General features: G+C 37.5%; 8 protein-coding genes and 1 pseudogene across 8 annotated transcripts; all 9 read right to left on the bottom strand.

Annotated features, from left to right (window-relative positions):
- Window positions 1-8,946: 8,946 nt before the first annotated feature.
- On the bottom strand, window positions 8,947-9,894 carry LOC132712397 (olfactory receptor 5V1-like). The gene has a single exon (XM_060693623.2). It carries the CDS (start codon window positions 9,658-9,660, stop codon window positions 8,947-8,949), a length of 714 nt encoding a protein of 237 aa, XP_060549606.2. The 5' UTR covers window positions 9,661-9,894.
- Window positions 9,895-15,835: 5,941 nt separating this feature from the next.
- LOC132712398 (olfactory receptor 5BS1-like) lies at window positions 15,836-16,774 on the bottom strand. The gene has a single exon (XM_060693624.1). It carries the CDS (start codon window positions 16,772-16,774, stop codon window positions 15,836-15,838), a length of 939 nt encoding a protein of 312 aa, XP_060549607.1.
- A 3,494-nt stretch (window positions 16,775-20,268) lies between these two features.
- Window positions 20,269-21,191, bottom strand: LOC117668785 (olfactory receptor 5A1-like). Its single transcript, XM_087893627.1, has one exon. It carries the CDS (start codon window positions 20,962-20,964, stop codon window positions 20,269-20,271), a length of 696 nt encoding a protein of 231 aa, XP_087749753.1. The 5' UTR covers window positions 20,965-21,191.
- A 14,447-nt stretch (window positions 21,192-35,638) lies between these two features.
- LOC117668784 (olfactory receptor 5AN6-like) lies at window positions 35,639-36,226 on the bottom strand. The gene has a single exon (XM_034422848.2). It carries the CDS (start codon window positions 36,224-36,226, stop codon window positions 35,639-35,641), a length of 588 nt encoding a protein of 195 aa, XP_034278739.2.
- A 3,432-nt stretch (window positions 36,227-39,658) lies between these two features.
- LOC117668782 (olfactory receptor 8G17-like) lies at window positions 39,659-40,252 on the bottom strand. Its single transcript, XM_034422847.2, has one exon. It carries the CDS (start codon window positions 40,250-40,252, stop codon window positions 39,659-39,661), a length of 594 nt encoding a protein of 197 aa, XP_034278738.2.
- Window positions 40,253-46,064: 5,812 nt separating this feature from the next.
- Window positions 46,065-46,907, bottom strand: LOC117668781 (olfactory receptor 8S1-like). The gene has a single exon (XM_034422846.2). It carries the CDS (start codon window positions 46,881-46,883, stop codon window positions 46,065-46,067), a length of 819 nt encoding a protein of 272 aa, XP_034278737.2. The 5' UTR covers window positions 46,884-46,907.
- Window positions 46,908-58,974: 12,067 nt separating this feature from the next.
- On the bottom strand, window positions 58,975-61,440 carry LOC132712399 (olfactory receptor 5BS1-like). Its single transcript, XM_087893626.1, has 2 exons — window positions 61,351-61,440; window positions 58,975-59,933 (listed from the first exon to the last, which is right to left on the bottom strand). The coding sequence occupies exons 1-2, from the start codon at window positions 61,391-61,393 to the stop codon at window positions 58,975-58,977; spliced, it is 1,002 nt and encodes a 333-aa protein (XP_087749752.1). The 5' UTR covers window positions 61,394-61,440.
- A 3,927-nt stretch (window positions 61,441-65,367) lies between these two features.
- LOC132712400 (olfactory receptor 5BS1-like) lies at window positions 65,368-66,530 on the bottom strand. Its single transcript, XM_087893625.1, has one exon. It carries the CDS (start codon window positions 66,319-66,321, stop codon window positions 65,368-65,370), a length of 954 nt encoding a protein of 317 aa, XP_087749751.1. The 5' UTR covers window positions 66,322-66,530.
- Window positions 66,531-71,888: 5,358 nt separating this feature from the next.
- The window catches only part of LOC117668780 (olfactory receptor 5V1-like), a 652-nt pseudogene continuing 592 nt past the window's right edge, over window positions 71,889-71,948 (bottom strand).

Below are 71,948 nucleotides of genomic sequence, written 5' to 3'. Positions count from 1 at the left end.
TAAAGAAATTGCAGCCATTTGGTAAAATAGAGTCCATATTAAATATAGGTTGAGATTTCAATGCGAGCATTACACAGATTGTGTTGACAATTTTGCACATTGTTTCAAACTGTACCAATATAATATACCAAATATTATACATACATACATACATACATACATACCCAATCCAATCCAATCCAACATGTGGGAGAGAGCATACTGCATCCCTTTTGCCTCCAATCCAGGAACCCTCAAGCACACACCTATGTGTGTGTATGTGTGTGTGTGTGTAATTTATAGTTAGCTGATAAAGAAATAAAAGGAGACTAGTATAGATCTATTTCAAGATATTTATGTCTCATCAGCTAGCCATACTCGGATTCGAACTTGGGCTTCCTGCATGTTAGGCAGTTGACATCTGAGCCACAAATTCTCCTCCCTTCATCAGCTTAAGCCAGAGAAAAATTAAGGGTTTTTCTATCGAGACACCTGGTCTACCCCAACATATGGGAGGGGAATTCTGCTCCCTTTTGCCTTTCAGCTCCAATCCAGGAGCCCTCAAGCAGTCACATTCACGACAAAGCATTTTATACCAAATTTATATTTTTCTGATAAAGAAATAAAGGGAGACTAGTATAGATCTATTTCAAGCTATTTAGCTCTCATCAGCTAGCCATACCCTCACTCGGATTCGACCTTCGGCTTCCTGCATGTTATATGTTTTATATGAAATATAAAATGAATGTTAGAATATAATATGTGAAAATATGTTTTTTTGGAATGATAATGCCATTGTTAAATAAATGACAAATGAGAATAATGATATAAAGATATTTATCAGGTTGATAGTATGAGAAATTAGATAATTAGTAAAATATGATTATGGGGAAGAAGCACAAGGGATTTGTAACCGATCAACACACTGCTTGAAATTGTAATGGATGAAGGATGTTTTATGTTTTGTTTGTTTAAAAATAAAAAAAATGCAAAAAAACAAAAACAAAATTGAACACAAAGTATGATTTTTGTAATTTTAGCTACAGATGTCTAGTGTTACTTATTAGTTCATAAACAAAGTAATATGAATGACTCAAAATAATCATACCCTGCTAGAACATGAAAAGTTTTTTAGATGAAAGAAAAGTAATTTCCATAATCAAAATAATCATTTAAATGACCTAGTGAATTTACGCTACACTTAAAAGTAACTTTAAAAACATAATCCTTAGACTCACCTGTAATCTTAATGAGATAATTAACCAATTAATTTTAAAATTATTTAGTTGTTTCCCAATCTCACTACTTTAGTAAACTGTTTCCTTCATATATAAATTTATTCAGCCACCACTAAAACCTTTATAAACTGATCTCGTGATAGCCTTTTTTAAAGAATCAGATTGCCTTGTGTAAATTTTCCCTTGAAATTTCTTTAGCTTTATGAATTCTCAAAGGAGATTCATTTGTACACCAAGTAAACTTTGATCTGGAGGTTTTAGATTTAGAGAAAAAATGATTCAATTTGAGGTTGGATCTGAATTTTGATGTCCATTTGAGATCAGAGGAAAAAAATATCTACAAGGTATAATGGAAAATAATTGCCAGATTATCACACCTAATCATTGGAGTGCCATCATGTGCAGGTAACACATTATCCGTTCTGAGCAAAATGGAGTATCTTTATTTTGGCTGACTTTACATTAGAGAATAGCAGAAAAGCTGGTCCAAAGTAAAACTGAATAATTACATGACAAGATACAGCATGCATTTAGTATAGGATATGAAAGGAGCACATCTTGGGAAGCAAGAGAGTGACTTCCAACCAAAGGAAGAGATTAGGAACATGCTCTTTACATAACCAAAATTCCTGGCTATTCATAATTACAGAATTTAATACCTTGCCTCTGAAACAGCCATGGTTAGCTCCATTGCTTTCCCATGCTTAGCACTATTGCTTAGTTTGCAGCATGACTTAGGTGTAAACTCAATTGGATTGCAGACTACATTGGCATTGTGGCTGTCCTCAGGGGACATGGCTGGGACGGTCATGGCTGATTGGATGCGGCCTGAGGGGCATGTCCATCTTGACATCACTCGCATGGGCCAGGCGATGTTGGGGAGGGAATCCAGGGGTCTCCGGCAGGTGGGGAGGTGGGCAGAAGGCTTATCCCACAGGAGATGAGATGAGGGGATGAAGGGGGTGGGGGTGCTGCTGCCTCAAGGCGATGCAAGGAGTGGAGTGGCTGCTGCTGGAAACTGTCAGCCATTGCTCGTTTGCCATCCTTTGTGTGTGCAGGGCTGATGTTTTCCAGCCCCTCATCTGGCACCCTCTGTGGCTCTGGAGCCTGCTTCACTAGGCTCACTGTCCCAATAGCATGCAAGACAACAGCATCAGGAGCAGGTGGAGGCGGAGGACAGATGATACGGACTGCTGGATGTGCTTACTTTGTCCCACTGTCTGTTTTGGCTTCATCTTCCCACAACATCCTACCCACTTCACTTGTGTCTACAGAGCATGAGCGCAAAGGAAAACACCCAGGGATGGGAGCGACTTCCCTTGCTCCAGCGCACACAGGAATTCAGATCGTAGAGATCTTTCAAGAGAAAGAAGGTGGAGGAAAAAAGGAGGTCATCTCCTCATAGCTCTAGCATTGTGATGCTAGAGCTATGGGATAAGTACAGAATGGAGAAAGTGCCAGTTTAGGAGATGCAGTTGTCTTTCAATCTGAATTCACCACAGTGGTTTCATCCCCAATTTCACAAGCAAGCAATCAGATCTGTGAGACCAAGCAGGGAGTTTATGTACAGAAGTGAGCTGAATGTATTCCTACCATTAAGAAAGGCACATTCATGCTTCGTTTTGTTCCAGGCCAGCACTTGCTTTTTGCTCCTTCGAATCAGTTTTGACTCGTGGACTAGTTCCTGCAGTTTTCCCATCCCACTGTCTGTTTTGGCTTTCAGATGAAGAGCAGGTCACCACTGATCATCTTCTTGGCCCCCTCGCAGATCTTGCCCTTGGCTTGCATGTGGAGCATGTTCTCCTCATGCACTCGATGCATCTCGGCCCCGCTGTGGACTGAGCTGTTGCAGTTTGGCAAACCCACCCAACCCGAAGGAGGTGAAGTGGCAGGTAGAAAGTCCATGAGTGGGGAAAGCCAGATCCCCATTGGCACCATGGCCACCCAGGTCCAGCAGAGATGGGGGTAGGTTTTCCCCACTCACAATGGCTATATTTTGCCTGCTTAATCTAGGTATGCTGTATCACCTCTACTCAGCCTTTCTAGCTGGCTGCTTTGCTTCCTTCATGCTTGGGTGGCCTGGTGCTCCAGGCAGTGATGGCAGCAGCCTAATGAACCTGTGTGAGCTGCTGGCAGCCTCGTTGGTGGCAGCAGCCCATAGTGGTGCTGAGGAGCATCAGATGCATGACTGGAATGTGCTCTATGCACAGCCCAAGGGCAAGACTTGTGAGGGAGCCAAAGTGATGATCAGCAGCGACCTGTTCTCCAACCACAATCCAAAATATATGGGATGGAGTAGGTGGGCCAATGGTGTCTGGCAACAGCCACCCCACACCCTCCTCACCTTCTCTTGGCCCACAGAGGCCGCAGTAGCTGTAGGGAGAGGCACAGGGGAGAGGCATGAGGTCCATCCAGCTGGATGCACTGGGAAGCCACTTGCCCTATCCCAGTCACATGGGATGGAGCAGGCACATCCAGTGACCTGCATCACTTGCCTCACCCCTGACTTTGCCTGCCATCAGTGCTGCCACCATGCCTGCATCTTGAAGAGCCAGCTGCGGAACCCCTGCTGCCATACATCTCCCCCCGCACGCACACACTTAAAAGGCTGGTAAGCACAACCATCCTGGAAATGGTAAGGGCCTGGCCCATGTCACTTCGGCCTGGCCCACCCCATCCCAGTATGCACACCTGTGTCCGTCTTCTCCTGTGCACATATGCGCCTGCTGGGATGGGATTCACCGGACCAAAGAGATTCTAGGCTGGCCCATTATTGTTTCCAGGAGAGCTGAGTGGGCCAAATCTGACCACATCGCAGGCTGGATCTGGCCCACAGACCTTGAGTTTGACACCCCTGACTTAGGGCTTGGTGCTGTCCAGATAACAGGCTTTGACTCTTCAGTATTGGAATCAGTGACCAGCTACAGAAAGAACATTTGTAAACTGCAAGCTGAGAGTCTGATGGGTTCTCCTCAAAAACAGAAAAATCTAGAATAGAAAGGAAAATTTAAAGCTAGTGGGAAGGTGGTGTCCTGTACTTATACACATGACTATTTGCCTGTGGAAAGCCCTGGTATGGATGTTCATCAAGGCAACATCATGTTTATTGTGCTCAGTGCAGTAAATTGCTCTAATTAGTCATGGACTTTCAATTAAAGTTAACAGAAAAGAAATCATATTTTGCACAATGGATCTCAAAGGAGCTCTCAAAAATTAACAGACAATAATATTTGTAATATATATATATATATATATATATATATATATATATATATTCATTTTTGCAATGTCCTTATACCAGTTCCTTTAATTTCCTTTATAGCACAAGATTAATGGTACTCTGACAAGTACAGGATGAGTTTCATCATTCTGACACTGGAATTTATGTTCAAGCTAAGGCAGTGAGATTTTGCATACTGTTAGGAAGCCTTGCCTAGTGTTAAAAGTCAATTCTCTTGATTTGTTATAATTTGTGCCAAGTATTTTAAAAATCATTATGGTGCTGATAGAAATTTTACAGTAAAGATACTTCAGATCTTAAATGTGTCAGTGTGAGCAGATGAGTAGGCTTAAACTACTTCCTGATAATCTGACATGTTCATAAAAATAGAAAAGATGCTAGTGAAGAGCCAACTCAGAATCCAATTTACTATTAAGTGTAGCAAAGGAGTAAGAAATAATGGCTTATAAACCTAGTAAACCATCAAAGCCAAATTAACCTTCACTTCAATTGACAATATGCCACCAACTTCTACCTCAAGTCTTGGTATGCTGCTTCATTTTTTTTTTATAAACACTTCCTTAAACTTTTATTACATTAAAAACATAAAAAAATTATTTCACTCAATAACAGCTAATTGTGGTGTTTTTCTGGTGACAATAATTCCTGCGTTATTTACAGAAAATTAAATTGTGCATATTTATATTCTTATTTTATCTATTACTTGTACTTAATAACTATCTATCTTCAATCTATCTCTGTTCTATCCAGTTATACCACTGTTCCCACACATTGTAAAATATCAATGTCTCTTTATCTTTTAAACTCAGCATTAATTTGTCCATTTCTGCACAATTCATGACCTTTTGTATGACCAGTTTCTCTGCGGGTGTACACGGCTGTTTCCAACATTGAGCATAGGCAATCATGGCAGCGGTTAATATTTTATGCCCTACACACACACACACACACACACACACACACACACACACACATATATATAGGTCTTTGGTTATTCGGGTTTTCTCCCACGTAAAATTGGAAGTGTCTTGGAGACGTTTCGACGAAGTCTCATTCGTCATCTTCAGGCTGGTGTTCTCGGCTTCGTGCTTCCAGGAGCAATGTGAGATCGCAGCTGTCTCTTCCTTTTAACTGCTAGTGGGGGTGTGAGCTGATTGGGTGGGAACTTGGCTGTGTTCTGATTGGGTGGAGGTGTGTTCTGATTGGTTAGGGGCTTGGCTGTGCTCTGATTGGCTGGGGGGTTGGTTGTGCTCTGATTGGCTGGGGGTGTGTTCTGTTTGGGTGGGGGCTTGGTTGTGCTCAGCTTAGTCTGAATTGCAGGGGGATTTGAGCTGGTGAGCTGCGTTGTTGTTGTTTGGCTTCGTGTTTGTGGCCGTGCGAGCTCTTCATGGTGGGTGTCAGTCTGCTTCATGTATGGATTGGAGGGGTTTAAAGTGGCTAATGATGCAGCTGCGGTCTGGCTTCTGGTCCTTGGTCGTGGCTCATTATCAGTGTGGGTTTGAGTCTGCTTTCTGCGTGGATGTGTGGTGGTGACATCCTGTGTAGCTCTCGTGAGTGTGGGTCTGGTGTCATTCGTCGTGTTAGGGACTCGTTTGTCAATAAGGGCGGGTTTCCAAATGGCTGGTAGGCGGGAGGTATCGTCTCGTTTGTTCATGCTGTGTGGGTGTTTTTCTATCTCGATGGCTTCTCTGATTATTCTGTTGTTAAAGTGTTCAGTTTTGGCGATAGTTCTGGTCTTTTTAAAGTCAATATCATGTCCTGTGGCTTTAAGGTGTTGGACCAGGGAAGAAGTTGGTTCCTCTTTTCTGACTGAGTTCTTGTGTTCTTCTATGCATGTACTTATTTGTCTGTTGGTTTGTCCGATGTATGTGGTGGGGCAGGCGGTGCATGGGATTTCATATACTCCTTGATTTTCTAACTCAATTTTGTCTTTGGGGTTCCTTAGAATGGTGGATATTTTTTGGTTTGTGCAGAATGCTGTCTTGATGTTATGTTTGTGGAGGATTTTGCTTATTCTGTCTGTGGTGCCTTTTATGTATGGGAGGAGGGCTTTGCCGTTTTCTTGTTCTCTGTCTTGGATTTTAGTGGGGGTTTCTTTTTGGATTAGGTTGGTGATCTTATTTCTTTGGAATCCATTGGATGTTAGGTCATTGGTGAGAGTGTGTAGTTCGGTTTTTAAGTGTTGTTCGTCAGCTAAGCGTTTTGTTCTGGAAATGGGTGTCTTGGCTACAGAGTTGATCTGGGCAGGGTGGTGGTGTGAGAGTGCGTGCAGATAGCGGTTTGTGTATGTTTTCTTCTGGTAGATAGTGTGTCCTAGGGAGCCATTGGATTTTCTGTAGACTAAGACATCCAGGAAGGGAAGTTGGTTGTTCGCTTCTGTTTCCATGGTGAACTATATTTTGGGGTGTAGGCTGTTGAGGTGTGTGAGGAAGTTGTCCAGTTTTTCTTTCCCATGTGGCCAGATTATGAAGGTGTCGTCTACATATCTGAGCCAGAGTTTGGGTTTGTGATCAGATTTTTCTAGAGCTTGGGTTTCAAAGTATTCCATATAGAGGTTGGCAATGACAGGTGAGAGGGGTGATCCCATGGGTGCTCCTTCTATTTGTTTGTATTTCTGTCCATTATAGATGAAGTATGTGTTGGATAGGCAGTGGTTGGTCAGATCTAAAATGTGCTTGGGGGGGTTATATTTGTTTTGGATAACTGTCAAGGCTTCTAGTTGCTCAGTGAGTAGATACTTACATTGGGCATCAGAAATATAGGAAAGTGCTGGCAAATGATCATTTTAGTGACAACGTAAATGGCATCAATTCATACTCCATTAGACAAGGCAGTGGTAAACAATTTATACATTTTTTCAACAAAAACTGCATAGCCAATGCAATCTCTTCCAGTGAAAAGGAATCTAAGTGTGGACTATTTGATTGAGAGAGAGAGAAGATCAATGGTTGTTGCTGTCACATTTACATAAAGTTATCTCATATAACAAAGCTTGGTGTGCATGGTGGTCAAGTGCAGAAATTTGGTTTTAAGTGCACACATTAGTCAGAAAATTATTTAAGTCTGCAGAGAAGAGCAGCAAAAATTATTAGGGGATTGGAGGCTAAAACATACAAACGCTTGAAGGAAATGGGTATGTCTAGAATAATGAAAAGAAGGTCCAGGGCTAATATGTTAGCAGGTTCCAATATCTAAGGGGCTGCCACAGAGAAGAGGGGGTCAACCTATTCCCCAAAGTTTGAAAAGGCAGGACAAGAAGCAATGAATGGAAACTAATCAAGAAGACAACCAAACTAGAATTAAGAGACAAATTTCCTGATAATTAGAACAATTAATCAGTGGAGTGACTTGCCTACATAAGTTGTGGGTGCTCCAACACTGGAGATTTTAAAGAAGAGATTGGACAGCTATTTGTCTGAAATGGTATAAGCTTTCCTGCTTGAGCAGGGGTTGGATTAGAAGACCACCAAAGTTCCTTTCAATTCTGTTATTCTGTTATTACCATCATATTTGTGAATGGTTGTTAGCTGGGTAGATACTAAACTACCTGTATTGTCAAAAGCTTTTCTAACACCTTTGGGGAAATGATAGTTAAATAGAAAATACCAACAAAGGCTAAATTACTGATTTTTTTAAACTACTTTCTGCTTGGATAACAAGCATAATTGCATTTTTTTCCTGATAATATGACAGTTTGCATAAATGTGAAAAATAGAGCAATCTGTAGGTGTGGATCAGTGTCAATTCACAGGAATACAAATTCTGGCAGTAATGTTTGATTGTCTATATTGAATTAATGTCAGTATTATTAAAACAGAAATAACTATAATTATAAATACACACATATACACACTCACATAAATGCTCATTACTATACATAAAATTGATTTCATTCCCTTTCTCCTTATCCCTCAAAGTTAAGACATATAATATATTGCCGTATCAGCTGTGAGAAAAAAAATAAAAGAATGTATAGAGACAATACAGCAAACAAAATAGCAAACGAAAGAAATATTACATTTGTTATATTTTGCCATATTTGATTAATAATCTTCTTGCATGAACCACAAGCGGAATATGATTACAAAATTATTTTGTAGTATTGACCCCAAAAACAATGAGTTGGATTCAGTATCCATTTTCTGCCAGTCTTAAAAGTTAGTTAGAAAGCTGGGTCAAGAAGTATATTATGCAGAGTGTTTTATCCTTTTACAGCCTCCAGATAGACTAACCTTGCTATTCTCATGGGCTCAAATATCAAGACTTTTAGGGATTCTTTGAATCCAAAACAGTGGGAAGTCAGCAAATATATATATATATATATATCCACTCTCTTCAATAGAGAAGAAATGTCCAAAAGAGAACTTTTTCATTGGCAGAAAGCAAACATTTGGATAGAGGTTTCTGTTTGTTCTAAACAATATTAGAAAACATTTAATAAGGGTATTATATAAAAATAATGGTGAGGAATAGAAGTAGTTTGATATTTCAGAGCAGTAAGCTATCTGGAAATTTTGCTATGTTTCTTAAACTGTTTCCAATTACTACTTTAATTTCTTTGTTTTTGTGGCTGTATATGATTGGGTTCAACATAGGTGTTAATATAGTGTATTGAATAGAGATCACTTTTTCCAGATCTGTGGGAGATTTAAAATTTGGTTTCAGGTATTGGAAAATAACTGAAAATAAAAACATGCAAACCACAATAAGATGGGAGCTGCATGTGGAGAAGGCTTTGCTTCTGCCTTTTACTGAGTGAATGTGCAAAATAGAAGAAATAATATAAATGTAAGACAAAACAATAAGAAACAAGGGTGTAAAAACAAAAATAATGCTTGTGGCAATCAACAACATATAATTATTAAAAGTCTGGCTACATGACATGCTCAAGATCACAGGAAGTTCACAGGTGTAATGATTGATTGAAGGCATACAACAAAACCTCAAATGTTTCAAAGGTAAAGTATTGATCAAAGCATCTAAGAATCCCATTATCCAGGATCCTCCCACCAACTGTCTGCATGTTTGTTTTCTCATAATTGTTGAATAATGTAACGGGTTGCATATTGCAACATAGCAATCATATGACATTACTGAAAGCAGAGAGAAATCTACACAAGCAAAATTAATAATGGAAAAGATTTGCACAATGCATCCTACCAAAGAGATCGTTTTTTGGCTTGCTATATAATTTGCCATCATCTTTGGGACAGTGACTGTTGACTAGCAAATGTCAACAAAGGCTAGATGACTAAGAAAGAAGAACATGGGTGTATGGAGGCGATGATCAATCCTGATTATCAATATTATCAAAACGTTTCCTAACACTGTTATTGTGTATATAATTAAAAATATAAAGAAAAGAATCATCTGTATTTCAGGATTACTTGAAAGTCCCAAGAGTATAAATTCTATAGTCATGGTTTGATTTTCCATTGGCAATTGGCCAATATCAGTAAGGCCTACAAATGTGAAAAAAAATGAAATGAACAGTTTATAGATTTTAAAACATGAATATTTGATATAATTTGTTCTACTATTATAAAATATGTTGAGATTATTATATATTATTTATTTAAAGTATATTTTCTGCAGTGTATTCTGCAGTGACTTTTTAAAAAGTAGAAATATTTCATTTGAAGTCTGCTGCTTAATTGTGCACATTTTTACTAAGAACTCAAAGCATTATATTAGCAGTTTTGGGATTACAGATTGCTTAAAAATTATGACTTGTCTTTAAGGTTTAGTGCATTTTCAGAATATGTTGAATTTCCTATACTAGCATGACACAAATTACAAGTAGTAGACACTGTGATTTCCATTGCACACAGTCCTAAATTGTCCCAATGCTGTGTTTGAAAATTGTTTCATACTTTAAAAAAATAAATAGTTGTCAATGAGAATTTGGACTCAGCTCTCAAAAATAGAAAGCTTCAAAAAATTAACATACACATGCACATATACATATACAAACACACACAGAGAGACACAGACATAATACAGTTTCAATTTTCTTAATTTTCTTAGCATATATATATATCTTCTGAAAATCCAAATCAATGAAAAAGAATTAAGAAAATTGAAACTGTATTATTAATTTTAAAAGATTTTGTATTTCATATTATACATGGACACACATTTCTTAAAAAATTTTTGACTCGCCTGTACTCTTTGTGTGATCATCAACCAATATATTTTAAAACAATTCTGTTGTTTCCCAATCTAGCTCTTTTCCCGGCCCACTTTCAGAAGATTTGTAAACTGATCTCATAATAAACTTCTTAGAAAATCAGTTCAGTTTAAATTCCTTTTAAACCAAGTAACAAGGATATATCTTGTGTAAATTTTCCCTTGAAATTTCCCTAGCTTGTCATTTCTCAAAGGACTCTCTCTCTTTTTTTTAAGAAATTCATTCAGAAACTAAGGAAAGTCTTCCATCCAGAGTGAAGCAACAGGAATCTACTGGAATGGGAGAAATTCAGTTTGCTAAAAGCATTTTACTAATCTGCTCAGAAATGATTACCTGCTGAACTGTTTTAAGGTTCTAACATAGGTGATGATAGTGCAGTATTGATTAACGTGATTGATGAGGATAGTAGCTGGTTGTGGGAGCCAATAGTATGGGTTGACATTAGTGTATTTATGTGTATACACATAATCAGATTAAATCCACAGAAGTGGATTGTATGTGGAAATTTAACTTGGAAAATTGTGTCAGGATTATATTTTGTAACAACAAAATGAGGAAGGGTATCATTAGAGAACTCTGTGATTAGTGTAATGGAGGCTCATGTGGATTTCAAAAGTTCACATGACCTTATACAAGTCAGAGCACACAAAATACCTTCTTGTTTTTTCCTCTCTTTTTCCTTCCATTTTTATTACCTAAATAATAATTTTAAAAAGCTTTCATTCAAGAAAAGCATTCAGGCATTGAAAGCTATTTGGGCAGTATTTAATGCAGTATTGAAACAAACCCATTCCTTCCCCCCTCTACTCTCTTCCTGTCTCCTTTCAGCCTTTTAGATAAGCACTTTATTGCTATTGGATATGTTGCACACTCACACCCATACTTATATTGCTGCCTATCACATATATGATGATATTAAATGTCTCACAGCAACATTCCACAACAAACAAACAAACAAACAATAAATAAATAAATATCCACAAAACCCCGCGGTAATGTACATGTATGTGGAACTATTCACATTTATGCATATATTCCTTATCTCTTTAGACATAAGTAAGGGGTGAATGAGTTGGGTACATAGTCTCTCTCATGCTTTTTCTCTACATGAGCCACTTTAAAACCAGCAACTTTTTAAAACTTTTAATTATTTTTTTAAATTAAAAAAATAAGGGATTTGACACTTAACATATGAAGAATGGTTACAGGAACTGGGCCTGGCAAGTCTAGTGAAGAGAAGGACCAAGGGAGACATGATAGCAGTGTTCCAATATTTGAGGGGCTGCCACAGAGAGGAAAGGGTCAAGCTATTTTCCAAGGCACCCAAAGGCCAGACAAGGATAATGGATGGAAACTGATCAAGGAGAGATTCAACCTAGAAATTTTCTGACAGTGAGAACCATCAACCAATGGAACAGCTTGTCTTTGGGAGCCTCATCACTGGAGGCTTTCAAGAAGAGATTGGACTGCCATCTGTCAGAAATGGTGTAAAGTCTCCTGCTTGCGTGGGGGATTGGACAAGATGACCTACAAAGTCCCTTCCAACTCTATTAATCTGTTAAACTTTTCTGCTATGTTTGCAGTTGATCCACTTCCATAGATTTTTAGAGAGCTGAGATTGCCTTGAAGGCATCAATAACACCTCAACAATAGGGTATCAGCAAAGCTGATCTCTTTACATGAAAGTAATGAAAGCCATTCTATAGGGAATATTTGGATGAATGCAGGAGTTAGTTACTGTGTTTTATACACTCTTATATACTGTAGAACTATCTGTTATAATTGCTTGATGTTGGGATATCAGATGATCCTCTAATTCTTGTCTTAAAGAAAATGACATTTTTATTTCAGGGAATGCTTCAAAATAAAATTAATATACATCTAAATATATTCCCCAAAATAGAATTCCATAAATGTTTATTTTATTTTATTTATGTGATTTATGTGATTTATTTTATGTGATTTGTATGTCGCCCTATCTCCGTAGACTCAGGGCGAGCAATAAAAGAGTATTGAGTTTAAAGAGTATTTTTAAAGATCTTCTTTAAAAGGATATGGTTTTAACTAAGAACTTGTAAATGATTGCATGCACATTTTGAAAGATATACAATATTTCCAATATCCACATGTTGCCAGGTAAACAAAACAATATCAAATTGTTAAAATAGTTTGACATAGTTATTGTTCTAATTCCTTTTGTAATATTATTAACTTAAATATGTTTTATATTATTGTTTGTTAGCTTTAATAGTGCCCAGAGTCATTATTATGAGATGGGCAGTCATATAAATTGTTTAAATAAATTATTACTATTATTATTAATGTCATCATCAAATTATTATTAATAATGTCATTATTAATGAAGATGTGCTATAGTTTATGACTTGAAGTCAGTACAATAGCAATGTGGAGCGGCAGAGGTAGAAGACCTGACTCACATCCTATTTGACTGTTGCATGTATAAGGGGGTGAGAGGCAGGTACCTTGGTCCATATGCCAAACAAATGACCCATTGGGGTCCCCATATCAAAACAACTTACTTTATGTATGGTCAAAACCTGAAAATAGCATTTAACACAGCACAGTACTTAAATGGTTCAGTTGAGATCTGCATATGTGGGACTGATTGGGGTAGATTGTAAAGGTGACACTGAAATATAATTTTATGTCATTTTACTCTATTTTATATATTTATATATCAAATTATATTGTATCTTATCCTATAACTACTTTATTTTATCCTACTTTTATTTTAAATTGTTTGTATAAGATTTTATTGGTGATATGTGTTTGCACCTTATTGCTTTGATATGGCCTATAGGCTAATCAATAAAGCTAACTGAACTGAAATGTTTTGTTTATATGGAAAAAAGTATAAGGGGACAATATCTTTATAAAATATATAATATCAATTTTCTTTGTAAGAATGATAAGAATTTAAATTTTAAAAAGGGGAATAAAGTAAATGTCTGAGGAGAAACCAAACATTTACTGTTGGAGTGAAATGACTACTTAGAATGATCTTACTCCAAATACAAATTAATTTTAAAAGATGTAAGAAAAAGCTAAAATGGATACTTCAATGAATGCAATGCTTCAAAAGGCAGAATGAAATATACAAGTGTATTCAGGTGTTTATTTTATATCTTTCATGACAAAGTCATCACAGAGAAGTTAATATAAGAAAATAAATGAGTACTTCTCTTATTTAATAAAATATAATAATTTAGGAGAATATTATTATGATTTTGTCATAATACAGAGTTTGTGAAATCCTATAACAATCTAAGAGTAAAAATAATGGGAAAAATTGTTTTTCTCTAACAGTGGCTCATTTATGGTAAAATAAATTATTTCCTTAATTGCTTCCTTCATAGCTTTATTTTTCAGATTGTAGATTACTGCTTTGAACATAGGTGTAGGAATGCTATAATGGATCAAAAGAAGTCGATCCAAAATGAATGAATTTTGTATAAAAGATGTATATAGAATAAAACTACAATAAGATGAAAATTGAAGTTTGAAAATGCTTTATTTCTGTCTTCTGCTGAATAAATATTCAAGATGTTGGCAATAATATAAATGTTATTTATCATTAGGTGAGGAGGAAGGAGATAAAGTCAAAGAGAAAAGCAAAAAGATATTATATAATTGGAACATCCCTCATCATAAGACAACAGCAAAGGGGAAGATATTTCATAGCTATAATGTTTTATTTGATTATTCCTGCAAACATGTAATTTCACCAAAGAGGGTTATTTTGCTGTCATACTAGAAATCCATAGCCCAAGCTCCATCTAATAGCTCTCTGCAGAGTTAATGCTTGGAAAAATAGCTAGCAATTTTTATCATAAATTATTTACCATAATCTATTACTGTTTTAAATAAAACAATTTCTCTCTTATTACACTACTGAACAAATGTTAATTCCAAAGTGAATATGTTATGTTCATCTTTCTACCCCATTATATTGGTTGGAAGTGGGGTTATTGCAATGACTTGAAACAGGCAAGTTATGGATTATTAAAGGAAGAAATTAAAATATCAGGGAAAGTTATGTACCAAGTCAAATATTGATGAGGAGTAACCCCCAAGAGAGATAGGACATTTGTGGGGTACATCTGTACAAAAAAGTGGTTGGACATAACTAGGAGAGGATTGAAAGGCTCTATTGTTTTTACAAAGAACTTGATTAGACATAGATTTTCATAATATTGTTACAAATATATATGGGATTATTTACATAGAGATTATCCTGCAATGAATGTGGGATTATAATTTGGAGATATCAACCCATTGATAACAACTGATCCTCACTCTTGACTCTTGGTATAGTTAGAGTAGCATAAAGTAAACCAATATCCTAAGAAATCAGCTCACTGAGTGACATGGAAATGTATTTATTTACTTTTTAAACTTAAATATACAGAATCAGCAACTAACAAAGCAACTGTATATAATGGTCACATAATGAAGGATCTGATTAAGAAATTTACCAGTGGAGATGGATTTGAAAAACAGCCTATACAACTTCAACAAATTCCTTCCCAACTAGGAGAGGAATCATCAGTCAGATATATACACTGCTCAAAAAAATAAAGGGTACACAAGCAGAAGACATCCGAGATCTGAATGAATGAAATAGTCTTATTAAATACTTTGTTCGTTACATACAGTAGTTTTGTGTTCCCTTTAGTTGTTTAAGCAGGGTATAAACTACTGCATGTAAAGAACAAAGTATTTAATAAGGCTATTTCATTCATTCAAATCTCAGATGTCTTCTGTTTGTGTTCCCTTTATTTTTTTGAGAAGCATATATAGCAGAAAATGTTGCAGATTTAATAAATTATGAGGTTTTGTTTTTGTGTCTGTTTTTGTAATTTTATAATCTCCCTCCCCTCCCTCTAAATTACACACACACATGCACACACACACACTTCAGTTAATACTTTATTGATAGGCCTGTTTTATGGGCCTATCAATACCAAATTTCTAGATATAATCTCCAAAAATATATATAGGAAGGAAAGGAAAGGAAAGGAAAGGAAAGGAAAAGAAAAGAAAAGAAAAGAAAAGGTATTTTTTTAAATGAAAACACAGTTTTTGTAACCTAAACTGAAATAAATTTATTCAGAAATATGTGAAGAGTTTCAGATAAAGAAACTAAAGCTTGAAATAGATTGATATTCATTGGTTTATTTGCTTAATAATCAGGAATTGCTTAATAGCTTCCCTTACTTCTTTAGTCTTAAGACTGTATATGATTGGGTTTAACATGGGTGTAGAAATGCTATATTGTACAGAGGAGAGTTCATCCATAACAACTGAAGAGATTGAATTGGGTCTCAGATACCGAAAGTAGCCAGTCACATAGAATAAAGCCACCACAATGAGATGAGAACTGCAGGTGGAAAAGGTTTTCTTCCTAGCTTCTGCTGAATTCATCTTCAGGATTGTGATGAAAATATTGATATAGGACACTAGAGTAAGTGAAAATGTGAACATCCCAACTATGCCACCAGTAACATAGAACATTATTTTACTTGCTGTGGTTTCAGTGCAAGACAAGGCAAGAAGAGATGGAAATTCACAAGAGAAATGTCTGATAATATTTGGACCACAGAATACTAGCTTCAGTACAGGCACGGTATTTGCAATAGCATATAATAATCCAGTTGTCCAAGCACTTCCCACTAACTGTTTACAAAATAATACATTCATTGTTTCTATATAATGAAGTGGATCATGTATGGCAATGTATCGGTCATAAGCCATTGCTGTAAGAATAAATACTTCTGCACCACCTGTTAGAAGGATGAAAAACATCTGAGTAATGCACTTATTATAGGAAATGGTTTGACCATTGAAGAAATTGAGGAGAACTTTAGGGACTGTGACTGAGGAATAGCAAATATCCAGAAAAGAAAGGTGACTCAGGAAAAAGTACATGGGATTTTGAAGATGACTACAGTTCCTTATTACCATTATGATGGCAATATTCCCCATTAATGTTATTACATAAATGAGTGAAAACACACAAAAAAGAAAGATCTGGACTGGAATGTTATATGAAAAACCAGATAAAATGAAATAAGTCACCGTGGCATTGAGATTTTCCTCTTCCATTTCAGCAAACCACCATCTATAGTGTGGACAAAACATTACAATATTATACAATATAAATATTATACAATAAAACATATTACAAATAATAGATAAACAAGGATGATTTATCTGAACAAAAATCAGATATAATATATCATATCAAATAATTAAAGGAATAATAAGCATGTAACCTTCAGCCAAAATTTAATATTCTTATTCCATAAAAATAATTTCAGTTATTCCATTAATGATACTTCAATAATCATTAACTTTTATTAATCCAATCATTTATTTATTTAAAATGTGTAAACACAGTTTTCTTAAAGGTGATTACTTTGGATTCATAGTTTTTTTTTTGGTAAGTCTTTCAAAAAAGACAACATGAAGAGAATATATTTTGAAATTGTGATTGGTAGTATGGAAGAAAATACTATCTATTGCAAACTAAAGGCATATATGTTGATGATAACTGGAAACATATTGAAGCTGAACCTTAATCATCTAAGAGCTTGTGAGCCAATCTTTACAAAGATACTCTAACATTTTGTGTTGTTCATCTAGAAAGTGTTTTGATACAGGACCTATACATACATAATATCACATAGCTCCTATCTTTTCTTTATCACAGAGAATGAACTTGAAAACATAATTTTGATGATATTGAGAAGTTCTGGGAGATAACAATTATGCCCCTTACAAGCTGAAGTGTTATTTGTTCCCCAGATTTTCCTTTAGAATAATGTAGCTGAAAGTAGTACTTGAAACAATTTTTGAAAACTATATTAGGATTATTTTGCTTTTGTTTTGAGGGAAATTCTTTTTTATTCTTTTTAAAAGAATAAAAATAAAAATATGTAGAACAAAAAAACCAATTATATACTAAAACTTCTAGGCCAGTCTTTTTTTCTTGAAAGTTTTTTTTTTATTTGATTTATATGTCGCCCTTCTTTGGAGACTCAGGGCGGCTTACAATGCGCTAAGCAATAGTCTTCATCCTTTTGTATATTTATACAAAGTCAGCTTATTGCCCCCACAACTGGGTCCTCAATTTACCTACCTTAGAAAGGATGGAAGGCTGAGTATAGTACATATAAGGAAAATATGTAATAATATGTTCCTATACTATAACCAAACTGAATATTTTTGTTAGCTGTACTTCTTCTGCAACATTGTAAAATCATATGTACCATTTAAAAAAAAAAAGGTTTGTGTCTATTTTGTTATAATAAATGCATGGATTTGATTATCCATAAAATAGATGCATAAAATATGAAAAAGAATTGGGAAAAAAATACCTGATATGCTTCAGAAAGGCTTGCCTGTTCAATTAAATCATGGACAAATGTTATTTATAATATTGGAACAAATGGTAAGGAGATACCAAACCACAAAAACATGGAGAAGAAGTGGAAAGACTTATCCCCAATGGCCAATTAATAGTGTGTGAGTGGGTCTCTTTGTTTTTCAGGCTGTATATAATTGGGTTTAACATTGGAGTTAAAATCTTATACTGAATAGAGATCATTTTATCCAGATTCATGAGGGATTCTAAACATTCCTTTTGCCAGTACAGCATTATTCAAATCTTTGGGCAGGGGGGAACTTGACTGTTGTGTCAAGTTATTATATATGTACTTTTTAGACATGTTTGAAGGAATCACAACTTGGTTTCAGGAACAATAGATAAATGATATATTACCCTGAAAGACTAAAGTGTATGCAACAAAAGTTTGGTAATCATAATTTCCTGTAGATTTTTAATAAAAGCATTATGGACAGGAGTAAGGACAACCAGTTTGTGATTGATGAAAGCAGAATCAGGGTGCAGTCACACAAGCTGCAACTTTTGTACTTGCACTGTCAAGTTGCAACGAAATATAAAAGAGTATAGAAATTATGTAAATTATATGTATGTGTGTGGTTGCAGTACAGAGATAGAAAGGGGACCTTGTATTGAATGTATTGGGGTATAATTAAATTACATTAACAGACCAACATAATCGAGTTTAAAAGGGAAATAACAATGTTACATTTAATAGAGAAGGACACCAAACTAGCTCTCCTTAAAATGACTTACTCCTTAGTTAAGAATCCAAGTCTAATTATTCTTAAATTAGATGGGCAAAGAGCTGAAATCACCAAGTAACTCTGCTACTTTATTGCAGCTATTAAAGCATATGTAGACTTCTTTTTTTCTTCTTTTCTCTCTTTCCTGTTATAACTTCTGCCAATGACAGAACTAGAAGTAAAGATAACTCTAAACTGGAGAAATTCTCTAATTCGAACTGTCTAATTCAGCATGCCTGAAGTAGGAATGAAAACAATTTAGTCATTGGTTCTTAGAAGAGGAGTTGGCCAGAGTATTTGACTTTTTCCTTCTCTTCGCCTGAAAACCAGGAAGTTATTTTTGTAATTTTGGTTGATAGTACAAAAAACAGATATTACTGCAGACATAATACAGAGTATTTTTACATATATTCAAATACATTCAAGTGTTCTGAGTAATTCATCTGATATCTAATTGTGTCCTCTGAATGAGACAAGGAGTATAACAGAAAGGATGACAATTAATGATATATGTAGGTGACTTGTTTAAAAGTAAGCATTAATTTATTCATTTATTATTGTTGTACATATCATCCATTCCAATATCAATATAAGGCATACAAAACACATATAAATTATCTATAAAATTTTATATGTTTCAAAAAATAATGAATCTAACTAAACAGATACTGAATACTGAATAATTAAAAACAATTCAAAACAACTTTCTCACCAGAATTGAGCTAACTGAAATGAACAAGTCTCCCATAGTATAACTAACAACCAAGAAAGTAAGCAACTATCATTCAACCCAAAGTTTTGAGTTGATTTAGATTTTGACTTTTAATATATCTAGATCTTAAATAAAATTTCCCAAATATTCTATTCTAAATTGGAATGTATATTAAGACTTAATCTATAAGTATGATTCAGTTTCCAACAAATTATTTTAGGATATAGTTCAGCAGTAGAATAGTATACTACTATGCTACTAGTTTTCAGATAAATTTGCTGTCATGGTATAAAATAAATTGGATCATCATTTGTTTTAATCTTGCAGCTCAGTTCTTATATAACTACATTAAAATATTTTTAAAATATTATCTTGGTGGGGAATAAATTTACATTATAAGATATAATGTAAAAGAAAGACAGAAACAGAGAAACTATGAGAGAAAATTAAATAAAGACTTAAATCTCAGTGGATACTTTTATTCTGGTTCTTTTAAAAAATTGCTCAGATGACATTAGGAAAACTATAGGGGAAAATAAACCACAGTTTATTTGAATTGCAGTTAATTTTATTATTTTTTTTTAAAAAAATGCTCAGATGAACATCAAAGCAAGATATGTGTATTAGAAATGTGGGAAAAGTAGCACTCCATATCCTTTCTGTGTCATTTTATTCTCTCTCTGATTGCTGATGAAGTTAAATCACAGGAATATTGTTTCATGAGTAAAGAATGGGCCTAACTTTTCCAAATAGCTTCTCTAGACCAGATCTGATATCTTTGTTTTTCAAAGATTTTCAGGCTGTAGATGATGGGATTTAACATAGGAGTTAAAATGCTATACTGAATAAATATTACTTTATCCAGATCTACGAATGATTCTGAACATGGCTTCATGTAACAAAACCCCCCTGTAAAGTAATATAAGCATACCACAATGAGGTGGGAACTGCATGTAGAGAAAGCTTTCTGCCTGCCTTGTGCAGAATTAATTTTCAGAACAGCAGAAATAATGTAAATGTAAGAAACAAGTGTGATTAGAAATGAGCTAAGACTAACTGCTGATAGTGATATAAGGAGAATGATGTAATTAGGGAGAGTATCTGTGCAAGACAAAGCCAAGAGTGAAGGAAGCTCACAAGCATAATGCCTGATTATATTGTTGCTACAAAAGTGAAGATTTAGCAAAGGAAGTGAATTCATCATAGAATGAAAGAATCCCAGGATCCAAGCTCCACCAATCATTTTATGGCATATCTCTCTTGTCAAGTATCTGCTATAATGTAAGGGGTCACATATAGCCACATATCGGTCATAATCCATTGCTGAAAGGATAAAAATTTCTGTAGAAGCTATTTGGAAACTGAAGTATATTTGTACAATGCATCCTTCCCAAGAAATAGTTTTCTGCTTTGTTAGGAAGTTTGCCAGCATCTCGGGAATGGTGACGGAGGAACAACAGATGTCAACAAAGCTAAATGACTGAGAAAAAAGAACATGGGGGTCTGAAGGTGAAGCTCAGACTTGATAACCAATATAATTAAAACATTTCCCATGATGGTCACTAGAAAAATGATCATGAACAAGAAAAGAAAGAAATCCTGTATGTGTGGGTTATTGGAGAGCCCCAAGAGAATAAACATTGTTATTACAGTATGATTTTCCAATTTAGAGGGTTCAGGAAACATCTGTCAAAAAAGTAAAACACAGTAAATGATATATACATATATGAAATTGTATATGTATATACAATATATAGAATATGTCCATTCAATAGATGTATTAATTTTAAGATGACATTTTAGATCAATATTGAGAATTATGCTGTAAAGTATGGTAACGTCTTTCCTTTTTTTCAATATATTTCACCCAATGCAAAATGTAATTGTTGCATTTTCATTTTAGCAATATGTTTTGTTGATTGCTATGATGTTTCACTCATTGTTGAACTGATATGGATATTAAATCAAGGGTTATGAGTATGGATTTATGAGAAAAGAATGGCCCTACACTGTTCAAATAATTTTTCTATGTCAGATAGGATCTGTTTGTTTTTCAGGCTTTATATGATTAGATTTAACATTGGACTTAAAATTCTGTATTGAATAGTAATCACTTGTCCAGATCCATGAGTGATACTGAACATGGCTTCCCACAACAATAAGATTGAAGCCAAATGTTTGCTTTATGTTTGCCTGCTGCTGATTTTATTTTGAGAATGGATGAAATAATATTAATAATTTTCAGGATTGTTAAATTGATGTAAATATAAGAGACAAAACTGTAATATGAAATAAGCCCACCACAATCAGACAGAAGCTACATGTGGAAAAAGCTTGCTTTCTATCTTTTGCTGAATCAGTTTTTAGAATGGCAGAAGCAGTATGGATGTAAGAAAGAAGGGTGAAAAAATGAGCTAAAATCAAATACAAATATTAGAACAAGGTATAATAAGAGTTTCTGCACAAACAAGGGCAAGAGTGAAGAAAGCTCACAATTATACTGTCTGGTGTTATTAATACAAAAGTGGAAATTTTAAAAGGCAGGACATTTCCTGTAACCCCAGCACCATCCACTATTTTATTGCATTTCTATTTTGTCAAATGCAGGGAATCACAAATTAACTATCATGTAACTATCATAGACCAGTGCTGAAAGGATGAACACTTCTGCACAAGAAGTTTGTAGAAAAAAGAAAATATGCAGAAGGTTCTAGAATGTGCCGAAATGAACAAATTAATGTTAGAATTAAATGAGAAAGAAGACTCAGAATATTATACGGTGTGGGATGATTGGTACAGGTGGATTGATAATAGAATAAAGAATAGATAAAAGTTAATATAAATTTTAAGATTCATATGTAAATTATGTTATATTACAATGAAAAGTAAAAGAAGAATCAATCTAACCTGTGTAGAAAAATGACACTGTCTGACTGATTGTACTGTATTATATTATAATAAATTTCAATAAAAATTTTAAAAAATATGCGCAATGAATCTTTCCCTGGAAATGATTTTCTGATTTGTAATAACTTTTGCTAGCATGTTGGAAACACAAAAACTGATTTATTTTTACAAAAATTGTTATTAAAATTATAATAGAGAAATGCAGATGAAAAAAAAGATAATAAGAAAATGAGAAAGTGAAAGAAAGAGGGGAGAAAGGTGTAGGTACAGGAGGAAAGAAAAATAAATACTGACTTCTAAATTTTTTAGCGTAGTACAGAACAGAATAGAATTAGTCTCAACATTCTAGTTTATCAGCTTAGGAAATACTAGCCATTTCTATAACAACAAGCTGTATTAATCAGCAAAATACAATGCCATGACTTGATTTTTTTTTTTTTCCTGTCTTGAGCAAAAAATCCAAAAGCAGTTTCTAAATAGAAACAAAGCTGGATGTGTTCTTTTCTCCCATTATAAACAATCAATTTTGCCATTTCTGCCAGCTCCATAATTTTTTCCTTGTGTTGTGGGGATTCGTGTATTTTTCCATTTCGATGGATATAGAATTTTTGCTGCAGTCAACATATACAGAAATAAAGTTCCATTTTTTCCCAACTCTTTATTTAGTATATCTTGTAAGAAAAAACCCAGATAGTTTTAAGAATCTTCTGCATTATAACATGGATATGGGCCTAATATTTTGCTTTAACACAAGTTCACAAAAAATGATAAAAAGTACCTTGTTTATTTTTTTTTCATTTTTTTCCTCCAATTTTTATTTATAAGTACAAACTAAACAATGAAACGTACAAAACATAAAAACATATAAACATCCATTTCAATACATGTCCAGTTTGTCGCAACTATAATATACATTTCTCTTTGTATTTTGACTCTTCCTTATTTGGTCATTCCCTTTTGTCTATCTAATATTGATCTTTGTTGACTTATGTCTGTTCTTTGTTTCCATCATATTATATTTGGTCATTTTATTTACTTCCTATTGCTTCATCTCTTTCCTATCTTTCAACCAACTATACCACTTTTCCCATACTAAGTAAAAGTCATGTTCTTCCCTATTTTGTAATTCCTTCGTGAGTCTATCTAATTCCGCACATTCCATAATTTTATTGATTACTTTATCTGGTGTTGGTATATCACTACTCTTCCAGTGTTGCGCGTATAGTATTTGTGCTGCTGTTATCATATGTATAATTAAACAGGTTGTTTCTTTTTCATAGTATCTATTCACTATGCCTTTCTGGTCTTAGTTCTATCTTTTGGTGTGTTATTTCCTCTATTTGTATTTTGATTCTTTGCCAATATTGTTTCGCCATTGCGCAGGTCCACCACATATGATAATAGGTGCCTTTGTGGTGGTTGCATTTCCAACATGTTGATGGCGTGCCGGGGAACATTCTTGCCAATCTGTCTGGTGGCAAGTGCCACCTATAAAATATTTTATAGAGATTTTCTTTATAGGGTACAGACATTGTCAATTTATAATTTATTTTCCATAGTTTTTCCCATTTGTCTAATTGAATACTATAGCCGAAATTTTTTGCCCAGGTTATCATATTTTCTTTCACTACCTCTTCTTCTAATTTATATCCTCGTAAGTAATTGTAATTTTTTTTTATCAGTTTGTCCTGTGTCCGTTGCAAAATTTTATCTAATTCTGTTTGACCTTTTTGAAATTCAAATTGAGCCAAATCTTTATTGTATCTTGATTTTATTTGTATATATGGCCACCAGTCAATGTCTGTACCCATCTCTTTTAGTTCTTGCCTCGTTCTTAGTTCCCCCTGATTGTTTAACAGATCTTTATAAGTTTTCGTTTTGTTATAGTCCATGGCATTTAGATAGATCTAGGCTTCCATCATTGACAACCACTCCGGGATTTTGTAATAATGTGCCTTTTTAATACTCTGCCATTTTTAAAGTACCTTGTTTAAAATTACATTTCCAACATACATTTGAAACATCTTTATTCAAGTTTGACAATTTATCAGATGCTAAGCACCAATGATATATCATTTTAGATTAAAAAAATACCCTCAACCTGTATTTCAATGTAAATGTTGAGAGTCAAGCCATCTTGACATAGGGTGGGGAGGGGAGTCACAGCAGATCAGTCGCTGATGTGGGGGAGCTCTACCAAATGAAGAACTCCAAGAAGCTTGGTCCTGCGGCATTTTCTGGTGGTGGAGGGTGCTACTGCTGACATTAGCAGTGTACTGTGGTGGAGGGCAGGTGTTAGTCCTGTGTCTGGAGGCAGCCGGTCACCCCGCGGCCAGAGCAGAGTAGGAAAGCGTCATCAACCACTGTAGCAGGAGAGGATGGCACCCGAAAGCAACACCAATTGGCTATTAACGCTCCCGGCTTATTTTGAGTTTGTATAAAGAGTGCTGGGAGGCAGCCGCTCCCAACGCCTACTTTATGTTTACCATTAACGTTCGTGTGTGACTACTCCAAGAAATGAAAAGAAAACCCATTTACAACCTCGTTCTTTGCCTGCGAGTCATGTTTTCAATGGTGCGATTCAACTTGGAGAGCAGAATATGACAGAAAGTCGGTGTTTCCATTTCCATTCTTATTTCTCTGATACAGGATGGGGGAGGGTGTGGAGGCTGGAACCCCAGTGCTGGGAGATCGGGCCGCGGCCATGGAGGTGGTTCCAGATGCACCCAGCGGCCCCGACCCGCCTGTTGTGTGGCCGAGGGACAGGCTGACTCAACAGGGGGTGGGGGTGCTCGAGGCGCTGGCGGAGCTGGTTGGTGCTAATGGAAAAAAGACATCATCGGGAGAGTGGTGGCATAGCCCCGCTCTGACAGGCACCAGCATAATCACGTTCTCAAAACCTTGTTGGGAGACGCTACTTTCCAGACTTGGCGGGAGCGACGCTGGATAGAGGATGATGACGGGGAATGGAGTTACTCTATGGGGCTAGAATCCTCAACACTTGATATACTGAGGGAGAGATTCGGAGAAGTGAACTTTCGGGATGCTCCCTCGTGGCAACCGTGGATGGCCGGAATGGAAGCTCCAGTGACTTGGCAGGGAGGGGGCCGGCCTAGAGGCATGGACAACCATTTCCATTTGGCTAGCCCGAAGCTACGATTAGCCAAAGGTTGGCCCCAGCAGTCAGAGCAATTTGCAGTGATGCCAACCACTACATCGCTGAGCGGTGCCCTGAGGGGGGTAGTGTCACTGCGTTTTTTATTTCCCAGCTGAGCTTCATTATTTTTGGACTAATAGACTTACTGTAGTTTGCCAAGTTCCTTATCAGTATTCTACTACGCATGTCCGCATTCTTTCACATTCCTTCACACTCTTTCCTTTGTTCTCTTGCCAGCAAGGTCCAGCTGAGAAATAGCCGGCAAGAATTATTTCAAAAATGTAGCAATTACTTTTCTTAGTTAGTGAGGTGTTTTATTTTCTTTATAACAAATAAATGAGTTTTATTAGAAACTTTTCTTCGCATTTCTTTTTCAGAATATTGCAACAAGGAATAAGCCTTGATCCATCCTCTAAACCAGGGTGATTTTTCCCAGAGCCAAACATGGGATTAATCAATGCCCTGACATCTGGTAGCTCGGATGGTTGATTTATGGCTTTTTTCCTTGTTTGTTATTTCTGATAAGAGTGCATAGGCAATTAGTTTTTAGCTACTGAGGCACGCTAATTATTTTGCTAAGATGCCGAAACAGAAGAAGAAAAAAGGCAAAATGAAACCAAGACCACTCTTCATAAATGATTTGATTGATCTTTCCAATGAAGAGGTGGCAGACAGGAGATTTTCAGATTTCCAGTCCCTTACTACAGCCACACGCCTGGAACAAGAAGAAGCCATGGGAGAAGGAACCAAGGGAGATAACACAGAAATTGTTTTTGAAGATAACGTACTGGAACTGAGGTCAGTGACGTCTTCTTCTGAATATGCATGCTATCAAACTGTCTCCCCAGAATCTTCTGAATTTGTAACGCTCGGTGCAAGGCCAAAGCAAACTGCCGAGCAAAATTCCTCCCACGCAGAGAGAGAAACAATTCATTATTCTCCTCGAAGCTCACCCTGGATGAGCTGGCTATGAAAGCCTATTGTGACCGTATGAAACTCTATGAACAGGAGCTATCCCAGGCAAAAATGGCTATATCTATGCTTGAGCAAGATAAGGGAGATAACTTAAGATTTTCAAAAAGCGCCATATTGCCTTCTTCTCCTGAGCCAAACACACTCCCCCTGGTGGATTTTGTGTCAGGCCAATTAAGACAGAGGGCACTGCATACGTCACATGAAAGTCTCCCTGATCAAGTTACATATAAACCTGCCACGCAATCATTCCTTGTAACTGGGCTGCCCGAAGCTAAAGGTGCAGCACCATCTGCTGGCGAAAGTAATTTACTACAGGAAGCTGAAATGCCACAAGTGATTCCACAGGCCCAAACTCAAACACCCCCTGGTAGTGTTGGTGTCCTTTTAGATGGAACACAATTAAACTTAATGAAGCAAAGGCAAATGATTGCATCTCAGCAGGTCATGCCAATATTGCAGATCAAGCACAAATGGCAACTGGAATACAGCAGATTCCAGTGCATCAGCCACAGCAGCTACAAATGCCTGCATATGTGCCCCAGCCACAAGTGCAAATAGGGCCACCTACTGGCCCACCTCCAATGGCACAACCAAGACCATTTTTAGGTCCACAACAGGCACAGCAAATACCACAGGCATTTCTGCCAGCACAGCCGGCATATCAAATGCAGGCTCCTTACCAGGCATTTTCTGTCTCTCCACTAACTGGTGAGTCAAAACTAAAAATGTCAGGACACAATTACAAAGCCTGGGTCAGTGAGATTACACTATTGCTTCTTAGAGAAGGCACCCACTGCATGGTTTTTAACCCTCCTGGACCACCTTGGAATTTTTCAATACGAGATCTAGAGATAAGAGCTCGTACAACATTACTGATGTCCATGGATACTGAACTGCAGGTCACTTTTCCACCAAATACAACAGCCCGACAAATTTGGGCTGAATTGGAAAATTGCTACAGGCCTATCTCAATTGAATCTTCATGTTTACTCATGTCTGAACTCCACGGTTCGAGATTGAAACCCGGTGAACAAATTGGAGGACATTTGACCAAACTGAAAGGACTGAGAACAGAATTGAGAGAAAGAGGCCATAACATTGAAGATATTCAAATGATCAGCATCATTATTAACTCTTTGAATTATGAATGGAAAGATGCTGTTACAAAAATTAACCAAGTCCCTATCACTCAACGCACAGTGGACAATGTCTGTAGACTTTTAGTTGAAGAAAAGGCATTCATGTTGGCCACGCCACATTTGAGAGGACCACCCGCATCAAGAGCTCCAGCTAGGCGCACCTTCCGAGGAAGGACCTACGCTCCAAGGATGCCAAGATGCTACACCTGAAATCGTGTGGGACATGCCATCCGGGATTGTCCCCAACGAGTTCCAGCTCCCGTCACATACCAGCCCAGAGGAACAGATTCCAGAGACAGAGGCAGAGGCGGAAGACAAGGTCATCGTGGTCCCCGGCATGATCCACAAACTCCACTCTCCACACTGGCTTTAACCAATGATCCACAACCTCAACCAGAGTACAACAGACGACTCCTGTGGACTTTGGACAGTGGTGCAGCATTGCATGTTACCTACAGAAAGGAACTTTTTACAGAGATGCACGAGCCTGAACCTGAACTACGTGAACTTTATTCTTTTTCAAATCATACTTGTCAGGTCAAAGGAAAAGGAACTGTTTATGTTGAAGAGCTCGATGCATTCATTCCTGATGTTTATTACATACCAACAGCAACCAGTAATTTGCTTAGTCAGAGTCACTTGTCTAGAATGTTAAAATTTCAGGTTCACCACCTTGAAAATGCAAGTTACATAGTTAAAGATGGAGATATTGTTGCTGGAACCATATTAATTGGTGGTGTTTATTACTTAAAGCCAAAGCATAAAACACAAACACAGGCAAGTATACAAACTCCAAAAAGGGAACGGACAGGCCCAGAGAGAGATGCTCCAGAGAGAGATCCTGTTGCTATTTCAAAGGGTCCTAAAGCCAACAAAAAGAGAGTTGGTAAACAGATTGCTCAGAGCAAGCCTGAGGTTCCGCATAAAAATGTTAATGTTGAGAATTCACTAACAGGTAAACCTTTGCATTCCAGGTGTATCCACAAATGGCATAGAAGATTGGGGCATGCCAGTTTCCGTGTTCTTAGGAAGATGCTGGAGTTCGCAAAAGGTTTGGATCTAAAGGGGTGTAAGGTGTTTTTGGATTGTGCTGTATGCAAAAAGGCCAAATCCAAAGCAGCAGCCATTCCCAAACGCGCTAGACGCCTGTCAACATGCATTTTTGATTTGGTTCACATTGACATAGTTGGTCCTTTCCCATCATCATTTGGTGGTAGAAAATATTTTCTAACAATTGTTGATAATTACTCTAGATATGGATATGTATATCCTATGAAAGAAAAATCAGAGACTTTTCAGATCTTTAAAGACTTTGCAACCCTTGTTTCTACCCAACACCAAGTTCGCATCGCCAGAATCCAGAGTGATCGTGGTGCCGAATTCATGTCTCAGCGTTTCCAGGACTGGATGTGTAAGAATTAAATTATTCATCAGACTTCACCCCCTGACATACGGGCTCACAACGGAGAAGTACTGCAAACCATGATGCGTTGTCTCCTAGAAGATGCCAACCTTGATATGATATACTGAGGTGAAGCTATCAAGTACGCAAATTACATTGTCAACCGTACTTGGAGCATTGTAACAAATCAGACTCCTTTCTTCATGTTGTATGGCTACAAGCCTGATCTTAAAAACATCCATATTTTTGGTTCATATACTATGGTGAGCATTCCCTTAGCTCAAAGAAGAAAAGGAAGTCCAGCAGTAAAGAGACTGAGATTTATGGGTATTGATGATAACTCAAAATGGAGCAGATTTATTGACTCTAAACATGCAATTGTGATTTCTCAATCTGCTAATTTTGAAGAAGATATTGACTGGTCCAGGATTCATTCCAATGATCCTGGAGATTATTTTCCTAGAGATGATACTGCTGATGCCACGCAGATTGATGATCAAGATTCCACTGATTCTTCTCAACCCGATGTTCCGTCTTCGCAAGCCGCGGATGCTGACGCTAGTGACGAAAGTGAGGATGAAGAAGAAGAAGACTGGACAGTTGTTCCGAGACATTCCAAGAGGGCCACAAAAGGAATCCCTCCACAACAATATTCTTGGCAACTGACAAAAGCACCCTTGCCTTTGATTTGCAATGTCACACTTCCACCTGATAATTTCACACAAATCAAGCAGCTCCCTGATTCAGAGCAAGACAAATGGTATGAAGCAATGCAGGTTGAAATGGACAGTCTAAAGAAACTTAAAGTATTTACACCTGCAAAACCTCCAGCAAACAAAAAGATCATTGGCCCTCGATGGGTCTATAGAATCAAAAAGAAGCCAAATGGTGAGTCATTGTACAAGGCCAGACTTGTAGCTCAGGGTTTCGCTCAACGTTATCCTGAGGACTACACAAATACTTACTCACCGACAGTCAGAACTGAGAGTGTAAAAATTGCTTTAGCAACTGCAACTATCCTTGGTTTAGAAGTTTTCCAGTTTGATGTTGACACAGCTTATCTGCATGCAGACCTAGATGAAGAGATCTACGTGAGAAGTCCTCCAGGATTCCGACAGCAAGAAGGGGATACCTGGTTCCTAAACAAAAATCTTTATGGTCTGAAACAATCTGGTTTAATGTGGTACTTATGTCTTACTGACAAACTAAATTCAATGGGCTTTATTAAGTCCGAAACTGATGAGTGCGTGTTCACAAAAAAATCTAGCAATGCATATGAAATAGTTCTTGTTTATGTTGATGATATTGTTTATATTGGTCCAAATAAGCAAATGAGTGAAATTTTTGCCAAAGCTTTGCAGAGATACTTCACATTGAAATCATTAGGTCACATTAGCACTTATTTAGGTGTTCAGATTGAAAAAACACAGAAGGGGTTTAGTCTTTCACAAGAAGATAAAATTGAACAAATTTTGCATCATTGCAACATGAAAGATGCTAACACAACAAAGACACCCATGCAAACAGATTTTCACAACTTGACACAAGAACCAAGTCCTGAGTTCGAGGATCAAACACTTTATCGTTCAGTTATTGGGTCACTATTATACATTAGTAGGTGGACCAGACCCGACATTGCACTTAGTGGTAATCTCTTATCTCGACACCTAGGTAAGGCAAAACAGTTTCATTGGACATGCATTAAGAAATTATTGAGATACCTAAAACACACTAAACACATGAAGGTATTGTTAGAACCAACACATACTGATTATGCAGAATTATGTTGTTATGCAGATTCTGACTGGGCAAGCGATAAGAAATCACGTAAAAGTACTTCAGGTTATATGATGTTCTTAAATGGATGTCCTGTTTATTGGCAAGTACGTAAACAGAATTTTGTTTCTTGTTCATCTACTGAAGCTGAATATGCTTGTGTTTCAGATGCATGTAATTCCCTAACCTGGTTTGATGCTTTAGTCACAGATATCTGGACACACCCGATCCGACCGATCACCGTGATGGAAGACAATGAATTTATATTTCTGAATCTCATTTTACAGGTTCTAGGTCCAGACACATTGACATTCGTTACCAAAACATAAAGCATTTAGTGAAAAAAGGTTTTGTCAAAATGCAATATGTATCTACACATGATCAAATTGCTGATATGCTCAACAAACCACTTCCAGCAGCTCAACACGAGTATCTGCGTAAGAAGATGTGCCTTATTTGATGATGTACTGATATTCGCTCAACTGGCAAAGAAGGGGAATGTCACTGCGTTTTTTATTTCCCAGCTGAGCTTCATTATTTTTGGACTAATAGACTTACTGTAGTTTGCCAAGTTCGTTATCAGTATTCTACTACACATGTCGGTATTCTTTCTCATTCCTTCACACTCTTTCCTTTGTTCTCTTGCCAGCAAAGTCCGGCTGAGAAATAGCCAGCAAGAATTATTTCAAAAATGTAGCAATTACTTTTCTTAGTTAGTGAGGTGTTTTATTTTCTTTATAACAAATAAATGAGTTTTATTAGAAACTTTTCTTCACGTTTCTTTTTCAGAATATTGCAACAAGGAATAAGCCTCGATCCATCCTCTAAACCAGGGTGATTTTTCCCAGAGCCAAACATGTAATTGTTACAGGATATGATGGGGGCCAGCAGCATGAGGGCTCACGAAGAGAGGACAGGAGAGATACAAGGGAGGCCCATCCCCTACCCGGAGCCCCCCCTATCTGGCTGCCCAGCCAGTAGCAAATCTGGGGACCCCCTCCATTACAGACCACATTTGATGGTAGTGCTGACCGAGTATCCCTCTTCTTAAGTCAGGTACTCAGTTATTTAGTTATCTATGGACACCTATACCCCTCACAATGGTCTATGGTGGTCGCCATTACTAATGTGTTAACAGGGGAGGCTGCAGACTGGGTCAGGGACCTCCATAGTGACCACATGAGGAAATTAATTGATGTTGGCTTATTTTTAGAATCATTAAGGATTCTAAAGTTTGAGGATGATACTCGTACCCAGGTAGTGGAAAGGGAGTTAAAACAAAGGGGACGTCCTGTTAGGGAACATATAAAAGAGTTTAGGGCTCTTGCGGGATGGCTTCAAACCTGGCTGGACCATCTGTTAGTACATCATTTTCAGCTGGGGCTGGATAAAGACAAGCGTGCGTTTATAGAGGCTTGCCATCCTGTTTAACAGAGTGGTTCAAGGCAGCCATAGACCTGGACATTGGTTTGGGAGAATTTGAGCCCCAGGGGGGAGGGGACACTACCCAGCAACAATGTCAGGCAGAGATACCACCCATTTCGAGAGCTCCAGGTTGGAACAGTTCTTTCCCCACATGCAGCTGGCTGAGTCCGCAGGCCTGGCACGTTTCGCTGTTTTCGATGTGACCAACCAGGTCATCGAGCTCTGGACTGCCCTCTACCTCCCGTCCAGGCCAAAATGACCCCAACTGTGACAGGTCACACACCAAGGGGCTGAGCTCATTTAAGTCCAGATCAATCCCGTTTAGCCACTCAAAGTCCATGCGGTGGTCCACATCCTAACTCCCAGTAAGTAAAGAGCCTCATGGTAACGGAGGGAGGGCCCACAAATACAAATGACGAAGAAGACAGTGACTCAAACGACCCCATGGTAAGTGCACCTGTTCGCCCCTTTGTGATACCAGTTGTCATACGGAACCCACGCACATCCCAAGCGAGTCACCAGGGCGCATTGATAGATTCAGGATGCACCCGATCTTTAATGAGCAAAGCAATAGTTGAGGACCTGGGGTTATGCAAAGTTTAGTTGAAAACTCCTACATGATTTGAGCAGATGGACCTGTCGGTGTTGGGCGGATCCCCGTCCAAACACATTACCAAACCTGTTGAGTTAAAAATAGGAGAACACAAAGAATCCATACGGTTTGTGATCATAGAACGGATGATTGAACCCCTTATTTTGGGGTTGGCTTGGCTAGAGAAGTGGAAACCCCATATATGGTGGGAAGGGGGTATCGAAAACTATGTATTGTTCTTGGACCAGAGCCAGAATCAGAGGAACAGTCCGAGCCAGCCGGGGCCCAAGAGAAAGTATCAGGGGGTTCCTGGAGGTGTATAAAGACTTGAGTGAGGTATTTAATGAGGAGGGGAGTGAAGTGTTACCCCCCCATAGAACAACAGACTGAACTATTGAATTACTCCCGGGGGTCAAACTACCAAAGCCCCGAATGTACGCTATGACACCACCCGAGTTGGAAGAGCTTCAGAAGTACATTGATAGGAATTTAGCAAGAGGGTTTATCGAGCCCAGCAGGTCATGGATGGCTGCCCCTGTGCTATTCTGGAAAGAGAAAGATGGGGGTCTCCGTCTTTGTGTGGACTTCCGGGGTTTGAACACAGTGTGCGTAGAACACCTATACCCTCTACCGTTGATCAAAGATCTCCTGGCAGTGCTGTCTATGGGAAAAATTTTCACGAAACTGGACCTGCATGAAGCATACTACCATGTGCACATAAAGCAGGGTGATGAGTGGAAAATCAACTTTAATTGTCCATTAGGCAATTATAAGTTCAAAGTAATGCCATTTGGATTACAGGGCACACCGGCCGTGTTCATGCAGATCATTAACGAGGTGTTGCATGAGCATCTTTATTGCGGAATACTGGTATATCTAGATGATATTCTGATATACACTAAAACAATGGAGGAACATGTGCAATTGGTGCGCCAGGTGCTGAACAAATTTTTAATGGAAATTTTAAATTTGGTTTTAAATTATTGGGGTTTTAAATTTTTTCAGCCAAATTATTTAATTTGTTTTATTCTATTTTAAATTTTGTATTTATATGTTTATTCTATGGCTGTTCACCGCCCTGAGTGCTTCAGGAGTAGGGCAGTATACAAATTCAATAAAATGAAAATGAAATGAAATGAAATTGCTCACTGCATGCCTCTTTGTGAAGTTGTCAAAATGCAACTTTCATCGCATCCAACTAGATTATTTGGGATATTGCATTTCGGGAACCGGGGTGGAGATGGATCTGAATAAAGTGAAAAAGTCCTGGAGTGGCAAGCCCCTACCACAAGGAAACAACTACAGAGTTTCCTTGGCTTCGCCAACTTTTATAGACAATTTATCCCAGCATTCGTGCAAGTGGCCTTGCCGTTGACAGATCTGTTGCGCACCAAACATACTGGTGCAAAGGCCAAACCTAGCCAAGCGTTAAAATGGACGATTGAGTGTCAATAAGCTTTTGAACAGTTGAAGGGTCTCTTCGCTCAGAAACCAGTTCTGAAACACCCTGATCCAACCCTCATGTTTATTGTACAAGCGGCTGCCAGCGACATGGCTATATGGGCGGTACTACTACAAAAAGGAGAGGGAGGGGTGTTGTATCCGTGTGCCTACACATCTTGCAAACTGACACTGATGGAAAGAGCTTGGGCAATCTGGTAGAAAGAGGCCTTCGTAGTTCGCTGGGCATTACTTACCTGGTGACAGGTAATCCCCTCTTGGAGGGGATTGGCACCAAATTCGAAGTATGGACGGACCATAAAAACCTACAGGCTCTCCAAATGGTTCATAGCATATCCTTTAAAATCCAGAGGCCACTTTATCCTAGGAGGATGATTTATCTGAACATGGATTTAACCAAATTACATGGATTATGACTGGAAATCCAACAAGACAACAGAAGAAATTAAAAATTGTATGATGAAGAATATGTATAGCATTTTATTTAAGACTGAATCATTAAAATGTTCAGGTATATCTGTTTAACTTTCCATCATAGCATCAACAATTTTAAATTAGCAACAATAAAAAAAGATACACTGTTCATTGAATCTCTTTTAAGCATCACCTTTAAAATATATGGGTTCACAATTGTCATGTATACTTTTAACTTTTGATACAAAATGATGGTTTTCAATGTTTCTGTTAAAAAGGTATACCATAACATTGTGTAGAATATATTGCATTATTATATACTTCAAATTTGCAGCAGTTCCTATATAAATACATTAATACCTGTTTATAAATAAATATTTTGAATAACAATTAAAATATGTGCTATAAAATAAAATATATCTTGAGATGTATGAGATTTTTTAAAAATTATATTATATTGGGAGAATATGCTTTTATAGCATTTTACTGATAAATAGGACACACACACACACACACACACACACACAGTTAGAAAATGCCTATCTTGTTTTGATTGAGTCATTGCACATTAATTCAGCAACACAACACTGGGAGACTATACTTGGTAAATGTAAAAGTTATCCTTCTCCTGTAGTGTCTCACCTATTTATGTACTTGCATTTGCATGCTTTAGAATTACTAGATTGTCAGGAGATAGGCCTCACTCTACCACACAGTACTTGGGTCTCAAATTGTTCACCTTCTGGTCAATAAGCCCAGTGTCTTAACCACTAGGCCAATGTGTTCTGAGCTGCTATAATATTAATATTTTATGGTGGATCTATGTAAATATTAACAACTCTGCATGTTGCGTCAAGATTATGGAATGGGTCTACACTTTCCAAACATTTTCAATAGAACAGATCTGATCTCTTTGTTTTTCAGGCTGTATATAATTGGGTTTAACATTGGAGTTAAAATCCTATACTGAATAGAAATCACTTTGTCCAGATCCATGAGTGATTCTGAACTTGGTTTCATATAGCGAATCAAACCAGAAATGTAAAATAAGCCCAGAACAATGAGATGGGAGCTGCATGTGGAAAAAGCCTTCTGCCTGCCTTTTGCTGATTTAATTTTCAGGATTGTTAAAATAATGTAAATATAAGAGACAACTGTTGTAAGAAATGAACTGAAACCAAACAGCAACACAGATATGAAAAGAATAATGTAATTACTAAAGGTGTTTGCACATGACAACGCCAAAAGTGTAGGAAGTTCACAAGTATAGTGTCTGATTATATTGTTGCCACAAAAATGAAGATTTTGCAATGGTACTACATTCACCATAGAATAAAAGAAACCCAGTAGCCAAGCGCCACCCACAATTTTATTACATATCTCTCTTGTCAAATATCTGCTGTAATGCAAGGGATCACATATAGCCACATATCGGTCATAACCCATTGCTGCAAGAATACATACTTCTGTGCAAGCAATTTGGAAAAAGAAAGAAATTTGTGCAATGCATCCTTCCCAGGAAATTGTTTTCTGCTTCATTAGGAAGTTTGCCAGCATCTTGGGAACAGTGACTGATGAATAGCAGATGTCAACAAAAGCTAAATGGCTGATAAAGAAGAACATAGGAGCCTGAAGGTGAAGATCAGACTTGATCAGCAGTATAATAACCATATTGCCCAAAATTGTGAATAAATAAATGATCATGAACAAGAGAAGAAGAACATCCTGTGCCAGTGGATCATTGGAGAGACCCAACAGAATAAAATCTGTTATCATAGATTGATTTTCTAGATCAGATGATTTAAGAATCATAGGATCTATGAGAAAAGAAAAGAAAAATTATAAACCTTCAAACATTGTTGAAACAATGTTGAAAATTACATGATAATGTATTCTGCTGATTAAATTTAAAGCTTGCTTTTTCAATTTCATGATGAGCTTATATATTTTCATTACATTTTAATTCATTAATTATTCCAAAATATACTCTGTGCATTTATGAAGTGTGACATACTTCAAGTTTACCACATAGAAATAAAGATTATTGCACATGAATAAAACATTGTATTTGAATTAAAGTCCTCTTTATCTGATAGAAAGGCATTGTTCTACATGTTCATAATGCACAAATTTCCAAACTTTCAAACATGAAATGTTAAATTGTTGCCCTAGCAATTCTTTGGCAGAATTGGCTTCCTTCCCTTCCCTTCCCTTCCCTTCCCTTCCCTTCGACCCAAGTAATTATTAATACTGCTTTTCTTTACCTTAATCAAATGTCATCAAATGAAGGTGTCTGCCATGAAAGATTAGAAAAAGTAAGCTTGAACGTTTGCAAAATATCTAAATAGATATAATATACATTATTGTTTCTTCCAAAAGGGGAAGAATGTCTATCTAGTTTGATAAGATTACTCTTTTCTTCTGTAAAGAAGACTGTTGATTCAGCCCACTATTTTCACTCTGAAGATTTGCTTATACAAATTTATAAAAAATAAATTTTAAAAATTTATAATTTTTTTATGCTTATAAAAATTTATTGACAAAAATTATTGACCTGTAACTCAAGCATAAAATGTACTGAATCCTAAGAATAGATTAGCCCTGCTAATCCCCTGAAACATAGTTCTTGACAATAATGATCTATATATAGCCCAACTGAACTATTGCAATTCAAATTAGATTTGATTAAAAGGGTATTTTAATTTCAATTTCCATTTGTTTCCCAATCATTTTATTTGTTATTTTTGCTGAGTGTTGCACTAAAGTGTGAAAAAGACCCAACCTGTATTAGAGAACTTGTTCCTAACCACTTTCTTCTTCTAAACCCCAGTATACACATCAGACATGCATTTACCTTGTAGGAAGTAATTCTTTTGCAGCAGAGAAATCTTTGCCCCTTGTCTAAATGACTCTTGTTTCTTGGAACAAGATAATAAAAAAGGCATGAGTTCATGCCAATATTCCTTCTGGAATTCAGGGCACATGAAACCAATTGGGAATATATTGCTCACAAATTGAAAAAGATTAAGGGTATGATATTTTGCTTTGCTTTTCCCATCTTTTATTTCATTTAAAATAATAGTGTGTTTATCCAAATCATACCCAAATTTTCAAAAGAAATCACATATTTTCTAATTTAATTCTTTCTGTAGGATGAATCAGTATTACTATCTTGAGTATGATTGAAAGGATGAATGAATTTGTTAAACATCCATTTCAGGGTAAGATATGAAAAATATTTGTTTATTTAGATTTAAATTCACCAATTCCAAAGATTTAAGGGAGACTTACAACAGACAGCAAAATGCTGGTTAATGTCTGATAAAGCCTAGAAAATAGTGAATTGGGATTTCACTGAACTATGGCTATATAAACATCTTGATTTACGTAGGAAAAACCCTGGCTGAAACAATAATGATGCATTTTTAACTTGGTCTTTTAGATCTTCAAATTGTGGACCCATTGCCAGTGTAAGGGAGTCAATCTATCTAGCTGCTGGTTGTCCTAACCAATTCTTTCCTTACAGGTTCTACAGAATTATAACCTTCTCTAGAGAGCTAGATTGTTGCATGATGTGGCTGAAGTAGGTTAGTTTGAGACTGATATATCCTTATATTGGAAGAAGATTCTATTTCCGATGTGAGATGCTTTGGGGATGAGAGTGCCGGTACCCTTCAGTCCTACTGTATTATTAAACCCTTTAGTAGGGATCTCCCATATTTATAGCTATATGAATATAACATAAATAGTTGTGGATATTCTTTCAAAATTAAGAAATGGATTATATTTTCCAAACATTTTCACCAGGATATGCTTGTTCTTTTTATTGTTCAGATTACATATGATTGAGTTTAAAATGGGAATAAAAATACTGTATTGAATGGAGATCATTTTGTTCAGATTAATGAGAAATTCTGAATTTGGCTTCATAGCCCAAAAGAAATCTGTAATGTCACATTAAACCTTCCACAATAATAGTTTTATTTATCACCAAATGAGAAAGAATATCCTTTTATAATATTTGTAATAAATGTATAATTGCCCACAAAACTCAGAAATGACCAATTAATCCTTGTGCCTACAAGTCTGTCCATAGGAACAAAATGATATGGATTTTGCCGAGAAAGGTTATGAAGATAACAGCAGCAATGGAAAATAGCTATGTGATGAACATACGTAATGCATTTGCTAAGACAGTTTTCAGTGACAGCCCCAGCGAGATATAAACTGATGGGTTTTCTAAATAGGTATTACATATATTAGTGTATACTTTCATTCAGATTCTTTAAGAGAAATTGTTTAGATGAAAAATAGGGCAAGATTACTTTCCTTCATTTATATTATATCACATTATTATAGCAGGGCTCAAGAATAAGTTCTGATAGTCCCATATCATATCATAACTCCCAATGTAGAGAACATAAGGCAAGTTGCAGCCCTCATTCATGCTGGGTTACAATTTATGACCACAATTAAGCCCAACTTTTCTGTTGTTAAAAGAATTGTTAAGTGAGTTTTGCCCCATTTTACAATCTTTCTTGCTACAGTTGTAGTGAAACATTACAATTAGTAACAGAGTTCTTAAGTGAATCAGGCTTTTCCACTGGCTTTATTTGTCAGAGGATGACAAAAAGGACATTACAACTGTCATAAATATGAGTCAACTGCCAAGGGTTTGAATTTTGATCACATGCCCATGGAGATGCTGCAATGATTGTAAATGTGAAAAACAGACATAAGTCACTTTTTTCAGTGCCATTGTAACTTTAAATGGCCACTAAACATACTATTGTAAGTCAAGGGCTACCTGTATTAATATTTTGTCACTCTAATTGTTGAAGTTATAGGCATATTAAATGAAGGACTATGAGTATTGTTTCATGAGAAAAGAATGGCCCTACATTTTCCAAATAGTTTTTCCACACCAGTTAGGATCTGTTTGTTTTTCAGACTATAGATAATGGGGTTTAACATAGGAGTTAAAATGCTATACTGAATGGAGATCACTTTGTCCAGATCCATGAGTGATTCTGAACTTGGTTTCATATAGAGAACAAATGCTGTAATGTAAAATAAACCCACAACAATAAGATGGGAGCTGCATGTAGAAAAAGCTTTCTGCCTGCCTGCTGATGATTTTATTTTGAGGATGGAGGAAATAATATTAATGTAAGAGACCAGGGTGAAAAGAAATGAACTGATCCCAAATGCCAAAATAAATATTAAAAGAACAATATAATTAGTGAGAGTCTCTGAACAAGACAAGGGCAAGAGTGAAGGAAGCTCACAATTATAGTGTCTGATGATATTGTTGCTACAAAAATTGAGATTTAGCAAAGGCAGGACATTCCCTGTAGCACATAAAGAACCTAGAATCCAAGCTCCACCCACCATTTTATTGCACTTATCTTTTGTCAAATATCTGTTGTAATGAAGTGGATCACAAATGGCCACATAACGATCATATCCCATTCCTGAGAGAATGAACACTTCTGTACAACAGGTTTGTAGAAAAAAGAAAATCTGTGCAATGCATCCTTCCCAGGAAATGGTTTTCTGCTTTGTAATAAAATTTGCCAGCATCTTGGGAACAGTGACGGAGGAATAGCAGATGTCAACAAAAGCTAAATGACTAAGAAAGAAGAACATGGGGGTCTGAAGGTGAAATTCAGATTTGATCACCAATATGATTACCATATTCCCCAAGACAGTGACTAAAAATATGATCATGAAGAAGAAAAGAAGAAAATCCAGTATTTTTGGATCATTGGAGAGTCCCAACAGAATAAACTCAGTTATTATGGTTTTATTTTCCCACTCAGATGATTTAGGAACCATAGTATCTATGATAAAAGGAAGCAAAATTAATGACATCTCAAATTAATGTGAAAACTACATGAGCGTACAATATGTTGATTTTTCTACATTTAATTTCTTTCCTCAAAATGCAAATGTAAGTGTTGATTTTTCATTTTCATGATGTGTTGGCATTTTCCCCTCACATTTGAATTAATTAATTGTTCTAAAAGGTGCTTATCTGTGCATTGATGAAGTGACACTCACCAAGTATTTGTTATGTATTTACCATCTGTCCTTTTATGAAGTAAGATCCTCCAAATTTACAGATTAGAAATCAAAGTTTATTATTGAGGAATAAAAAATACATTTGAATTAATCTCCACTTTATTAGATGCTATATAAATATATCATATAAAGAAAAACTGGTTTTATGGAAAAGATTGATACAATACTATAAATATCTATTTGTATAGAGTACAGATATTTCAGGACATTCAACCATGAAATATTAAATTATTGTCCTAGCAGTTCTTTTCAGGCAGAATTGGCTTCTTCCCTTCATTTGATTTCCCTTTCCTTCCCTTCTCTGACCTAAGTTTTTCTGTCCACCCATCTAATAATAAATAGGACTAATGAATTTTGTTTTGGATTTATTTTACCTTTAACACATCTGGCTGAATGAATGTATCTGCTCTAACAATTAAAAACAAACAAATATTAGATTGTAGACTTTGAAAAATGTCTCAATAGAAGTGATGGGTTTGTTTTTCAAAGAGGGGGGAGATTGTCTTAAAAATTTGATAATGTTAATTTTCCCCCCAGTAAGCATTGCAGGTACAGCCTGCTAATTTTACTCTGGACATCAGTTTATACATAATGTACTTACTGTACATGCAACTGAAGGGAAAATACTTAACTTTAAGAATGAGAAGTATTATCCTTACTGACCATCTAAAATAAGCTTCTTTGCAATAACAATTTATATACAACAAATAACCCAACTTGCAGTTCAAGTTAGATTATTCTGAGAAAGCCTTTCCCTCTGATTCTCAGCCACTTTTAATTAATTATGAACCAACCTGTATTTGAGAGCTGCATTCTTCACTAAAATGTTGTATTTCCTGTAACCAACACTCCAGGGGTGACATGAATTTACATTTTAGGAAGTAATTGTGCTGCAGCAGAGAAACACTCTGTATCTTTGCCACCCTCGTCTAAATGATTGGGAGCTTTTCCTGGAATGAGATAATAAAGAAGTTCTCAGCTGATTATTCCTTCTGGAATTCAGGGCAGAGGAACCCAAGTGGGAATTCATTATTCCCAGGTTAAAATATATCCAGGTAGATATGTCAAAAGTATTTTGTTATTTTTTTCCTTTCCTTTTTCATACAAAATCATATTTTAAAAATAAATTTGAAATGCTGTTGTTATTATTTTTTAGATCTAGATATAAAATGAATGGAATGTATTTTTCTGATCTAAACCAAATTATACTCACCCCACAAAACAAACAAAACAAAAACTGAGAAGAATAAAGTCCCGGAGGCAGTTTGGCAGTTCCAATCCCTCGTACAGGTCTCCTGTGTGAGCAGGGGGTTGGACTAGATGGCCTCCAAGGCCCCTTCCAACTCTTTTACTGTTACTATCCATTTGCTCTGGTAAACATTTTTCAGCATCATAAGTCCCACATAAGAGCCAGTTTGGTGTAGTGAGTAAGGCATCAGGAGACAACATGCAGATCATGAGTTGGAGTTCTGCCTTAGGCACCTTGGTTCAGTCACTCTGTCTCAATTTAGGAAGAAGGAAATGGCAAACCACTTTGAAATCTTGCCAATAAAACAACAGGGATAAGTCCAGGCACTCACCAGGAGTCAACATTGATTTGTAGATACATGTGCATACACACCCATGCATGAGAGAGGGGGGAGAGAGAGAGAGAGAGAAGGAGAGGGAGAGAGAGGGGGAAGGAGGGAGGGAGGGAGGGAGGGAGAGGGAGAGAAGGGAGGAGAGAGAGAGAGAAAGAGAGAGAGAATCCTATCTACTTGGGAAGAGAAGGTCACAGTTGAGTTCTATTCTTCATTTCATCTTCACTATATGAGTGTTGCTTCGTTCACAAAGTATTATGGAGTTTCAAGATTTTAAGAGTATTATGGTTTGTGCAAATTGTCTGTCCAAATTAAAATAGCACCTTCAAGATAGGAACAAATGAAATTAGAGAGAGGTGCTGGATTAAAAGAAATAATAATCTTATTTTCAGATTGCATTCTTTACAGCAGCACAGTATTATGCAGGTCCTTGGATTTTTCTGTGGGGGTGGGGGTGGGTGGCCAAGGTGATATTTATGTATTTCATACACATTGTTGGGCTTGAGAAAGGCTGAGAAGATATCTGCAGATCCCTCATAATCTGGATACAAACTGTTTTAATTCCTTCCCTCAGGACGGTGCTATAGGACAGTGTATGCCAAGGCAACTAGACCCAGGGACAGTTTTTTTCTTCATGTCATCATTCTGCTGAACACCTAATTCTCAGAGTTAACAAAATATAGTGGTTATTAAGATTTGTCTAATGGGTATAAATACTGATTCATAGAACATGGCTATAGTGTTATTATTTATCCTTTCTATTATATATCCCGCTTGTTGGCTGCACATTATTAGTATTATTATTTCCTCTGTTGTTTTGCAAGTATACTGAGTGCATTCCTTGTATGTCTAACAATACTTGGCCAAATAAAGTATGTAATGTAATGTAATGTAATGATACGTGAGCTGATATTTCATTCCTTCTCGAATTCATGCAATTAAAACTATTTGGGTATACAGATTCCAACAAGCAACAATATATATTGTTGGATACATTTCAATAATGTAAGATTTGAACTTTTCATGCATCTACTATATGCCTTCCTGCTCTGCTAATTGGATTTTGAAATCAGATCCTGATTCCTAGTACAAAATCATTGTAAAGAAGATGTTTTACATGCATTACTTGGCACCCAATTTGGTCACGATATAACCTCTCATCTATGTAGTTTATGTATAAATCATGAATGTTGAGGCTTTTTTTTTTTGCAGAATACACTTTTGAGAACAAAAACACATTCATTAAATTATTAAAAAATAGAAATAGAAAGTTGTTCAGAAGATATTTATTTATTAAAAATGATAAAGAATATATCTTTATACTATTTGCAGTAAATTAAAATTGTTCATAAAGCACACAGAAAAATCCATTTGTCCCTTCTCTCAGCAAATCTATTCATGTGAATCATATAATAATAATAATAATAATAATAATAATAATAATAATAATAATAATAATAATAATAATAATAATAATAATAATTTTATTTCTATACCGCCCTTCTCCCGAAGGACTCAGGGCGGTGTACAGCCTATTTAAAAACACAGAAACAAAACAACAATTAAAATTTAAAATCATTAAATAATTAGGCTCCAATTTAAAATCCCAGAAATTTAAAATACCCAATTTAAAACGTTATGTTAATAGCCCGGCCTGGCGGAACAACAGGGTCTTCAGACCGCAGCGAAACACCTGGAGGTCGGAGATCTTACGTATTTCCGGGGGCAGTTCATTCCACAGGGCTGGGGCTCCCACAGAGAAGGCTCTCCCCCTGGGTGTCGCCAGCCGACATAACTTGGCCGATGGCACCCTGAGGAGATCCTCTCTGTGGGAGCGGACTGGTCGGTGGGAGGCTATTGGTGGCAGAAGTCGGTTTCGAAGGTACCTGGGTCCTATGCCATGGAGCGCTTTAAAGGTGGTAACCAACACCTTGAATCGCACCCGGAAGACCACTGGGAGCCAGTGCAGCTCGTGCAGGAGGGGTGTCACGTGGGTGCAACGAGTTGCACCCATAACCACCCGCGCGGCCGCATTCTAGACCAGTTGGAGCCTCCAAGTGCTCTTCAAGGGGAGCCCCATGTAGAGAGCATTACAATAGTCCAACCGGGAGGTGACAAGGGCGTGAGTGACCGTGCGCAAGGCGTCCCAATCCAGAAAGGGCTGCAACTGGCGAATCAGGCGAACCTGATAAAAGCCCCCCCGGCCACGGCCATCATGTGCTCTTCTAAAGACAGCCGTGCATCCAGGAGGACACCCAGATTGCGAGCCCTCTCTGTGGGGGGCAAAGATTCACCCCCAATAGTCAGCGATGGCACCTGCTGACTATATCGGGGCGCTGGAAGCCACAGCCACTCAGTCTTGGAGGGGTTGAGTCTGAGCCTTTCCTCCCCATCCAGGCCCGCACGGCCTCCAGGCAGCAGGACATCACATCAAGGGCATCGTTGGGGTGGTCTGGGGTGGAGATGTACAGCTGAGTATCGTCAGCGTACAGATGACACTTCACCCCAAAACCACGGATGATCTCACCCAGCGGCTTCACATAAATGTTGAACAGGAGAGGTGAGAGGACCGATCCTTGCGGCACTCCCCATGCGAGATGCCCTGAGGTAGACCTCTGTCCCCCTGCCAACACAAACTGCGAGCGGTCGGAGAGGAAGGAGGAGAACCACCGCAGAATGGTGCCCCCTATTCCTAACCCCCTCAGCCGCTGCAGCATGATACCATGGTCGATGGTATCAAAAGCCACTGAGAGGTCTAATAGGACTAGGACAGAGGAGCAACCCCTGTCCCGAGCCCTCCAGAGATCATCCACCAACGCGACCAATGCCGTTTCTGTGCTGTACCCTGCCTGAAGCCCGACTGGTACGGGTCCAGATAGATAGCTTCATCCAGGTGCCGTGCCACCACGCTCTCAACAACCTTCGCCACAAAACGAAGGTTGGAGACCGGACGATAGTTGGCTAATTCAGCCGGGTCCAGGGAAGGCTTCTTGAGGAGGGGCCTCACTACTGCCTCTTTCAAGGTGGCAGGAAAGGCACCCTCATTATATTATATGGAATTTGACAAGAAAGTCTGTCAAGGTAGCAACAGCAACTGAAAAATAGCTCTGTGATAAATATATGTAACATACAGTATTTGCTAAGACTGTTTTCAGTGACAACAATAGGCAAATATAAAACCAATTCTTAAATTCTGATATTAAATAATAAATTCCAATTTCCCAGATAAACGTGCTGACTGTATCATGATGTAGAACATATTGCATATTCTGTTTGCTTAACCTTACAGCTACTATATAACTACATAAAATAGATTTAGCAATGCATATTGTTTTGGAAGATTCGTATGCACTGCGTAATTGAAGGAAAAATAGAGAAAAGAGATACAAACTAGGGAGAAAAAATTACATATATGCAGTATATATCAATGATTTTAAAAAATGATCAGATGGATAATAGCAGGTTTGTGGGGAAAAAATTCACAATCTCATTGCAGAGCATAACTCCCAGTGCAGAGAACATGTAGAAAGTAACAATCTTCTGTCCTGATGGATTATTAATTCTTTCTCTCTAATTGTTGAAGTTGTAGGCATATTAAGGGAGGGGTTGTAAGTATTGCTTCATGTAAAAATAATGGCCCTACATTTTCCAAATAGTTTTTCCACACCAGTTAGGATCTGTTTGTTTTTCAGACTGTAGATAATGGGGTTTAACATAGGAGTTAAAATGCTATACTGAATGGAGATCACTTTGTCCAGATCCATGAGTGATTCTGAACTTGGCTTCATGTAGCGAACAAATGCTGTAATGTAAAATAAACCCACAACAATAAGATGGGAGCTGCAGGTGGAAAAAGCTTTCTGCCTACCTACTGATGATTTTATTTTGAGAATGGAGGAAATAATATTAATGTAAGAGACCAGGGTGAAAAGAAATGAACTGAACCCAAATGCCAAAATAAATATTAGAAGAACAATATAATTAGTGAGAGTCTCTGAACAAGACAAGGGCAAGAGTGAAGGAAGCTCACAATTATAGTGTCTGATGATATTGTTGCTACAAAAATTGAGATTTAGCAAAGGCAGGACATTCCCTATGCCACCCAAGAAACCCAGGAACCATGCTCCACCCATCATTTTGTTGCACTTCTCTTTTGTCAAATATCTGTTGTAATGAAGTGGATCACATATGGCCACATAACGATCATATCCCATTGCTGAGAGAACGAATACTTCTGTACAAGAGGTTTGTAGAAAAAAGAAAATCTGTGCAATGCATCCTTCCCAGGAAATGGTTTTCTGCTTTGTAATAAAATTTGCCAGCATCTTGGGAACAGTGACGGAGGAATAGCAGATGTCAACAAAAGCTAAATGACTAAGAAAGAAGAACATGGGGGTCTGAAGGGGAAACTCAGATTTGATCACCAATATGATTACCATGTTCCCCAACACGGTGACTAAAAATATGATCATGAAGAAGAAAAGAAGAAAATCCAGTATTTTTGGATCATTGGAGAGTCCCAACAGAATAAACTCTTTAATTATAGTCTGATTTTGCCACTCAGACGCCTTAGGAACCATAAGATCTGTCAGAACAGGAAACAAAAATAATGAAACTTCAAATTAATGTTGAAAGTTACACGTGAATGTGTTATGTTGAGTTTTCTACATTTCAATTCTATTTTTTTCATCAAAATCAAAATGTAAAGATTGTTTTTCATTTCCACAATGCTTTTAGCAGTTTTCATGACATTTTGATTCATTAATCATTCTAAATTTTATTTGTACTTCTATACTTGTACTTAGTATCAGTTTATATATCTGTGCATTGATGAAGTGACATCCACAAAGTTGTACTTCCACTTGGTGTGGAAATTAATGAGTAAAAATTCATTTGAATTAAATTACACTTTATGCTAATGTAAAGAAATCGTACTTTCATGTCAAGAAAACTGATCTTAGAGTGCAGAGATTTCAGGACATTCAAACATGAAACAAACAAGAATTATTGTCTCTTTTTAATTAGGCAAAATTGGCTCCCTTCAATTACCTTTCCCAGCCTTTCCCAGCCTTAATTTTTCTGACCTCCTATCTAGTAATAATTAGGACTATTGAATTATGTGCATAATTTATTTTACTTTAGCCATGTCTATCTAAATGGATGTATCTGCTGTGAATAATTTGAAGAAGCAAATATTAGATAATTGTAGATTTTGATATATATCCAGTGTAAATAGATATGATATATATTCCACCTTTACCTCTTAGAAGTAGGGAAAATTGCCTTAAAAATTTAGAGGATTAACTTTTCTCCCCAGAAAGCACTGTAGGGACAGCCTACTAATTTTGCTCCGAACACCAGTTTATAGATAATGCATTTACAAGCAACTGAAGGGAATAACACTGAACTTTAAGAATGAGCAGAATATTCTTACTGATCACCTAAAGCAAAGTTCTTTGCAATAACAATCTATATGTAATGCCAAATAACCCAACTAAACGGTCGTAATTCAAGTTAGATTATTCTCAGAAGGTGTTTCCCTCTGTTTCTTAATCACTTTTAGTTCACTGTGTTGAATGTGGTACTAGAGTATAAAAGAAGAACCAACCTGTATTAAAGAACTGTCTTATTCATAAAAATGCTGTCTTTCTCTGACCACTAATCCAGGCGACACATGCATTTGCCTTTTATGAAGTAGTTCTGCTGCAGTCAAGAAACACTCTGTATCTTTGCCACAATTTTCTAAATGTCTGGGAGCCTTTCTTCCAGCAAGGTAATAGAAAGACACCATTATTTCCTTCTGGAATTCAGGGCAGAAGAAGCCAATTGGGAATACACAACCCTCAGGTAATGGGATTACCTGTAATGTAAATATGTCAAAGATATTTTGCTTTGCTTTTCCTATCCTTTTTTCATTGAAAGTCATAGTTTAAATGTATATTTGAACTATTGTTGCTTTTTAAATTCACACACAAAAATGTATGTTATATGAAAGGAATGCTTATTTTGAATTAAACCAAATTATGTTTTCCATTAATACATACAGTAGTGGCCAAAATTGTGGAAATCTTTTGCGGAAAGTATACCATATTTTTGAGGTTTGATGGCTAATAACACCACTTTTTTTTTTTTAATATTACCATAAAATTATATATCCTCTGTCCAGGTAATTATGGGTTTTAGCCCAGTTTAGTGTTTTCAACCTTTGTTTGAGAGATAAAAGTAATTGTTTTTGTGGAATTCTAGATTTTAGGCCAAATTCCTGCAGTCTGCGCTGAGCAGTCCTTGCACTCAACTTCACATTGCATTGTGCCATTTCATCTTGTATACACCCAGAAGATTTTCTTCTGTCACATAGGCACAGTCTCTTAATTCTTTTATCATTACTTGCTGTTGTGCACCTTTTCCTCCCTTTACCAGTGTGGCTTCGTAGTGACTGAGTCTCCTTATAGCTCTTCAAAAACTTAGAAATGCCACCTTTGGTTAAGTTTCCACCATTTTTTTTTCTAATTTCTTTATAACTGTAGCCTTGTTCACTTAATAATACTATTTTACATCCTTTCTGGGCAACCAGTCAACTCTTTGCACCATTACTTTAATTTTATTACATTTTACAAGCTCAAGTTCTTTTGTGAAATAACACAAAAAACCCCAACCAACTTGATAGCAATCACATAAAACACTGACAAATGTCCTTCTCTCAACTTCAATACATAACATCAATAACTGAATCCTACTGTGATCTGATTGGCTCATTGCCAAGACAAGATGACACCTGATTGGCTCTCTAAACACTCATGCTCATTGGCTACAATCAGATGAAAGAAAGCTACCTGATATCAATCTAAGCATTTTGCACTTCTTTTTTCTGGTTATTTGGTTATAACATTTCATAGAATACAGATAATTGAACAAACTTTGTTGCATTGCATTCTTGATTAAATTATCTTTCCATTGATATATAATTTTATAGTACTACTCCAAAAAAAAGTGGTGTTATTAGCCATTACACCTCAAAAATGCACTTTTCCCAAAATGTTTCCACAATTTTGGCCACTACTGTAATAACTCTCCCTCTCTCTCTCTCTCTCTCTCTCTCTCTCTCAAAAAAAAAAAAAAAAAGGGTAGGAGGAAGTTTGATGTTGGGAATAACATACCAGGCTAGAAACCAGGAGAAGGGGCGTTGGTCCTACCTGACACACACCTTCTTGTTGGGTGGAGACAGCAGCCAGAAGTGGGTTCAGCTCATGTAATCAGATGAAGGACTGAGCCTGTCAAAGCTAAATCTCACCCCCCGTTGCTAGGGGCTCCCAGCTTTGTGAAGGATGAAGACAGGCTTGATGTGTGGAACAAAAAGAGAAGAATAAACACATTAAAGTCCAGACTGACAGGGTGGGACTGACTGCTGTCTCCACCCAACGAGAAGGTGCGTGTCAGGCAGGACCAATGCCTCTTCTCCATTGTGGGGTGGAGACAGCAGCCAGAAGTGGGACATACCCAAGATTAACGTCCCAAGTCTTGGGAGGGAACACTCTGGGCAAATGACTCCCCCTCACCCAGAACTCCCGGGAGGACTCTCTGCCCAAATGCAGCCTCTGCAGAAGCAAATTTGTATATCTTATAGTGATGAATAAAGGGCGAAGGAGAGGTCCAGGTAGCCACCCTGCAGATTTCGAGAAGCGAAGCCTGCGTGGCCCAGGCTGCTGAAGTCGAAGCACTTCTCGTCGAGTGAGCCGTCACTGTGGCAGGAGGTGGTAAGGAACGAAGTTTGTATGCTGAACCAATCGTGCACCGGATCCAACAGCCAATTGTCGACCACAACACCTTGGAACCTACTGATGCAGGAAGAAAAGACACAAATAATAACTCAGACCGACTAATGTCCACAGTCCTTTTCAAGTAGATCCAAAGAGCCCTCCGGACACCCAGCGTGTGCCATTGCCATTCCAACGGATGAAATGGGTGAGGGCAGAAATCTGGAAGAACCAGTTCCTGTAAACGGTGAAAAGGAGAGTTAATCTTAGGCACAAATGTTGGGTCGAGCCTAAGGACAACCCGGTCCACATGAAAGATACACAAATCGTTCCTCATAGAAAGCGCAGCTATTTTCAAAATACGTCGAGCAGACGTTATAGCTACCAGGAAAGCTACTTTGTATGACAAAAGGCGTAAACTGGCTGTTCATAATGGTTCATACGGTGGCCCAGTAAGAGAATTCAACACCAATGAAAGGTCCCAAGTGGGATATCTATGAAGAACTGGAGGGCATAAGTTGGTGGCCCCCTGCAGGAACCGTTGTATAAGAGGCTGGTGCGACAAAGGCTGGAGAGAGTTATAAGTCAAAACAGACGAAATCGCTGCCACATGCCTCTGTAAGGTGTTGGGCAAGAGCGCCTTGTCCAAGCCCGCCTGAAGAAATCTCAGGGCGTGAATCACTGAGGCCTCAAGCGATGAGATGCCCTGGGTGGAGCACCAAGTACAAAAGGACCACCACGTCGCCAAATATATTTGATCTGTGGAGGGGCAGTGAGAGGCCTGGATAGTTCGAATTATTGAAGGAGGGACATTGTCTCGTTGAAGCACGCTCCGCTCAACCTCCAAGTGGTCAGTCGAAACCACAGCGGGTCCGGATATAGAATCTGTCCCTGACTGAGGCAATCTCCCGTGGGGGGCCACGGGAGAGTTCAATGAGGAGCCACAGACAGGTTCATGAGGTCGGTGAACCAGGACCTCCGTGGCCAATGAGGGGCTACGAGAATAATCTCCGCCCTTTCCAGAATAATCTTTCGGAGGACCCTCGGCAAGAGGGGTATCAGTGGGAATGCGAAAAGCAGACCCGGAGGCCAAGGGGAGTCCACTGCTTCCACCTGAGGAGTCCGGAAACGGGAGAAAAATCTGGGAAGCTGTGCATTCTGTGGTGAAGCGAATAGGTCCACGACAGGATTGCCGAAGTGACTCATTAACATCTGGAAGATATGGGGCTGCAAATGCCACTCGGAGTGGTCTATCAACTGGCGACTGAGCCAATCCGCTCATACGTTCAATTCTCCCGAAATGTGTTCCGCCTTCAAGGACAGCAAATGGCATTCCAACCAAAGACAAAGTTGTCTGGCTTCCAGCATCAGCAACCGGGATCTGGTGCCTCCCTGGCGATTTATGTGGGCCTTTGTTGAGACATTGTCGGTGAGTACCAACACGTGAGCTCTGGCCACCAAATGACGAAAGGCCCGGAGAGTGAGAATGACAGCTCGGAGTTCTAGCCAGTTTATATTGCAGGAGGATTCGCTGGTCGACCATGTGCCCTGAGCCACCTGTGCATTGCAGTGAGTACCCCAGCCGAACTTGCTGGCGTCGGTGGTGACAACAACCCAGTGACGGTCCAGGAAGAGGCAGCCCTTGGAAATGGATGGGGAGCACCACCATCGAAGGGACGCCATCACCTCCCTGGGGATGGAAACTCTGGTCGATGAGGTGCCCTTCCCCACCTTCTGCAAAGGCAAAAGAAACCACTGAAGTTCTCTCAGGTGCAATCTGGCCCAGGGAACAATATCAATGGCCGAGACCATCTTCCCTAACAATTTAGATAGAAGTAGTGGGGAGCACACCCATACCGAATAACTTGAGTTACTAGAGCCCTCAGCCCCTCCTGGCATTCCCTGGATAAATAGACCTTGCCCTCAACAGAATCAATGATTGCCCCCAGGTGAATGATCCTAGTAGAAGGGACGAGATGGCTCTTTTCCACCTTAATGGAAAAGCCATGGGCAGCTAGGGTCTGAATGATGAGGTGAAGGTCAGAATGGGCTTGAGGCATAGAAGCAGACATGATAAGGATGTCATCCAGATAACACTGGAGACGAATTGACCTAAGCCTAAGAGAAGGGGCTAAAGCCGCCAATATTTTAGTGAAGCTACGGGAAGCTGAGGAAAGACCAAAGGGCAAAGCCCTATACTGAAAATGGCTCCCAGCATAGTAGAAACATAAAAACTTCCTATAGGAAGATCGAATGGGCACATGAAAGTATGCTTCAGTTAAATCAATTGAACAGAGGAGATCGCCCCTCCGAACGCCTTCTAAGATAGAACATAAAGATTGCATTTTGAACCTTCTATAAACTACAAAATGGTTCAAACGTTTAAGGTCCAGAATAGGTCTCCACCCACCTGATGACTTAGGTACTAGGAAGACCCAAGAGTAGAACCCCTGTTCCAATTGATCCTGGGGCACTAGTTGGATGGCCTTGATGGAGAGGAGGTGATCTATAGCCGAATCCATAAGGGCTCTACACTCGGAACAACCAGATCGGGGGCAGCGGAGAAAAACAGAAGTGGGGGGGTGGAGACAAATTCGATGGTCAGCCTTGATCGAATGGAGGCCCGGACCCAGCAATCTGAAGTAGTGCACTCCCAAATAGCAGCAAAGAGGCCCAATCTGCCGCCCATTGAAGGGTTGAGGGCACTACTAGCGACGGCGACAGATGGAACGACCCCCTCCCCCTCGAAAGGGCTGTCTAGTCATAAAGATCCTGCCCCTCCCAGGCCTGTCCTGAAACCCCTCTGCCTAGGAACAAAATTACTCGTACCACAAGTAGATCCCGAACCCCCCTCCAAAGGGCGAAACTGGGCACGGGAGGAATAAGGTGAGTATCTGGACTCCCCCCTATGGAAAACCGTGGGCAAGACTTTCCTTTTGTCCTTGGTTTCTATTAGGAAAGCCTCCAATGGATCCCCAAACAACTTTTCCCACAGAAAGGGACGGAGGTCAGTCGCCACTTATGCCGGGCATCAGGCGGCCAATGTCGCAGCCAAACCAGGCATCGGGCTGCCACAGTCGAAGCTAGGGATTTGGATGTGAAGCGAGCTGCATTTAAAGTTGCATCCACAGAGAACTGCACTGCCGCCAAAATTTTGTTAATGTCTTGTCTGAATTTAGAGTCCTCGTTGGAGAGCTTGTCTTGGAGCTGATGAAGCCAGAGAAGGGTTGACTGGTTAAAAAAGGAGGCCGTAGCAGCCAATCGGATGGTCCAGGCGGCCACAAGATGAGTCCGTTGAAGGACTTGCTCAGATCGTCACTCTTTCGGATGAAGGTTCTCTTCAGGATCACCAGGAACCGTAGACTGCAAAAGCAATGCCACGACCAGGGCATCCACGGTGGTAACCTGAAGCAGTGAGGAAAATTCAGATTCCGATCTGTGGTAGATAGTATAGGAGCAGTAACGGGAGAGGATCATTGTTTCCATATAATGTCCATAAACAGAGGAGGAGTAGGGACAGTCGTCACAGACTTAGGTGGTTCCATAAACAAGGGATTTAGTGAACCCTCAGCCGCAGGAGGCACTGGTTGAGTAGAAGTCCCAAGCTGAGCCACGTTCATGGCTTTAAATAGAAGAGACTTATACAGAGCCTGAGGAAAAAGACCCGTAAAGGGAGGTTGATCTGGAGGAAGTCCCTCGTCTTCTGATAACTCTGGCTCTTGAAGATCAACATCATCATAGGCTGAAGGCTAGCTCACACAAGACGGGGCAGGGGAGTGAGAGTCCACCCTAGACAACAACTTGTCTTCCTCCTCCCCATCCAAAGAGAAGGAAGAACCAGATACTACTGACAGAGTCATAGAATGTTTGGATGTGGAAGATTGATGCGCAGCCAAAGATTGCTGTACAGCTGCTGCAATCATTTTTTGAATGTCCTCAGCACTAAGAACAGTCTGTATCTGATCAGTAGCTGGTCCGACTTCTGCAGAAGTATGAACTGGAGCAGAAGATAAGATCGGCGGTGGCTGCACGGGTGGAGCCTGAGATGAAATAGCAGGTGTCAGAGAGGTAACAACTGGGACAGAGCCCCACAAATCTGCACTATGAATGTCCAAAGGGCAATCTTGGAGTGATATCTGATCTGGTGTAGAGGGAGGCTGATGGACCCTCACCTCAGATAGTAGAGAATTAGGAGCCGGTACTGGAAGATTGCTGGCTCTCTCACCCAACTGTTTCAAACTTTTATCTCTGCGTTGCATTGCACGTGATGGGATTGATGAAGAGCCCTTGCGATGTGAGCAGGCCTTTGTGGTCTCGGGGACAGCTGGGTTGCCAGCCTCTGCCAAAGGGTTGGTCCCCAAATCCCTATGGATGGCTAGGGACTGTTGCTGCACCGTGGCCTTGCGGCCATGTTTACTCTTCCCCACTGCCTTAGGCATGATGGTTCGAATGAGAAAAGCCTCAACTACAAAAGAGTCCTTGAGGTAAACAAAAATGGCCGCTCCCAGACTGCCCTCAGCTATGCTCCAATAAAATGGCCACCAACTACTGAGAGGTGAAAGGTCCTTAAGTAAGGCACCTTATTGACTTAGTGTTAAAGCCAGAGCTATTAATGTCCTGGAAGCAATCAGAATGGCCAAGCCTTTACAGGGTGCAGGGAAGAGCCCAGAAGCCTCAAATAATCGCCACAGCAAACCCACGAGTTGCATGGGCAATTAAAATGGAGGACACGCCCCAGCGGTAATGGGAGCACGAAGCTCCACAGCAACAAAACAATCAGCCGATAAGCGATAAAGAGGCGATACTGCTCCAGCCGGCAAGGGCGAGTGAGACAGCCAGGGATCTGTTAATTATGCTAGGTCCGACAATCAGCTGAGGCTGCAAAAAAAACCCAGCAAGCGGCAATTTTAAAATGCAAGGAAATTTTCTTCAGCAAAGGGTGGCTCAAAATGGCGGCGCGACGAGCGATAGGGAGTGCAGCAGCTCCATAGTAATTATGAGGCCCTGCAGAATTAGCCACAGCTGCTGCTATCCAAGCAGCGATAATTAGTGCCTCCCCCACGGGAGCGCGAGGCTCCGCAATCCCCACTTACTGACCAATGGAAGGAGGGTCGTGAACAGTCCAAGGGGGAGGAAATAGGCAAGGAGGAAAAACCACCTTGCTGTCAAAATAAGCCAACGTCCAATAAGCGTCCAATAAGCAGAAGAATAGTCAGGTTACAGTCCAAATTTCAAAGCCAAAATATCCAAAAAACTGTTAGAAAGGTAGAAAGCCAACAGAGAGATATTCCACACTACAGTACAGTCTGAAGGACTGAGCAAAGCTGGGAGCCCCTAGCAATGGGGGGTGGGATTTAGCTTTGACAGGCTCAGTCCTTCATCTGATTGCATGAGCTGAACCCACTTCTGGCTGCTGTCTCCACCCCACAATGGAGAATGGGAATTCTATGCACAAAGTCACCCTAGTGATTTTGAGCCAGTCAATCTCTCAGTATTGAGAAGAAGAAAATGGCAGACCACTTCTGAAATCTTAACAAGAAATGTCATCTCAGTGCTATTCTCTGAGCTGGACCAAAAAGGGCCCAGATAAAGCATTTCACCCAGGGCTCTTCATAGTTGAATGCTAATCAAGGGAAGATTGGAGACAGACAGTACTATACTCTCCTGCAAGCAGATTTACCACTCCTTCCACTGAGCTTATGACATTTTCTCCGCTTTATCTCTCTATGTCTGAATTTTAATGATTTAAACTGCCTTTAATCACCATGTGTTAGTTTGTATACATTTATTTAATAATTTAATTAATAAGCTACAGACTAGAGTGGATGGGAATGAGCAAGGCAGTCTTATTCAGCCTGTCCAGATTCAGGGGAGGGGGGGATTTTCAATGAGTAACACTTCAGTATGAATTGAGATGATGTGATCCCCTTATTTTGGTCTTTTTATCTTTTTGAGCCAGTTGGAGAGGATGTGAGGAAGTCTTCTTGAAAATCAATTAAGCAGGGTGTACTACATTTTTTGAAGGCTACAGCTGGTGCACAGTGTGGCAGCACAGGCAGTTTTGGAGTTCCCAAAAGAATGACCCCATAACACACTGCTCCATGAGCTGCATTGTTTGCCAGTCTGCTTCCAGATGTAATGAAAGGAGTTGGATATTCTCTTTAAAACCCTTAATGGCATGGATACAAGTTACTTAAGGGACCCTCTCAGCCCATTGTGATTGACCCATACCACCCATGCAGAGGAGGTATACTGTAAATCCTGTTATTCTGATTATTCCAGCTGGTGGGGTTGAAGATGAGCTCCTTCTTGGCTGTTGTTCCTGCCCTCTGAAAAATCTTTCACCTTGATATGATGTTGGCCCCAATCGTCGGTCCCTTTTGTAGGTGCCTAAAGATATTGGCTCTGCAAGTTGGTTTGGGGAAACAGCACAGTGGAGGTGGCTGATCGTATAACAACAGGTCCCACCTCACCCTACTCCACCCTTGCCCTCCCCACATGTCCTTGATTTTAATCTTGTTTTAATTTACTTTTGTGTTAATACCCAAGTTTACTTTATGATAAGGGCAGTCATTATATGTTATAAATAAATTATTAAATAATAAATAAATACCTTTACCAAGTCAAACAAATGTACAAAACGCTTTATTAGATATGTCATTTTTGTTCTATAATTTTTTTGTAAAAACTAAATTGTTGTATCAAACTATTTCTCTTTTTAACTGTAAAAGTTGGTCAAAACACATAATACAAGCATTTGATTTGAAAATTGTAAAAAAAAAAGTTTCAAGAATTGAGTTAATTCAAATAAATAAGATTTCTAATAATTCAAGTACCAATCAATAAAATAAACAACCATCACCCAGTTCAAAGTTTCAACAGTGTAAGATTTGAACATTTCATATATTTACACCTCTCCATTTTTCAAACTGTATCCTAAGATCAGATCCTCATATCCAGTTCAATCAGTAGAAAAGAGAGGTCTTTACATGCTGCTTTCATACAGGAAAGGTAAAGGTTTTCCATGTCCATCCATATCTGATTCTAAAGGGTAGTGCTCATGTATGTTTCTTAGCTAAAGGAGCCAATGTTGCCCCAAAACACTTTTGTGGTCATGTGATAAGCACAACTGTTTATCTACTTGCATTTGCATGCTTTTCAACTTCTAGGTGGGCAAGGATGGGAACTCATCCCATTATGTGCTGCTCAGATCTTAAACTTATTCCAACTGACAAGTTCACTGTTTTTAAAATCTGAGTCATCCCCTATCCCCCATATAACCTAGATCAGAATAATAAATTATTTTGTTCTGGTCTCCCAAATATTCTGATACATAGTAATTAAATCGGAATGATGATTCAGTCTCTATAGCATTTTTTTCAGGATTTAGTTTTAGGCAGCAAATCAGTGTTTATGAAATTACTAGAAAAGAAACATGGAGATTATTCATTAGGACTTTATTTATCAACAAATTTCAAAGAGTATGTCTTTACAATATTTGTAATAATATTACAATTGCCCAAAAGAACATAGAAATTTTAGTTCTTCAATGTGCAGAGATATCCATTTAAATGAATCTATATTGATTCTGACTAGAAATGTTATTAACACAACTACAACTGAAAAGTAGCTGCAGAAGAAATATATCTAGCTTTTTTTTTTCAAAAACTGTCCTTAGTGAGTGCCATGTGGAAATAATAATAATAATTTTAAAAAAGTGAATTTACTATCCAGAATGTATCCCTTCTAAATTCTGATAAGAAATGATATGTCCCACCTTCCAAGATAAATGTCCTGATCATATCATGGTGTAAAATACATTCAAACATTTATTTATTTTAATTGTTCAACTCAATTGTTATATACTGTATTTTTCGGAGTATAAAACGCTCTGAAGGATAAGACGCACCTAACTTTTGGGGAGGAAAACAAGGGAGGAAAAATCTGCCTCTGTCTCCCAGCAATTTTCCTCATTGCAGCAAACAGCCTGTTTCAGTTTCAGTGCAGCCTGATTAGAACAAGCAGCTGATTGTCGGTTGGATCAGCCTCCTGATAATCAGCTGTTTCAGGCTGCAGGGATTGCCATAGCCTATTGCCACCACCACACACCCCATTTTCAGCCTTCATATCCCATTTTTTGGCCTCCATGTGCCCCATTTTCCACCAATTCCTAACCCTACTACCCAGAACGGGTGGAAAATGGGGTGTGCAGAGGCTGAAAGCGAGATGTGGAGGCTGAAAATGGGGTGTGCAGAGGTGGCAATAGGCTATGGCAATCCCTGCAGCATGAAACAGCTGATCGTTGGGAGGCCGATCTACCTGATAATCAGCTGCCTGTGCTAATCAGACTGTGCTGAACCTGAAATTGAAACAGGCTGTTTGCTGTTTGCTGCAAGGAGGAAAACTGCTGGGCTGGCAGGTGGGTAGGGCTAAGATGCCCCCTAAATTTCAGCCTCTTTTAGGGTGGAAAAAGTGCATCTTATACTCCGAAAAATATGGTAACTAAACCAAAATATGTTTGGAAATAAATATTTTGGAGGGAATAATCAATTTAAATTACATGCTATACTGGAAAATAGAGAGAAAGCATGAGAAACAAAGACATCATAGGAGAGGAAAGAAATCACAAACTTAAATCTCATAGATACTTTCATTCTTATTCTTTTTTAAAAAAACTGTGTTCCGATGGATAGTAAAGCAAGACACATGGCATTGGGAATTTGGGAAAAGGAGCACTCTACACCCCTGCTTTGCCATTAACTGTATTGATTCATGGTTAAAGACTGGGTCTGTGCTTTCTAAAGAGTTTCTCTGCACCAGATAAGATCTCTTTGTTTTTCAGGCTATATATGATGGGGTTTAACATAGGAGTTAAAATGCTATACTGAATAGACAGTATATTGTCCAGATCTATGAGGGATTTTGGACTTGGCTTCATATAACAAGTCAAACCTGTAAAATAATATAAACACACCACAATAAGATGGGAACTGCATGTAGAGAAAGCCTTTTGCCTCCCTTCTGCTGAATTAATTTTCAGGATGGTAGAAATAATATAAATGTAAGAGACTAGAGTGATAAGAAAGGAGATAAGACCGACTACCAACACGGATATAAGAAGAATGATGTAATTAGTAAGAGTATCTGTGCAAGACAATGCCAAGAGGGAAGGAATCTCACAAGTATAGTGTTGTATTATATTGTTGCTGCAGAAGTGGAGATTTAGCAAAGGTAGCACATTCACTATAGCAAAAAAGAATCCCAGGAGCCAAGCTGCACCCACCATTTTATTGCATATCTCTCTTGTCAAGTATCTGCTGTAATGTAGGGGGTCACATATAGCCACATATCGGTCGTAACCCATTGCTGAGAGAATAAAAATTTCTGTACAAGCAATTTGCAAAACGAAGAAGATCTGTGAAATACATCCTTCCCAGGAAATTATTTTCTGCTTCATTAGGAAGTTTGCCAACATCTTGGGAACAGTGATTGAGGTATAGCAGATGTCAACAAAAGCTAAATATCTGAGAAAGAGGAACATGGGTGTATGAAGGTGATGCTCAGAACTGATCACTAATATAACAGCAATATTTCCCAGGATGGTGACCAAAAAAATTACCATGAATACAAACAGGAGAAAATCTTGTATCTGTGGATTATTGGAGAATCCCAACAGGATAAAGTCTGTTATTCCAGTTTGATTTTCCAGCCCAGATGATTCAGAAAACATAGACTCTGTCAAAAATATAATTTATGATTAATTAATTATATAGTAAGCAAAGATAAAGACAGTCATCCAATAAAGATACACATTAATTTAAGGATTACAGTTTACTCTAGATCAATATTGAGAATTGTAGTTTAATGTATGACGCAGTGTGTTCCGTTTTTCAGATGTTTCACTCAATGCAATTTTTCATTATTGCCTTTTTCATTTTAACCATGCATTTTATTGATTGCCACAATGTTTCAATTCAATGATTAATAGTAATAGGCATTTGCTGGGAATTCTATTTGCATCCTCATTTGTTAAGTGACTTAAAGTTACAGGTCATATCTAGAGAAACTTTTCATAAAGAAAATATTGAGATATATTATCCGAGATATCAGTTTTCTTAGAATGTCAAAATGGAGAGATTTCAGAAAGTTCAGGCACAAAGAATTAAAATTTGGGCAATCCATTCTGTTTAGGTTGGCTATACTTCTCATCTATTTTTCAGTTTTCTGTTTCATTAGTTTTACTATTTTTGAACTGTTGGAATTTTATAGATGATTTTATGTATTTTTTGTGAACCATCTCGTGAAATATGAATGGCTGCTATGCACATCTACAGTTATGAATTAAAAATGGTTACTTTCCATAATACAATGTAACTTTATAGACACAACAGTTTTTTGTTTTCCCTTTTGGTGGTAATAAAGAATGGATTTATTACTTTCTTTTTCAAGAATATTTTGTTATTATATTCAGCTTCCAAGTTCTTGGGTTTTTGTTCCCATCTCCCCAAATGCTAATATGATGTGGTATGTCATTCTGAGAATAGTAATATTAGATGATGGTATTAGCTGTAATAACTTGAAGAAACAAACATTTCAAATACCTTTTAAAATTTCAAAGTTTTTAAAAAACTTGATAGATGTCCTTCATAAAGGCAATTTTGATAGGATTAAAAAGTTTTCAGCAGACTATCAATGTTGAGTCCTATTTTTCATTCTTCTCTTAAACTTTCTACTGTTGACCTCACCCCATTCCTAAGAGGTCTGTAAGGGGCGTGCATAAGTGCACCAGCGTGCCTACCATCCCTGTCCTAATATTCCTTTTTTACTTACTCTTTTCATGTATTCAAATTATGTTTATACTTCTGTTTTCTTATATATGCTTGACAAAATAAATTTATGACTTATGACTTATGTATCTGGTATCAAATTCAACAAAAGGAAGAAGGAGAAGGAGAAGAAGGAAGAGGATTAGATTGGATCAACCCATTATTTGAAGAAAGGCTTTCCATCAGTTTCATCATCATTTTTATCATTAATTCCCCCTCCCCCCCAAAACAGCCTTTGTGAAAAGATAGCAAAACAGACACACAAAAGTACTTTGTCCAAGAGATTGCTTTGTTTCTTATATATATATTTTTAAATGAGCAGTTACCTTGAAGGAAGCAGTTGCCTCCTGGATTACTAATGCTTTGCATTAGTCTTTTCAACCTTCATGCTAAGAGTGTGTGATTCCACTTTGGTACAAGTAATAGAGCTGATTCTTCATTCCATCTGGAATTCATGGATGCAATTAATACTATCTGGGAATACATATTCCCCAACCAAGCATACATATTTTTAAATAAGTAAAAATGATACTTTGCTCCCCCCCTTTCTCAATTACCATAATAACATCTAAAATGTCTCATTTGTTTTTCATGTTGTGAGACAACTCCATGTCAAGATGAACTTTAATAGGGTCTAGATGGGGAAAAATAGCATAATGTATTGGCTAAGATGGCGAATCGAAGGGGGTTTTCTTCTGCACATTGTAGAGGCAATAATTATTAATATGCAGAAAAATTGCTTGAATTTATTTATTTATTTATTAAATTTATATGCTGCTCATCTTGCAGTTTGAAGCAATTTTGCCTTTGCATATGTGTGCATGCGTATTTGTGTATTTTATTTATTTAAAAGGTTTATCATCTTAAACAACAATGTGCAGCTCAAAGCAATAGTAAAACTTGTATAAGTATAAAGCAATAATAAAATAACAACAACAAACAGTCCACTGATCAAAGAAGAAGAAAATTCCTCCCTTAATCATTCACATAGGATGCCCTGCAGCAAATTCCAATTACTTAGTTAATTTGATAGCTTTGAAGGAGTGGGCAGATGGGATTTAAAATGCTCTAGATAATTGGCTTTGTCCAAGGCACTTTGAAGCTGTGTGCCAAGCACACTTTCAACAACCTTCCCCAAAAAGTGAAGGTTAGAGATGGGAAAAGGTTGTCTAGCATGGTTTGGTGTAAGGATGACCTTTCAAGAACAATGTGCACCACTTCCTCTTTCGGTAGGCAGTATCATATCATTCTGCAAGGAGACATTACAACCACTTGATCTCATCCAACTCCAAGGGAACTTTAATGAACCAGGAGGACCAGTAATCCATAACACAATTGCCCAGCTCGTAGACATGAGGACATGGTCTACCTCTTCAGGATCAAATTAATCCCAGATAACAGGGCTCATTTCACATTTAAACAATTATGTCATTATGTGTAATTATGGTAGAATATAGAACAAATGTATAATATTTTGTCTCATAGTTCAGCTAAACTCTAGACCTGGTCCAAGCAGCCCATGGAATGATTCAAACTTGAAATATCTTGATTTTGAAAAGATTTGCAAATCCATGAAACTGAGATAGCTGGACCAGCAAGGTAACATATTATAATTCACACATCTGTGTTATGTTTATAGACCTTTTAGCAAATTAAAAATAACTCAAATTAGTGAGTTATATATTTTACTCTACGCTAAACATGGTCATGGTGAAATCCAACCAATGTAATTCAATGTATTTTTCCTCCCAGAGAAATACCCAGTGTTTTTGAACTTATTTTTTTTAACATTTCTGCTAAAAATCAAATTCTTTAAATTTAAATTAGATGGTAAAATAAAAGGATAAAAAGCTTCACTCTAAAAGAAACTCTACTACTTGAATGCTGGTATAAAAGCAATGGAGATACCCCCTCCCTCTCACCACAGGTATTTCTTGCTGTTCTTCTTGTCCCTTCTGCCAAGGACAAATCCATTTTGTCCCTGATTTTAATACAGGTAATCGTTAAGTTACAATGTTGTTACAGTGCTGCTATTACAGTGCTGTTATAACTTTGAATGGCCACTAAAATAATAGTTGTAAATTGAGGACTACTTGTGAAGGAGGAGTTGGCCAAAGTACTTGAATTTATTTGAAAAACAAACTGTAGAAAGTCCCTTCTCCAATTCTGAGCATACAGAAAACAGATTTTATTGCTCATAGTTTACAGACTTAAAAGAACTACCCTATTTTGCATCTATGCAAGCACCATTAAGTGTTTAATGAAATTCACCTAATATCTGGTGGTAGGACAATGATGTGTAGGACAAATACTTTTTGTTATCATAAGTATTATGGACAGGATGATGGTGTGTGCTATGAATCTATGTCCTTTAATTGCTTAAAAATAAGCATTAATTTATTTATTTATTCATTAGACATGTACAGAATGTTCAATTTTACTAGATACAAATCATCTATAACATTTTAACACCTTTGAAATAATAAATCTAACAAAACAGAATGCTAAAATGTTCAAAAAATTGTCTTAGCATGTTGTTTGATACCCTAAAATTATCTCCCAATGTAGTCTTGTGGCTTGAAATCAACAAGCCAAGTGTTGCATCTCAAGGTCTTGACTAGGACCCTAATCTCAAGATTTAGATGCTTCTGATGTTGTGAGACAACTACCAATCTAATTGGCATGATATTTGTACAGAATAACTGTAATTTTGGCCTCTTTCCTAAATATTAGGCCAATTAAGGCCAAATCAATGATTAAAGAACACTGATGATCAAAATGATATTACCAGTGCCCCTGAATTGTACTACCAAATGTAAGCCTTCTACTGCAGGGCATCTATACAATCTAAACCCAAGTTAATATAAATAGTCCATTGCCAGAGCCCACTTTGATCCCCGCCTATCTGTTCTACGGGTGAGAAAATTTCATGGGACTTTTATTTGCAGAGATTTTGTACTTTTGGATCCAAGAAATTAGATCTTTATAAGGTATCCTTTTCATAATATCCAAAGACATGCTGTGATTTTTTCAATCATTTCCAAATTTGAGGGGCCCACTGATAAGTTTTATTTTTATTATTTTTAAGGGATGCTAACATCATACTCATATATGAGATGGCTAAATATGCTATATGCAATAATCTCTGTGAATTTGTCATCTTTGACTCTGGATGGGGTGGCATTCTGCTGGCATTCTCCTAGACAGATCCAGTCCAAAACTTGGGGGTTTTCCTGGACTTGTGACACTTGCTCAAGGAGCAGGTGGCAGCAGTGACTAAGAAATCCTTTACACAACTTTTTGTTGCATGCCAGTTGTGGCCTTTCCTGGATTAGAACTCCTTGCACTCATCATTCAGTGCCTAATCATCTCACAGTTGGACTATTGCATAGGGCTATCCATAAAGAACATTTGGAGGCTACAGCTGATGCACAGTATGTCAACACAGGCAGTTTTGGGAGTCCAAAAGATTTTTTTCCTCAGAATTTAGTTTTAGGCAGCAAATCAGTGTTTATGAAATTACTAGAAAAGCAACATGGAACTTGTTCCCTAGGACTTTATTTATCAACAAATTTCAAAGAGTATGTCTTTACAATATTTGTAATAAAATTACAATTGCCCAAAAGCACATAGAAATTGCAGTTCTTCAATATTCAGAGGTATCCATTTTAATAAACCTAAATGGATTCTGACTAGAAATGTTATTAACACAACCATAACTGAAAAGTAGCTGCAGGAGACTATATCTAGCTTTTTTCCAAAAAATATGTGGAAATATTTTTTTTAAAGTGAGTTTTCTAACCAGAATGTATTCTTTCTAAATTCTGATAAGAAATGATATGTCCCACCTTCCAAGATAAATGTCCTGATCATATCATGGTGTAAAATACATTCAAACATTTATTTGTTTTAATCATGCAACTATCAGATAGATAGATAGATAGATAGATAGATAGATAGATAGATAGATAGATAGATAGATAGATAGATAGAGAGGCAGGCAGGCAGGCAGGTAGGCAGGCAGGCAGGCAGAATTCTTTATTGGCTGAGTGTGATTGGACACACAAGGAATTTGTCTTTGTATAACTTTATATAAAGTTTGGAAGTGAATAATCAATTTAAATTACATGCTATACTGGAAAATAGAGAGAAAGCATGAGAAACAAAGACATCATAGGAGAGGAAAGAAATCACAAACTTAAATCTCATAGATACTTTCATTCTTATTCTTTTTAAAAAAAACTGTGTTCCGATGGATAGTAAAGCAAGACACATGGCATTGGGAATTTGGGAAAAGGAGCACTCCACACCCCTGCTTTGCCATTAATTGTATTGATTCATGGTTAAAGACTGGGTCTGTGCTTTCTAAAGAGTTTCTCTGCACCAGATAAGATCTCTTTGTTTTTCAGGCTATATATGATGGGGTTTAACATAGGAGTTAAAATGCTATACTGAATAGACAGTATATTGTCCAGATCTATGAGGGATTTTGGACTTGGCTTCATATAACAAGTCAAACCTGTAAAATAATATAAACACACCACAATAAGATGGGAACTGCATGTAGAGAAAGCCTTTTGCCTCCCTTCTGCTGAATTAATTTTCAGGATGGTAGAAATAATATAAATGTAAGAGACTAGAGTGATAAGAAAGGAGAGAAGACTGACTACCAACACGGATATAAGAAGAATGATGTAATTAGTAAGAGTATCTGTGCAAGACAATGCCAAGAGGGAAGGAATCTCACAAGTATAGTGTTGTATTATATTGTTGCTGCAGAAGTGGAGATTTAGCAAAGGTAGCACATTCACTATAGCAAAAAAGAATCCCAGGAGCCAAGCTGTACCCACCATTTTATTGCATATCTCTCTTGTCAAGTATCTGCTGTACTGTAGGGGGTCACATATAGCCACATATCGGTCGTAACCCATTGCTGAGAGAATAAAACTTTCTGTACAAGCTATTTGCAAAAGGAAGAAGATCTGTGAAATACATCCTTCCCAGGAAATTATTTTCTGCTTCATTAGGAAGTTTGCCAACATCTTGGGAACAGTGACTGAGGTATAGCAGATGTCAACAAAAGCTAAATGTCTGAGAAAGAGGAACATGGGTGTATGAAAGTGACCTTCAGAATTGATCACTAATATAACAGCTACATTTCCTAGAATGGTAACCAAAAAAATGATCATGAACACGAACAAGAGAAAATCTTGTATCCGTGGATTATTGGAGAGTCCCAACAGGATAAAGTCTGTTATTCCAGTTTGATTTTCTAGCCCAGAGGATTTAGAAAACATAGACTCTGTCAAAAATATAATTAATGATTAATTAATTATATAGTAAGCAAAGATAATGATAGACATCCAATAAAGATACATATTAATTTAAGGATTACAGTTTACTCTAGATTATATTGAGTATTGTAGTATAATGTATGCTACGTGTCTTTTGTGTTTCATATTTTCACCCAATGTAAAACCTCAGTATTGCCTTTCTCTTTACAATGTATTTTGTTTTTGTCCTCCATCCAAGAATGCTGATTAGATATGGTATGTGATGCTAAAAGCAGCTGAGTAAGCTAAATATTGGCATAAACTGTGATGAATTAAATAAATAAAAATTTCATATACCTTTCAATGTTTTTTTTTTTAATCTGAAGAGATTTCCTTCATAAAGCCAATTCTGACAGGATTAAAAAGTTTTCAACAGACTCTCCAATGTGGTGTTCTATATTTTTATTCTTCTCAGTATGTATCTGATTTGAAATTCAAGAAAGGGAGAAGAACAAGGAAGACAAGGAGAAGAAAAGAAACTCTGATTATTGGTAAAGAGCAGAAGATGCAAATTCTTAAAATAACACTGTTGTGTATTTACAAGAGACACAATAATCCAATCCTACTCTGCATAGATTTGATACAATCTTAAATATTATTTTAAGAAAGGCTTTCTGTTCATTTTATCATCATTCTTATCACCAATTCTATAAAAAAGCCTTTGTGCTAAATGTGAAAAGATAACAAAATAGACATACAAAACTATTTTGTTCATCAAATTGCTTTCTTTCTTGTAAGCAGACAGAAGTTTTAAATGAGCAATTACCTTTCAGGAAGAAGTTGCCTTCTGACTTACTAATGCTTTGCATTGTACTTTGGTCTTTTCAATCTTCATGCTAAGAGGATGTAATTCCACTTTGGTACAAGCTAGTAGAGCAGTGAGCTGATCTTCATTCCTTTTGGAATTCACTGGTACAATTATTACTATCTGGGAATACATATTCCCCAACCAACTACATATATTTTTAAATAAGTGAAAAACCACCTTTTGCTTCCCCTCTTTCTCCATTGCCATAATAACATCAAAAATGTATTTACATTATTTTTTATGTTCTAAGACAAAACAGCCCCATCAGGGGTGGGTTCTACTTATCTTTACTGCCAGTTTGCAAAGGGCCCGGCTGTGTGCACAGAAGCTTCTTGATGACATTGGGATTGGTGGGTGGAGCCTCCTGCAGGTTTTACTACCAGTTCTATAGAACCAGTTTGAACCAGGGGCAACCCATCACTGAGCCCCATGTCAAGAGAGGCTGTATGGGGAAAAATAATACAGTAAATCAAACGTTTTGGGGTGCTTTTTTTTGCTCATGTAGAGGTTGTATTTATTAAGCACAGAAACACTGTTTGAATGGCTATTCTATAGCTACAGTATCTATCTATCATCTATCTTTCTATCTATCTATCTATCTATCTATCTATCTCTATCTCTATATCTATCTATCTATCATCTATCTATCTATCTATGTATCTATCTATCTATCTATCTATCTATCTATCTATCTATCTATCTATGAATCTATCTATGTATGTATGTATGTATCTATCTATCTATCTATCTATCTATCATCTCTATAACTTATATTTATATGCTGCCTATCTTGAAGTTCGAGGCAACTTTAAGAGGCATTGTGTATTTGTGTGTATATGTGTGTTTGTGTATTTTATTTATTTATTTAAAATATTTACATGGTTGTTCATCTTAAACAACAGTATGCAGCTCAAAGCAACAGTAAAATCTATAACTGTCCTGTAGTTCAGCTAAGCTCTAGGCCTGGTCCAAGCAGTCCATGGATGTTTCCATTTTGAAATAACTTGGTTTTGAAAAGATTTGTAAATCCATGAAACTGAGATAGCTGGATTAGCAAGGTAACATATTCTATATAGTTCACACTTTTGTGCTGTACTTACAGATCTTTTGGCAGACTAAAAATAAATGACCCCAAGACTCTGCAACTGTAATAAATACGAGCCAGTTGGCAAGCATTCTTAATTTTGATCACATGGCCGTGGAGATGCTGCAATGGTTGCAAGTATGAAAAATGGTCATAAGTCACTTTTTTCCAGTGCCATTGAACTTTGAACAGTCACTAAACAAATGACTGTAAGTCAAGGACTACTATAGAAGAGGAGTTAGCCAAGGTATTTGACTTTTTATTCATTTATTATCTGAAAAACAACCTGCAGAAAATGGGATGATATGTTATGGATCCATTTCCTTTAATTGTGTAAAGTAAGCATTAATTTATTTATTCATTACAGATGTACATAATGTCCAATTTTACTAGATGGTTTACAAAAATAAATACAAATATCTATAAAATTTTACCTTTCAAAACAATGGTTAATTTAATAAAATTAACCAAACAAAAATAAAAAACTAATAATTTGTCTCTTGAGTTGAGCTAAGCCAAGGGAAAAGGCCTCCCATACTGTAACTATCAATGAACTAAGTAAGCAACAATCAATCAATCAGTTCAATGCTTAAAAAAAAAAACAACTTTGTATATCTGTAAGTTCTTGCCCTACCACTTGCATCTTGAACTCAGATCTTAATTCCCAGTTGAGGAAGAGTAAAAAGGAGATATCTTATGTGATACTTTCATAAAACCCAGTGAATCATAACATTACTTAGGGTTAGGCCTTATTTCTTAAAGATTATTGGTCTGGATATAATTCATTTCCCTCATTTCTAACCATAATTCATCCACTAAGAAAATTTGTGCAGTTTAGTGTTTTGGGATACAATAATAAAAACAATTTTATTACATTATTAGAATCGGGAAAGTTGTTCAGTAGACCTTTATTTATTAACAAATGACAAAGAATATGCCTTTAAAACAGGGGTGAAATGTTCCCAGTTCGGACCGGATCACCCGATCTGGTAGCGATGGCGGCGGTTGGTTCAAAGAACCGATAGCAAAAATCCCTGCCCCCCCCAATGCCCAGCTGAGCCGCACAATCATCAGAGGCTTTTTTTTTTTTTTAGTTTTAAAAGCATTTTTTCTACAACTTCTTCCGACAAAAAAATGCTTTTAAAAGTAAAAAAGTAATTTTACGATTCACTGGGTTTTATGAAAGTATCATATAAAACATCTCCTTTTTACTTGATGATCGCGCGGCTCAGCTGGGATCATCAGAGGCTTTTCAAAGAGATAATATTAAATATAGAGATAATATAGAGATAATATTAAAACCAAAGGTTAATAAACAGAAAAGCAAAAGAAAAAAATAAAATACCTTATGCCACCAGACTTGAAATTTTGGGCTTAGAAAATTTAGAACTACACCACCTTCAATATGACCACCTTCAGATACTAAGCATAGCATCTGCTACAATGTCCTACCTGTCAATGACTATTTCAGCTTCAACCACAACAATACACAAGCACATAATAGATACAAACTTAAAGTGAACCGCTCCAAACTCGATTGCAGAAAATATGACTTCAGGAACAGAGTGGTCAATGCCTGGAATGCACTACCTGACTCTGTGGTTTCATCCCCAAACCCCAAAAATTTCAACTTTAGATTGGGTACTGTTGACCTCACCCCATTCCTAAGAGATCTTCAAGGGGCATGGATAAGTGCACCAGTGTGCCTACCGTCCCTGTCCTAATGTTCTCTTTAATTGTATTCATTTTATGTATTCAATTCATGCATATACTTATATATATTATCTAATACGTACTCAACAAAATAAATAAATATAAATAAATAAATAAAAACTATGTATGCTTTTGGTTCTCCAACTGAGAAGATTTCATGTGCCGAGACTGCACTGAATAATGTGAATTAAAAACTTTGTGATGTGTTTCACTTGCCATCAGTGAATGATACTAAAATGCAAATAAAGCACATTCTGAATAACAATAAAAGCAGAATACTGTGAGATGGGGAGAATCTATATTACAGAAAAAAACAGAATAAGAGAGTTGTAAGGGACCTTGGAGGTCTTCTAGTCCAACCTGCTTAGGCAAGAAAGCTTATACCATTTCAGACAAATGGCTGTCCAAGTTCTTCTTAAAAACTTCTATCTGCACAACTTCTGGAGGCAAGTCATTGCACTGATAAATTGTGATAACTGTCAAGAAATTTCTCCTCAGTTCTAGGATGCTTTTCTCCTTGATTAGTTTCTATCGATTGCTTCTTGTCTTGCTTTTCTTTTTGGAGAATGGATTGATTCCCTCTTCTTTGTGGCAATCCTTAAGTATGAAAGTACAAACTTCCCACCTGCCACTTTGCTTGATCCATTGAGGTGGGTTGGTTCTTTTCTAGGCAGCATCACTTCTTCTCTTTCTCAATTTCATTACATGCAGAGCAGTGGTGAAAGGTAAAATTTGTTACTATTGGTTCTGTGGGTTGGCTTGATGGGGGGAATATGACTGGGTGGACGTGGTGAACTTTAAAAAAAAACTTTTAAAAGTATTTTTTCTACAACCTCTTCAGCCAAAGAGTTTGTAAAAAAAAATGCTTTTAAAAGCCTCTGATGAGCCCAGCTGAGCCATGCGATCATCAGAGGCTCTTTTTTTTACTTTTAAAAGCATTTTTTCAGCCAAAGAGTTGTAGAAAAAATGATTTTAAAAGTTTTTAAAAAAGCCTCTGATCATCGTGCAGCTCAGCCTGGCATGGGGTGGGGGGCAGGGATTTTTGCTACCAGTTCTCCGAACCACCCGCTGCCATTGCTACAGGATCGGGCGATCCGGTCCAAATTGGGAGCATTTCACCCCTGATGCAGAGGCTTAGGGACAGCCAGTCTTTCTCAGCACTAGGAGGAAGGAAATTTCAAATCACTTTTGAAATAAAACAAGGAAACTGCAAGAATCAGTCCAGGTAGCCACTAAATATCAGCATTAACTTGAAGACACACAGAAATGCAATCTATTTGAGAAATTCACCCTTGAGTTTTGTTTTTAATATTTTCATATATGAATGCTGCTTCTCCATATTGTTATGGAGATTCATGATTTGACAAGATTTGTACAAATGGGCTTATTCCAGTTAAAGGTGCATTAAAGGGATAAATTGGGTAATCCAACCCAGCATGAAGCATTGGATTAAAATAAGCAGTAGCCCTCAGTCCAGATAACATTCTATCTGTGCAGCATTATTTTCATCCTTGCTTTTTTATGTGTGTCTGTGTGGGGTAAATTATTATTTATTCTCTTTATGTTTTGGAGGAATCATGCATTAGTATAAGATCCAATACATACATAATGATATTCTATTCTGAGAGACTAAAATGCAAAAAATAAAGGTATGGTATCATTTACTATAAATAGCTAATAAAAACACTATTATACGCATATGGCAACAAAAAAGAAAATAGTGGATATTTTTTCTCTATTCTTTAAAAAGTGATTCAAATTGATATCAGTATGACACTACTGTGTTTCCTTTGAATTATGCATTACTATTACCGCAGGATGCAACAAGAAACCCTCATACCCTCATATCAGAGCATAATTCTAATGTTGAGGACTTGGGGAAAGTAGCAACAGTTATTCCTGCTGTCCCATTACTTCTTTTTCTTTTCATTGTTGGAGCTGTTGGGCTTTTATATCAAAAGCAGCCAAGACTTTTTTCGTGACTAA

The sequence above is a fragment of the Pantherophis guttatus genome, chromosome 4 (genome assembly GCF_059756535.1).
Source record: "Pantherophis guttatus breed Tessera chromosome 4, ASM5975653v1, whole genome shotgun sequence".
NCBI classification, from domain to species: domain Eukaryota; kingdom Metazoa; phylum Chordata; class Lepidosauria; order Squamata; family Colubridae; genus Pantherophis; species Pantherophis guttatus.
This window is presented reverse-complemented; position numbering and strand designations above follow the sequence as displayed.

Excerpts from the sequence above, each read along its gene's own strand:
- LOC117668782 (XM_034422847.2), bottom strand. The coding sequence starts at position 40,252 with ATGGGATATGATCGTTATGTGGCCATTTGTGATCCACTTCATTACAAC.
- LOC132712398 (XM_060693624.1), bottom strand. The coding sequence starts at position 16,774 with ATGGAAGAGGAAAATCTCAATGCCACGGTGACTTATTTCATTTTATCT.
- LOC117668785 (XM_087893627.1), bottom strand. The coding sequence starts at position 20,964 with ATGCTGGCAAACTTCCTAACAAAGCAGAAAACTATTTCTTGGGAAGGA.
- LOC132712400 (XM_087893625.1), bottom strand. The coding sequence starts at position 66,321 with ATGTTTTCTAAATCCTCTGGGCTAGAAAATCAAACTGGAATAACAGAC.
- LOC132712399 (XM_087893626.1), bottom strand. The coding sequence starts at position 61,393 with ATGCAAAGCATTAGTAATCCAGGAGGCAACTGCTTCCTTCAAG. Across the intron at positions 59,934-61,350 it reads AGGCAACTGCTTCCTTCAAG|AGTCTATGTTTTCTGAATCA; the intron begins GTAACTGCTCAT and ends TATTTTTGACAG.
- LOC117668781 (XM_034422846.2), bottom strand. The coding sequence starts at position 46,883 with ATGGTAATCATATTGGTGATCAAATCTGAGTTTCCCCTTCAGACCCCC.
- LOC117668784 (XM_034422848.2), bottom strand. The coding sequence starts at position 36,226 with ATGGGTTATGACCGATATGTGGCTATATGTGATCCCTTGCATTACAGC.
- LOC132712397 (XM_060693623.2), bottom strand. The coding sequence starts at position 9,660 with ATGATGGCAAATTATATAGCAAGCCAAAAAACGATCTCTTTGGTAGGA.